The 72089-nt window shown below is 43.3% G+C and overlaps 2 protein-coding genes across 2 annotated transcripts; both read left to right on the top strand.

The window, feature by feature from the left end:
* Nucleotides 1–14118: 14118 nt before the first annotated feature.
* LOC146640598 (uncharacterized) lies at nt 14119–63437 on the top strand. Its single transcript, XM_085400058.1, has 12 exons — nt 14119–14649; nt 16972–17212; nt 17288–17851; nt 20484–20679; nt 25157–25310; nt 27007–27159; nt 34989–35057; nt 35663–35715; nt 37314–37412; nt 38109–38181; nt 51182–52450; nt 61456–63437. The coding sequence occupies exons 1-12, from the start codon at nt 14119–14121 to the stop codon at nt 62146–62148; spliced, it is 4095 nt and encodes a 1364-aa protein (XP_085256184.1). The 3' UTR covers nt 62149–63437.
* Nucleotides 52460–55464, top strand: LOC146640599 (uncharacterized). Its single transcript, XM_085400059.1, has 2 exons — nt 52460–53658; nt 53689–55464. Exons 1-2 carry the CDS (start codon nt 53218–53220, stop codon nt 55462–55464), a joined length of 2217 nt encoding a protein of 738 aa, XP_085256185.1. The 5' UTR covers nt 52460–53217.
* Nucleotides 63438–72089: the final 8652 nt, after the last annotated feature.

Below are 72089 nucleotides of genomic sequence, written 5' to 3'. Positions count from 1 at the left end.
ATAAGCCACAGGCCTGTGTGCACAGCAATGAGGAAATATAATGCAGTAAGTGAAACATGGATGTGTGGAACAGATTATCCCAAAGGTTGATTCTGTTCATCTGGACGTTCTCAGTGAAACATTTGGTCTCTCGGTCAGGTGACTCCTTTAGTCTCAGCTGACTGCAGGTTTCCAAACCTTTGTCACTGGATCACTCACTTCATCTCCAACGTGTCCCTGACACAGACAGCTGGAGCCGTTACAGCAAAATCATTGATCATCGTTTTTAGAACATTAGCTGGTGTTGGTGGGCAGGCTAGCAGTGCTAATTGTTAGCACTAGTTCTGCTGCTCTCCCTTTGTCTCTGTTATTGTTGGTCTTTAGTGAACAATAGAAAGTGTCTTCATGAGACTGTTGCCTAATGTTCAAATGTAGATAACACCACCTGCACCAACCTGTTACACAGCACAACCCTCTGGTGTAGCTTTGGCTGGAGCACATATTGGCAGCTCCAGTGACATCACCACTCCATGGTGACATCATCTCTACAGACTGTGGCTGTTACATATCCTCACCTGGTAATAATAAGACTGTCCTCAGCTGCACACAGCTCCAAGATGAACAAACTGAAGTAAATACAAATTAGAGTTATGATAGATTGAAATCTTGTAATCAGAGCTAATTCTTAGTGAAACTCTCACAACATCATATCATGATCCTGGGTTAGTGTCTCGGTCTCAGATCACAACATCAGCACAGGCTTGGCTTGGGTGAGGTATTGAGTGGTTCTTGTCCATGACAGCTGCAGGTACAGTGCCATCAGCCATGCTGCACCACATGTCTGCCCAGGAACATTAGTGTGGCTGAGTCTCATGTAAACATTGTGCTAAAGTGGTGGGAAAGTGGCTGCAAGCTGGCTGCACTGTGTCCAATACTCTCAGTATGATATCCACAAACCTCTGAGTGTCACAGAGTGGGCCTGTGCTCAGCTCACTGTGCCCCATTCAATTCTACTTGCATAGTTTTACAAGTAAAATTAAAAGTTGCTCAATGATAAGTTATTGTAGTAACAACTAAGTCCATGGTTATTATTTGTTAATAGTAGCTTAAAGCTTCTGCACCAATCATGGAGCACCAGGTTTAGAGCATGTGGATCTACAAAAGTAAGTCCCAGTAAGATGGGCTGAGCCTTACATACTAGAAGAAACATGTCATTCCCAGCAGATGAAGCGCCCTTTAAAGCAGGATCTCACTTTAAACCTAAAGAACTTGCTATGAGCATGCAGTGCATTCATGGTTATTATTCATACGATTGTGGGGAGCTAATAAAGTGCAACTATCACATTACATTTTATTATTAAATTGTTGTTAACAATCCCTTCACTTCTGCTTATCTAATTCATGGTTGCAGGATGGCTGACAGCTTCCATTAGGCAGGAGGTAATGTCCATTCTGGCCACAGTGCAACCCACAATGTGTAACTGACACTATTATATTGCATTATGTTATCTTTTTAATAAATGATGACAGTCAGCTGAATTTGCTGCCCCCTTGGTGGAGGACATCAGGATCAGCAGCTGCTGCTCCATCACAAACACCACAGAAGAAGAACAACACTGGATCAGATTATCTGGACGTGTTTGACAGGGACAGTGTTCATGTTCATGGACATCAGGACAAAAACAGACGATGGAAACCTGCCAGATTTGAGCTAAACTGCTCCTTTCCATGTGTAGTCCCTGGGAGGTCACATGACCAACAAAGACACACAAGCTGTGTCCCAAAACGTCGGCTGCATCCTCCGGAGGCCGCATTTGAAGGCCGATGACGTCACAGCCAGGCGACGAAGGCTGTCCCGATTCCTCGAGTCCTTCAAATGCGTCCTTCATTCCCCCGAGTTTGAAGGATGGGTCGGGTGTGTCCTTCGTGGCCCACCATATCCCAGAATTCATAGCGCGGCCCAGCCAAATTTCAGCTGCCAACAATGGCGGCCGCTACTAAGTTTTAAAATTTAACGAGGGAGTACTACTTACTTACAATGAATTCCTTACACTATATAATTTTCCCGTCAGTGTTGGGGAATTCTCAATGGTGCTTGGTGCCATACCCTCAGGGACTTTAATGTTATATAAAAACACTGACAGCTCAATATCTGCCTCAGTCACTCTCCCTGATCCAGCTGAGTCAGCAGTGGGAAAAATCTGCTTTTCACAGGAACTTGGTAACAGCAATAAGAGAATACGTAGTTTATTCTAAGAAGATATCATGTCTCTCCCATATATAGAATATTCAATTCAATTCAATTCAATTCAATCTTTATTGGCAGACTACATGTCCATAAAAACAAGACAAGAAACACACACACACACACACACACACACAACACAAGGTATACCATTAAATATATATATATATGTATATAAATAAGTATATAAAGCATTTGTAAAAATATAAAACCATAATATACATAAAACACAATTACTTAAAATAAATCAATAAATACACAAACACTTTAACCAGTGCTTTCTGAGACTGGATGAGTAACGGGAACCACTCACTGTCGGATCTGTAAGTGCTAAAATTATACTGTTACTCGAACCATCCAGTCGTTCTCTAAAGTTGAACATTAACTTTCTTAAAAGTGCTTTAAAAGTCCAGACACCCACAGCTACAAACATCTGGCTGGCACTACCACTTCTAGGTATCCTGCAAAGGATTCTCATCGCATCATTATATGCAACATGCAGCTTCTGCATGCTACATTGTTTGTAGGATGACCACAAGGGGGCAGTATATAGCGGTGTGCAATACGCTTTAAACAAAGCCACTTTAACTGGAAGTGAACAAAAGCTGAATTTGCGTGCAATAGTATTTGCCTGCACATAGAGCTTACATCTGTGTCTGTATATGTCATCATCATCATTCATTTGCTCAGTAATAAAGTGACCGAGGTATTTCACCTTTTTATGAACTTCAAGAGTTTTTTGTGCCAGTTTAAACAAAGGGAAATTTAGCTGTTTATCCTGCTTGGTTCTACATATCAAAACAGCACTTTTAGCAGCATTGTACTCAATGTCATATTGCACACCATATTCAGTACAGACATTAAGAAGATCCTGTAACCCAGCACTGCTTGGACTAAAAACAACCAGGTCATCTGCATACATAAGATGATTTATCAGTGCTTCACCTAATATACACCCAGTGTTACAGGCTCTCAGCTGTATGGACAGATCATCAACATATAAATTAAATAAAATTGGAGACAAAATCCCACCCTGTCTGACACCATTGCTGACACCAAAGGGGGCAGAAATACTGCTTCCCCATTTAACCTGCATGTTCTGATGAGCGTACCAGTAAGAGAGATTCCTCACCATGTATTGAGGAACTCAGCGTCTCTTCAATTTATCAAAGTTTTCTGTGGTTCACTCGATCAAAAGCCTTAGAGGCATCAATGAAACACATGAGGACAGATGAATTTTTAGCCCTGTACAAACTGACTATTTCCTTGAGTGCATATATGCACATGTCAGTGCCGTGCTTTGGTTTGAAGCCAAACTGATTATCCAGAGAAGAGATGAACACACTAACTCTATCAAACAAGATTCTTTCTAACACCTTAGATAAAATACTGGCTAGTGCAATTGGCCTGTAATTATCCAAGCAGCTCACTTTTGCAGCTTTGTCTTTCATAACTGGTACCAGTAAAATACACAGCATTGAGTCTGGTAATATGCCATGAATCATAAACCCAGTAAAACAGAGCGCTAAAAGAGGAGCTAGCCTTAAACTAGCATGTTTTAAATGTTCTGCAGTGATGTGATCCAAACCAGAGGATTTATTATCAGACAACCTATGAATGGCTTCATATACTTCACGTGTCCTTACACTTATTGTGTCATTACTCATGTCAAGATTGTCCTCATATGGATCACTTTTTATACAGTTAAACAACGCACTGTAATGCTGTCTCCATGACGCTGCAATGCTATCTGCCCCAGAAACACCTTCAACAGTTGATGGTAGAGATGGTTTACAGTTATTAAGAGCTTTCACCTCTTTCCAAAAATCTGCCGTATTATTACACAGCATTTTCCAAAGAATCTGCTCTCAGCATTTGCTCATTTTTAGTTATAAAGCGAACAGCGTACTTATATCTGGCATTCGCACATTTTTTCTGTTCAAATTCTGGGCCTTGTTTAGGTCTTCCAGCCATGACCCAACATTTATAAGCTATGCGAGCTTCATCATGGTACATGGATACATGTTCTTTCCAGCCAGGTCTGATGTTAGGTTTCTTATGCTTATATTGTTTATCAAGCAGTGTACCACTTTCATGCAGAGCAGTCACTATATCATCATACATGGAGCAGAGTAAATGTTTATGCACAGCATTCTTACAGTTGACATCCTTGCACAAAATAGCTTCTTTGGGCAAAGAAATGTTGTTCAGATGTATATCGGTGTTACTATGATAAGCTAAGAAATCATCTTCACTACAAGCTGACCAGTCTAATTTTACACTGGTAGCAATATTGTTTCCAGTTGTTGCTGGCATTTGTTCCACATTCACAGTAAAACCAAAAGGTATATGATCTGACACAGTTACCTCATACCTAATAGTCATGTTTGCTAAAGCTGCATGTCCATCAGCTGTACAGATACAGTGGTCCAGCCATGATGTACTATGCCAGGCTTCACTTATGTATGTATAGCTATCTGCAGGCAGTAACACTTTGGTAGACAGGATAAGATTATTAACTTGACAGAAGTGAGTTAAGTGGTCAGCAAACTGAGAACTGCTGTCTGTGAGATCAGCATTAAAATCACCCAAAACATATATGCTGTAAGTATCGTTGTCTTGAATAAATGCATTAATAAAAGCCAGCCTACTGAGGTATTCTTGCTCATTTTGACAAGATTCATAGGGAGTATAAATATTAAGAATGATAAAACTACTATTGTTCTGTGTATATTGTATACCAATACACCAGTCTACATCCAGTCTAATGGGCTTTATCACAGGGTCTATTTTTTTGTCCCAAAGCACAGCAACCCCTCCAGGTATTCTGCCTCTGACTATAGCTGTGCTGAGATCAGTTGTTGATTCCCCCACTCCCAAAAAACTTGCATTTATACAGTTAAGTTTTCCCAGGTCCTGTTTGGACAACCATGTCTCCTGCAAGCATAAAATGTCACATTCTGCAAGCAGACTGTCCACAACAATCCGTCGAGCTTTGTCCCCTGCACTCTGTCCCAAACGTAGACCACGACAGTTGTAAGATAATATCCTAATAGACATCTTCATGTTGATACGTTGGTACGAGCACGAAGAGCCATCAACATTTAGCAAATTGAATCATCTTTGTTTAGATGCAAGAAGAATCATATAGAAATGAAAAAGTAGAAATAGAAATCCAGAGCAAAGATATCCTCTAATTCAGCGTAGCACATGTGCAGCTGCTGCGATTCACGTAAGCATTCGGCTCGTCGCTGTTGCAGATTTTTCTCTCGCTGTTCTGGCTCACAGCGCTGCAAACACAAAAATAAATATCCCCAAAGGTGTGAAAGGGAGCTAATTAGTAAGAGTATTGTTACTCTCCGCAGGAGTAGTCCAGCAGTAGAAATCAGTCCAATAACAAGGTGTGTAACATCTAGCAGGGTGACAGAAAAACCCAGGGTAACTTCTAAGGACCTCAACGTCTCTCTCACATTGTGTTTTTTAAACATGCTTCCATTTGTCACTTCAGTCTTTACTCTGAAATACAGGAAGAGAAATCATGGCTGAAACAATTTCTCATGAAACCAGGGGTGTGGTCCAACAGTCAGTTTGGTGAGGAAGGTTCCTAACTGAGAGAAGTGACCCAGAAGTATCTGTGTAGCAGCCACAATGAATCCAGATCATGAGCTTTATTAACTGATCAAAGTCTCTTCTTTCATCTTCTGTATCATTCAGTTTGCATTGGTAATGCCCATTATTGTAATGCTTTTTTAAGACCAGCAAAACTTTATTTCACTTTGGGTTAGCTGGGATAAGTGATGGATGGAGGGAATTTTACTTCAGCCACAGAAATCCTAAACAGGAAGGAGGAGCAGAGTTACAGTGGATCACTATCCAGCAGGGAAACAAGGTTTATTTCAATTTCTTGGCCATGAGTGAGATTTACTGAGTGGGCAAATTAGGGAGACGACACCATCAGATCCCGAGCCCTCCATGTGTTAATCAAGAGACGGCTGCTGTGCTACATCCATAAATAATGAATAAATTAGGAGCTAAAGCTGAAAGGACAGTTTATTTGTACCATCTTCACGTGAACACATTCAAGAACATCACAGATGAAGAAACATTAAAAACTTCCACACTACATAAAGCAAGAAAAATAGTTTTTCTTTCAGGTGGTTTCAGAAAAACAGAAACATCAAACATCTCCAAGACTCTCTTTGAAAGAACTAAAAACCTTTGTTCTCATGGTCCAATCATGAGTGAACTCCCCGATGAAGCCTTGTGTGCTAAAACATGTCAGAGTTTTAAAGGTTAAACATGAGTTTCCAAAACGTTTTGCTGGAGAACAATGAACTATTTGACTGAGTTTCAATCATTTACAGACGAGCAAAACCAGGACAGAGAAAAAAGGACAAAACTGACTCAGTAAAACACAGAAAAGAAGATCCCATGTAGATCTGTATTATGTAGAAGTTCAGCCCAGCAACCAGTTCAGTTCAACACAAGTTTAAATGATTCTATCTGAACTCTGTGGAGCCTGATCTCAAGCTTTTTGAGTCTGACACAGAAACCAGAGGATCTTTCTGTGTCTTCAGATTCACTGTGATCCAGTGATGGGAGTGATTTCAGCCCTGAGTGATCGCGCTGATGTTTGCACAGAGCAGACAATGAGGTGAATGTTTGGGCACATTGGTAACAGTGAAACAGTTTATTAGTAACGTGGGATCGTTTGTGTGCAGAGTATGAACTGAGATTCCTGAAGCTCTTGTCACACTGGTCACAGCTGTAGTTTCCTTCCATGTGTGCACGTTCATGCCTGTTACGACTACCTGACCGTGAGAAGCTTCTCTCACAGTGTCTGCACTTGTGTGGTTTCTCTCCTGTGTGGACTCGTTTGTGTGATTTAAGCTGACCTTCAGTGGTGAAGAATGACCCACACTGATCACAGAGGTGCTTTTTAACCCCACTGTGAATCAGTTCATGTCGTTTTAACTCACTTGGTGTGGTGAAGCTTCTCCCACATTCTTTGCAGTATTTCAGTTTGTCTCCAGTGTGTCTACGTTGATGTGTTTTAAGGGCAGCTTGCCGACTGAAAGTTTTTCCACAGAGGTCACAATGAAAGTCTTTCCCACCACCACAGTGATGACAGGGTTGAGAACTGGATCCATCTGTGTCGCTCTGCTTCTAAACAAAGACACAAAGACAGTGTAAGTCAGTCCTTCAACATTTGTATCCTGAACGTCGCCTGAAATAAAGAGCATCTCTGCAGACGTCCAACTACATTTGACTGTTTCAGTTAACACACTCAGTTTACTGGGCTGCAATAACTACAATACTACCACCATAATACTACAGTAATACTAAAATCATAACTGAAAGGAAAATCTGAATAATCACTCAGAGCTGCTTTTCCATGCAGTAGAATTGCTAACATGCTAACACAGTTTAATGAGCAGAGTTGTTCCAAACAGTCAGGCTAAAATGACAAGATAACAATATAAATACATACCTCACAGTAGCTGCACTTGTAGAGTCTCTTTCTGGTGTGGATCTGTTGGTGTCGTCTCAGGTCATGTGGAGATTTAAAAGTCTTCTCACACAGGTCACATTGATAAGGTCTCTCCTCAGTGTGGGTAAACATGTGTCGTTGTAAGTCTGTGTGAGTTATAAACTCTTTGCCACACTGTTCACAGCAGTACACATCATGTCTGGTGTGAATGCGTAGGTGTGTATTTCGGTTCCCTCTCCGGCTGAAAGTTTTTCCACAGATGTCACAGCTGTATGCCTTAATTCCAGAGTGGGTAACTAGATGCCTCTGTAAGCTGCTACTTTGAGTAAAAGCTCTGCCACACTGATCACAGCTGTACGCTTTAACTCGACTGTGGATGAGTTGGTGTGTTTTTAGGGAACCCTTCAAAGAAAAAGACTTTCCACACAAGTCACAGCTGACTGGTCTCTCTCCAGTGTGGATGACCTGATGCTGTTTTAGTGAAGCCTTCAGAGTAAACTCCATCCCACACTCGTCACAGCTGTATGGCTTAATTCCAGAGTGGGTAACTAGATGCCTCTGTAAGTGGCTACTGTGAGTAAAAGCTCTGCCACACTGATCACAGCTGTACGCTTTAACTCCACTGTGGATGAGTTGGTGTTGTTTTAGGGAACCCTTCCAGGAAAAACACTTTCCACACAAGTCACAGCTGAACGGTCTCTCTCCAGTGTGGATGACCTGATGCTGTTTTAGTGAAGTCTTCCCAGTAAAACCCTTCCCACACTCGTCACAGGTGTGTTTTTTCTCTCCCTTTCTTCTGTGAGGTTTGTCGGCCTCCTGAGAGCGCTGACTTCTGGCTCCATGTTGGTCCTGCAGTGACAGAGATACAAACAGAGGCAGTGAGTGAAATGCAGTCGTGGAACAAACTCAACCTTCAAACTCCATTAACACTAGTTTTAAACCTGAAGGTGGAGCGTGGCACCAAACACCTTAAAGGTCTCTTATCCCCACCTGCTGGTAGTTCTAACACATTACATCCAACCTGCTGTTAAAGATAATTCATGACTGTTCAAACACTAAAATCATGCACACACACACACACACACACACACACACACACACACACACACACACACACACACACACACACACACACACACACACACACATTATTTTATAAATTAGATTATTTTGTTGTTTCCTATTACATATTTCTATAATTTGTGTAGATTTATACAGAATTATTCAGTGATAATAAATCCTATGTTTGTTTATTCTAAAGGAACCCCGTTAGCTTCCACAACAGATGTTGCTCGTCTTCCGTCAAATACTCACATAAAATATTACACAATAAAGTGGATTCAAGATATCCACATAATTTCACTCTTACATCCACAGTGAGGTTTCACAATTGTTCAAATATAAGCAATCAATAATAATAATAATATCAATAACATTGAGGCACATTACACAAATTTCAAAAACAAATCATGTCTTACAATATTTACAACAACTAAAAGCTCTGTAAATCGGCTTTTAAGTGTTCATTGAAGTTTTGAATAATTCTCTAATTTTTTAAGGCAACTTATTCCACTTAAAAGTTGCTCTAAATGTAACAGTTTTACAAAACGTTACTTTTAACTCGAGCATTTACTAAATTGCAGCTTGTTGAAAACTGTGTAATATGATGATGTATTTCATCTGGATACTGCAGCTGAGCAGAATAAATGTGGTGTGTTTAACAGAATTGCTTTCTTTAGAACTACAAGTAAGCCATAGAATATTTTAGCCTGTACAGGAAGCCAAGAAAGGTTATTATGCATTTGATCAATATTAGTATAGTATGAACATCTTCACACTAATCTGGACGCCTTATTCTGGACTAACTGAAGTCTGTTAAGATCTGTCTTATTAGCTGCTGACCAAATGATTGAACAATACTCCAGATGAGACATTACTAGTGCATTAATGACATCTTTCATAATGAAGAAGTGATACACAAAGAGCATTTCATAGCCATAGCTATGCCTTGTCGGCAGAGTTATGTGACATTAGTGAAGTTTGTACTTTCAGCGTTAACTTGGTTTTAAAGCCTTTAAAATATACGCCGTTCAATAGTCGACCTTAATCTGACAGAGAATGTGATGATTTTGTGGATAATTAAAGTCAGTCATATATCCACAAACACAACAAGCTGAAAGTCAGTGATGCTGCTCGGTTTGCAGTCCTGAACATCACGGCACAAGCAGGATTCACTGCACTGTTAATGTTAGCTGTGTTATATTGCTGCCTCTGTTCGGTGGTGTCGAGCCAAACGCACTTTAACGTGTGTTTGAACGAGCTGACGGTTCACTCGTTAAGCTGAAAGAAAGATGCTTTAATCACAGCAGTCACACATGTGTCCACTGCACCATCTGGAACTCTTCTTGTTTACACTCGTAATAACACAAACACTAAATCCTGCTTCTCTGCTGCTGTTGTGTAGCAGTGTGTACACCTGAGACTGTCACCTGTCTGTCTGTCCTGCACTCTCTCTCTGTTTCTTTCTCTCTGATTGTGGAATAAAAGTATGAACATGTGTTTATAAGTTACACTTGTGTTTGAATCCTGCAGCTTATCACACATTTGATTTCCATGTGTGACGACTGCAAGTGTCCAGAGTGAGGACAGACTGAGGGACCCACTGCTGCACATCATCTGTGAGGCTTTGAAGCCCTGATGATCCACCAGGACAAACTCAGCAGTGTGTGAGGAAGAGGAGGAGGAAGAGCCAGCAGCAGCTGACAGATGGAGAGAATAGACAGACTGTTCCCTGTTTGTGAAGGACGGCTAGGAAAGTTTAACATAACTGTCTGTGCTGAATCAGTCTTATTAGGTAATGTTCAAATAATGTGATCATCCCAGTGTTTTCAGTGTGGGAGAAAGTACTCAGGGCCTTCAAGTTACACACTATGAAAGGCAGCAACAAGTTTAATGTTCAGAAACCTAAAGTCTGTATCAGCAGCAGGATGGAGCTAAAAATAAATGTTGGTTTCAGTTCTATGAAGCTTTGAGTGTTTTGGATCAGTAGCTGCTGTGTTTGTTGCATCATATTGCTGTAACTGTTTATATGCTTTATATATTCTGAGCTAAGTTGATCTATAGGGTTACATCATATTCTATAAGGATGTTATGTGTTTGTAGACTTTCTGCCCAGTTTGACCCATTTAGCAGAAGTCAGCCTGTTTAAGGCTCTGATATCTATTCTGTGTGACTTAAAGCAGTTATGACATGGTCTGATTTTCTCACCCAATAAAGGAATATTTCATATATCAGTCGACTCTTCATTCTATCAGACACAGTTATCACAGCTCCTACATTTGCTTTTACACATGTATGTAAGCATTGAGCCAAATGTAATAATGCCAACATACTGAAGGAACAATATTTGTCTCTTATATATGATACATCTGTATACACACTGTCACAGATACTTGTCTGTGAGTGAAGTGATTAATATAATAACTATAATATTGGCCATATTATATTTACATTACCACAGTGAGATGACTTTAGTCTCATGAACAACATCAGCTAATTGTTATTTACAGCTAATCTTAAACGACTGTTCAGCACAGAAATGAAGCCCAACAATCATGTTTCACAGTCCTGTGGTCTCAGCCTCAGATACTCATCAAATCACACAGAGCTCATGTAGAAACAAATGAACTAAATATGTTTCCTTCATTTCTGTCAAACAAAGCTGTATGAAACGTTTCCAGCTGTTAGTATCATGGTTGCTAGGCAACCTGGGCAGCGCGACGGAGGCTAGACGTCCCATTTCACGAGCCTACGAGCCTCGCACTTCGGCCTTAGCGGTCTTTGAGTACGCGGCCCTTGAGGACTTTAAAGCTGCAGAACCTGAATCGGGATACAGCCATGATGATCTCCAGCCTCGTGCTCGCCAACATTCTCACCTGAGTTAAGAAGACGATCACTGAAATGGTCTCAGCAGGTCCTTTGATGACAGCAATGAAATGCAGTGGTAAGGCTTTTTGGGGATTAAGTTCGTTTTCATGGCAAAGAAGGACGATGCAGTTCATCTGATCACTCCTCATAACATTCTGGAGTGCAGGCAAAATGCTATTATAAAAACTTAAGCAGCAACTTCTCCAGGTTCCAATATTTATGCAATTCTCAAACCTTTTGGCCACGACTGTATAACCTCTTCTGAAGTTTAGTGGATATTATACATGGTTATGCTCAGGATGTGTCGGCCAGTTTCCACTGGAAACGCCTTTTGGTTAAACTGTCAGCGAGGAATTTGCATTTGCACTGTTACATTTTTATATAACTTTAATGCACATAAACAACAGCTGCTTGTTTCAGTGAAAATACATTGATGGGTTTTTAATAAAGTTGTGCAGCTGTAAAGTATTTTGTCTGGTGTCAATTCTATCGTCAGCTACATCGTTATGGCAAATGTTCAAATGTATATGGTGATAAATATCTTTGGTCATATGGTCCTGCTCTGTCTGTCACCTTCTGTGTTGAGCTCATTGTTTCCTCTGTAGTGGCTGAGCTGAGTCCAAGTAGCTGAAAATGTTCCTCTGCTGCTCCGTCAGACTCTCCTCCTCCTGCTGATCAGCTGGGACACAAAACAGATCTTTGTTAGGCTCCACACTGCACTGAAGAGTCAAAGTGTCTCATATGTTCATCTGACAAGTAAAAGAACACATTTTTGTTTCCCGAGGTGGGCAACTTGTTGGAAACAAACACAAAAGGTTTGAGCACTGATACCTGCCATTGCTGGCATTGAAAGATGCAACGCCAGCAATGTGGATTGTCAAGACTCAAACCAATCATCAAGCAAAGACAACAGGGATCATTTGTTTCTGTTTATTTAGCATTCACAGCATTTGTAGTTGCCTTCTGTGCAGGGGAAGTCCACGCACACTGTGTGGTACGGCCATCCGCAGAAGGTGCATTCAACCTCTGTAAGAGAAACGAGATTGTCTGAGACTGAAATGATATTAACTAAAGAAGTGGTGATTTGTAAAACTTCAAGTGTATGATAAGGTGAAAACAAATACACAACTGCATGTCATGTAGTTGAAGGTTTTTTTTCTTTTGGAAGACCGGAAAACACTGAAAGTTACAAATTAGTCCTTTATTTATCCAGGTAAAAAAAAATCTCATTGAGATTAAAAATCTAATTTCCAAGAGAGACCTGGCGTCATGGCAACACAAGTCACATACCACACAGGTATATAACATTTAAAACAAACACAATATCCCAACATGTGTAACAAATGTATTGTGCTTGAAACAAATTCAGAATAGGTGATAAAGCAGCTGCACATGTGTGTCACGAGTAAATCTGGCTGTATAACAAACAGAAACAAGTGATCCTGCTGTCTTTGCTCAATGGTTGGTTTGAGTCTTGACAATCCACATTGCTGCCATCTTTCAATATGTTTGAATGCACCAGTGTAAGTGCAGCCACTCAGACTCAATGTGTTCATAGAAACAGGTGCAGATGTGTCACGAGTTCATCCAGCAGTAGCTATGGCACTTGGCCACAGGGGGCAGCAGTGGACTGACCTGCATTCGAGACTGCTCCAGCTGCTCTGTGACAGTCAGTAGATCTGCTACAAATTGCAGATGTTACATCCCCCAGGAGGATGTCTCTTCTCCCTATTAACCCTTTGTTTTGTCCAGGCTCCACCTCCTCTGTCCTGATTGGATGTTGCGCAGAGTCTGGCTGATTGGTAATCAGCAGAGCACTATTTAAGGCCTGTGGAGCTGTGCTTCTGGGCCCTCTGGCCATTTTGGTTGCCATACTTGTGCAGGCTTGCATGCCTTTGTATTTTGTGTGAGCATTATTGTTTCATATTCAGACTGCTTGTAGGGGAGAGCTGCCTTTTGTTTTGACACCCTGTTTTCTCCTGTTTATGTGTTGTTAGGTAGGTTATGGTTATAGGTTGTATATTTTGTTTCTTTGGAGTTAGGTAAGTTTCTTTTATTTCTACGTCAGGGATGTTTTGTTTGTTATGTTGGCCTTGGCTCTCCCTGACGTTACACCTCGGTCTGAACCCACGTACCATCACCAGTATTAAATAAACCTTTTAAAATTACCATCTTGGCTCCTCCTTCTCTATCCACATTTATGTTCGTCCCTTCAACCCCCTAGACTAGCCAGGGGACGTAACATAAATTGGCGGCTCGTCCGGGATAAAAGTCCTGGTTAATCCATTTGTGGATGGTGAAGGTTTGGAGTTGTTTGTTTCTGCTGGTGTATTTGGCAGAGGTAGTTAGTATGGCAACTGGTGTTTTCGCTTTGAGTGAATTTTTGAGTAATCCTTCTTGGGAGGAGCTAAATGCGTGTAGAAAACGTGATTTGTTTGCTATAGCAGCACACTTTGAGTTAAATGTATCAAGGCAAATGGTGAAAGAGGACTTGAAAACTGCTGTTTCAAACAAACTTGTGGAAGAAGGCCTGCTTCCTGTTTCTAAATCACCTCGTTTGCCAGTTCCTCTTGACAGGACCCCTAATGAAGGAGTGAAGCCTGCTGTGTTAAAGGACGAAGGGCAAAACCCTGCTGCTGTGGAGCAACAAACGGTGGAAAATTTAAGCACTAATGGCTCACCTTCTTTTGCTACTCCATCTTCTCCTCGTTCAAGACAAGAAGTATTACTCAAGGTACGTTTGGCTAAATTACAATTTGAGGCTCAGGATAAAGCCCAAGCTTGTCAGGCAGAGTTGGAACTTCGCAGGTTGGAGTTGGAAGCAGAGACAGAAAAGGTGTTAAAGCTGAAAAGGTTGGAGCTGGAGTTGCAGATTGAAAGGGAGGTCAGACTGCGTCAGTTGGAGTTACAGGCACAGACTTCAAGAAGTACTACTACTCAACCTAGTTCTGCAAATTCATCTGTTGATGAAACAACCTCCTCCCCTGTAAACCCAGGTGGTTTCAATGTGAGTAAAAACATTGTGTTGGTACCTCCATTTCGTGAATCAGAAGTTGATACATATTTCAATGTGTTTGAACGTGTTGCTGCCTCATTGCACTGGCCGAGAGAAGTTTGGCCATTGCTTCTTCAGTGCAAATTGGTAGGCAAAGCACAAGAAGTCTGTTCTGCTTTGTCTTTGGAAGAAAGTTTGAAATATGATGTAGTGAAGTCTGCTATCCTTGCTGCTTATGAACTTGTTCCCGAAGCGTATAGGCAACGCTTTCGCAATCACAAAAGAACAGCAAATCAGACTTTTGTAGAGTTTGCTCGTGAAAAAGCTACTCTTTTTGATAGATGGATAACAGCAAGTAAAGTTCCTGACTACAACTCCTTACGTGAACTGATACTGCTGGAAGAGTTCAAAAATGGCCTGCCAGAACGCATTGTCGTACACCTTAATGAACAGAAGGTTTCCACTTTGAAAGAAGCAGCTGTGATAGCTGATGAATTTGTGCTGACTCATAAAACTGTTTTTGTGCAGAAACGTGAAGTTACCACCAGAGAACCTCCCCCACGAAAGGATCCTTCAAGCCCACGACAGACTTTTGCTCCAAGGACTGAAAGGGAATGTTTCTATTGTCATAAACTTGGTCATGTTGTTGTTGAATGTCCCGCTTTGAAGCGCAAGAACCAGTCACCAAAAGGAGTAGGCTTAATTAAAACCATCCGTGCTGAGAGAAGGGACCAAAGTGAAGGAGTTGATCCCTGCTTCAAACCCTTCCTCTTAGATGGCACTGTGTCATTGACTGGGAAGCCTGAGGATGAAAAACCCATTCGAATACTCCGAGATACGGGAGGGTCAAGATCTGTGATTTTATCTGATGTATTACCCCTGAGTGACCATTCCTCTTGTCATGGTAGTATTCTGATTCAAGGAGTTGAAATGGGCTATGTCGAAGCTCCTTTGCATTATGTACACATCAAGTCAAAGTTGGTTAATGGCATCTTCTCTGTGGCAGTACGCCCCTCACTTCCCATAAAAGGGGTGCAGTTCATTTTGGGAAATGATATTGCTGGTGGAAAAGTGCAACCTGTTCCCGAAGTAACAAATGATCCAGAATCAAACTTGAAGAGCAACGACCTAGCAACATGTTTCCCATCTGTTTTTCCTGCTTGTGTTCTCACCAGGGCTCAAGCAAGACGTAAAGCTGCAGAAATTGTTTTGTCAGACTCTTCGTTGGCTCAGGCTCTGGCTACAGATGATTTGCAAACCCCGATTGATCTTAAAAGTGGTTCAAAGGATACTACTGAGAAGTGGAAAGATCTACATCTCCCACAGTTAGACTTGCCGGTCACACGTGAAAGCCTTGTTGCTGCTCAGAAGTCTGATCCCTCATTGACTAAATGCTTTACTTCTCTTTCTGAAACAGGAAATAAAAAGGCTTCTTATTTCTTGGAAGATGGGGTCTTGATGCGCAAGTGGACTGCCCACCCAAGTCTAACAGCGGACGTAGAGGAAAGCTGTTCTGATGACTGTGACTGGAGCACTACTTATCAGATTGTTGTGCCTCTTGAGTATCGTCACTACGTAGTCTCCCTTGCACATGAGCACCCTCTGTCTGGTCATTTGGGAGTTACAAAAACGTACAACAAGATACTCAACCATTTCTTTTCGCCAGGATTGAAGGCTGATATAGTTGAGTTTTGCCGCACTTGTAAAACATGTCAGATTGCAGGAAAGCCAAACCAGACAGTTCCTATAGCTCCTCTTCATCCTATACCAGTACTTGGTGAACCTTTTGAACGTGTCATTGTGGACTGTGTTGGTCCATTGCCCAAGACAAAGAATGGTAATCAGTTTTTACTGACTGCAATGTGTACTTCGACTCGTTTTCCAGAAGCTGTCCCACTCAGAAGAATAACTGCACCTTTGGTGATTAAAGTTTTAACAAAGTTCTTCACTACTTTTGGTTTACCGAAAGTAGTCCAGACAGACCAAGGAACTAACTTTCTGTCTAAACTTTTCAAGCAGGTCATGCAGACTCTGGGGATTAAGCATGTTGTGTCAAGTGCATACCATCCTGAGTCTCAAGGAGCATTGGAGCGCTGGCATCAGACACTCAAGGCAACATTGCAGAAATACTGCTTGGATACTGCAAAAGAGTGGGATGAGGGAGTACCTCTGATGGTGTTTGCCATGCGCGAAGCTAAGCAAGAGTCCCTTGGGTTTAGCCCAAATGAACTAGTGTTTGGTCATTCTGTCCGGGGACCTTTGAAGTTGTTGAAAGAACAGTTCTTGTCAACAGACCATGTTGTGAAAACTAATGTTCTGGATTATGTTTCACAGTTCAGAGAGCGCCTCCATAAGGCCAGGTTGGCAGCTGCAGAAGCCCTCTCCTCTGCTCAGGGGAAGATGAAGAGTTGGTATGATAAGAAAGCCGTTCCTCGATCTTTCAATCCAGGTGACAAGGTTTTGGTTCTTCTACCAACTGCTAGCTCTGCATTGTCTGCCCGCTTCTGTGGACCATACCAGGTGGATAAGAAAGTAAATGACACGGACTATGTGATTAAAACCCCAGACAGGAAGCGTAAAACACGCTTGTGCCATCTCAATATGCTCAAATCTTTTCATTCTAGAGCTGACTCTCTCTGTGGTCCTGCAGATAAGTCTGTGGCATCTCCGTCCGAGCCAATCTCATCTCCAGAAACTCTCGCGTTGAACTCTTCCTCAGGATTGAGGTCAAGTTTAGATGAAGACGGGCTCAAACTTTGTGATGCCAGCTGCCAGAATGCCAGAATGCTTAATTCTGAGGTACTGTCCCAGTTGTCTATATATCTGTCTCACTTGACCCGTGAGCAACAGTTGGACATTGAAAGGCTCGTCACCATTCATCTAACACTCTTTGGGGACATGCCTTCCTGTACTACTGTAATAGAGCACGACATTGATGTTGGGAATGCCGTGCCTATTAAGCAGCATGCTTACCGTGTGAATATGGCAAAAAGGGAAATGATGAACACAGAAGTAGACTACCTTCTGAAGCATGGATTGGCCATCCCAAGCTATAGTCCATGGAGTTCTCCGTGCCTGGTTACGCCAAAATCAGATGGAACACCTCGCTTTTGCACAGATTTCCGCAAGGTAAATGCAGTAACCGTACCTGATTCCTTCCCACTGCCCCGTGTTGAGGACTGTATTGACAGCGTCGGATCTGCTGCTTATGTGAGTAAGCTTGACCTTCTTAAAGGTTATTGGCAAGTACCTCTGACAGAAAGAGCATCAGAAATCTCAGCTTTCGTAACACCTGATCACTTTTTACAATATACAGTTATGGCATTTGGAATGAGAAATGCTCCTGCTACCTTTCAGAGGTTAATGTCAACTGTATTATCTGGTGTGGCGAATTGTAATGTTTATCTTGATGATGTGGTCATCTATTCTTCCAACTGGTCAGAGCATGTCGACACTTTAACTACTGTGTTCAAGCGTTTAGCTGATGCTTCCTTGACCCTCAACTTGGCTAAATGCGAGTTTGGTAAGGCTACAGTGACCTACCTTGGAAAGGAAGTTGGACAGGGCAAGGTTCGCCCTATCAGTGCAAAGGTTAATGCCATCCTCAACTGTCCTGTGCCAACAACACGCCGTGAGCTGCGCAGATTTCTGGGGATGGTTGGTTACTACAGGTGTTTCTGTTAGAGATGGACCGATCCGATATTACGTATCGGTATCGGTCCGATACTGACCTAAATTACTGGATCGGATATCGGAGAAAAATAAAAAATGTAATCCGATCCATTAAATATCAGGAAAGCACCTCACAAAACTTGCTACACGCCGTAACTCACCTCAGAAAGTTAGCACGTCGAGCAGTATGCATCACGTGATAGAGCGGCTGTGGCATGCGGGACATGTCGGTGGTCTGGATAGCATTTGGAGCTTCGCTAGCAACCCGGCATTTCATCTCCGACAAAGTTATCCCTGAGAGAAGTAAAGCAAGTGTGTAAGTCCATCTCTGAATGTTTGTAAAGCATTCCTGCGTTAAGCTTAACGAGCGACTGCCTCTCGCTCTCCGGCTGCTACTTAAATCGTGAAACTGATCAGCTGATCGGCTTTTCTGTCGCGAGTCCGTCTCTCTTGTTTGTTTTTGGCCCACTTTGCACCAGAAAGAGGAAACCAGCGGCTGAACAACAGCAGCACGTTTAAGCTTGATAAGCTGTTGTTAGAATTTATTTAATATTACTTTCTACACCAGGATCTTTTTCTACGTAGCTGACGCTGGTAACTGTGCAGGGGCGGATCTAGCAAAGTTTAGCCAGGGGGGCCGATAGGGCATTAACTGGGAAAAGGGGGCACAAAGACATACTTTTCTTTCTTATTCTCATTTAAAATGTCGAGCTTTTAATAAATAATTATCTGACACCCAAAGTTTTAATTTGATGTAAAATGAATAGAAGTCAATTACTGTATATAGTAACTATTAAGTCTAATATATATATACCCTAGTAAGTGTTAAAGACTAGTAGTTAAACATGTGCCATTTTATGACCAGTAGTCAATGTAGTAAATTAGCTTAACAGCTGCAGGCCATATATTATCCTTTAGTTCTAATGGTGTGCTATGTATGTAGTTTAGTCTCTATTATACTCTTGAATAAAAGAAACATAATCATTTGTAGTTCATTAGACAAAGTGTGCATTACTCTGTATCCTTGATCAGCTGTGAATGTCTGACACTGTTTTCTTGAGAATGTTTTATTGCTGAATCATGTGAAGAAGGCCATAAGAGGGAGACTAGGTGTCTGGGCAGAAGAGATAAAACCACATTCTTTACCCCCTTCCAATTTCACACAGAAAGACAGGGAGGCAAGGTCAGGAGCCAGGCTCACTAAGAATTAGAAAAACATGTGAAGATGCAGCTTTTATGACAGAGAGGGGGGCTGGGATTAGCTATAAAAGTCTGTGAAAGTTGCCACCATTTTGAGACATGCTGTCGAACCTCTGCAGGCATCTCTCCCGTCCGGACGTTGTAATGCTCTTATTGTGAATTGTATCGAAATAAATGATTGTTGATTGAGCATATATACACCGAGTATTGTCCTTCCTTCAGCCCAAAGATTCAAAGAATTGGGAAAATTCAACATAAGCTATAGTACTTTTTACTTTGGGAAGGTACCATCTGTGCAGTCTGCAATTTTGTTGAAGAAAGATGTTGAATCTATTTAATATTTCTTGAAAAATAATTGATTTCTGTGCATTTTTTTTTTCACACTGCATCAAATTAAGGTTGATTACGTCGATTAAGCATCATGAGGTGGAGCGTGAGGGGTGGTTCCCTATTTTTTATTTATTTATTTTTGTTGTTGCTGGGAGTTGGAACCCTATTAGTTAGGTTGCTTAATATTTACGCTAAGTACTCTTTAAAATACCAGAATAGGGAGGATGGTGTAGGTTTAAGTTTATTAGATTGATCAGTATTGCTGAACTATGAAATATTTTTTTTGTATACAGGTATAACAGAATAGCTTTAGTGTAGTTGTTGTTTTAAACTTGAGTATGAACTTGCAGACTTGCAAAATGCAGCAAGATATTTTAAAAAACAGTTTTGTTGATTAAAAAACACTATATCGGATTCATATCGGTATCGGCAGATATCCAAATTTATGATATCGGTATCGGTATCGGACATAAAAAAGTGGTATCATGCCATCTCTAGTTTCTGTAGGAATTTTTCTGAAGTTGTAACACCACTGACAAACCTGTGCAGCCCGAAGGTACCATTCATTTGGAGTCCTGAGTGTCAACATGCTTTTGAATGTGCAAAAGGTCTTCTGTCGAGTTCACCTGTTCTTGTCACTCCAGACTTTTCTAAACCTTTCAAGCTTGAAGTGGATGCCAGTGGGGTGGGGGCTGGAGCTGTTCTTCTTCAGGATGATGGACAAGGAGTGAGTCATCCTGTCTGCTTCTTTGGCAAGAAGTTCGATACTCATCAAAGGCGGTACTCGACAATTGAAAAGGAGACTCTGGCCATGCTTCTGGCTCTTCAGCATTTTGACGTGTATGTGGGATCTACTTCCCAACCTGTAGAGGTCTTCACTGATCACAATCCTCTCGTGTTCTTAGCAAATAAACCTGTGATGTGAGAATGTAATCAAACTGTTGATCAGAGGCAAAGTAATTTAAAGTTTATGATGCTATCGTCTAATGTTAGCTGACATGATGTTAGCTTGTAAACTTATCTTGTTGTCTGGGTCTCATGTCTGATCTGATGATAATAACTGTGACAACACAGAGATTAAATAAAGGACGTTGGTGGGACTTCTTATGTTAGAACTACAACTTCAGTTAAGGAGTGAGACGTAAGGTGACAAGGAGAATGAAGAGAATGAGAAAGAAGTAACTGGGAAGAGAAAATGAAAACAAAAATTTGAAATGATCAAATTTGTGTTAACAGATGATGGTGATTTTAAAAATTCAAGTAATTTAAAGGTTTTATCCTATTTGTTGTTGTTTTTTTCATATTCTTCTATTTGCAAGAGGTTATTAATAAAACAGGTTCTCTTTCTGGTTTCTCTTTTTGGACGCACTCTCTACAGCTTATCACATCCAAAATGGCGGATGTCAAGTACAAAACCTCGACAGAAACAATCAGCAAGAATTTTAGCATCAGTCCAAAATAAAACTGTCCAACTACAGAGTTTTAAAATCCAACTAAACTATGAACAGAGATCTTTTACAAATAGGCTATTGATGAGATGACAGTGGTAACAAAAACGTACACATCCGCGCACACAGACAAAATGGCGGGAGAGCGTTTAACGGTCGGCCTCATGAGTCCGTTACCGTGAACTATGGAGCGGCAGATTTGTGCTGGAACTGAGCTGCACACAGCTGATGTTAGCCAGGAAACATTACACACTGCTAACGTTACCTTCACACGGAGCTCCACACGGAGACGATCAGCGTCAGGCACAAACACCAAGTTCAGAAAAGAGGAACTTTGAGCAGGAAGGAAAGAGTCAGAGCGGCGTTTGAGGACACGTTTACAACCACGAACATCAGAATCTGTCTGTGCTGCATTCAAGTGCAAGTTGGAAACTCACTAATCTCTGTCATGTTGTCCAAAGATGATTTATTTCTGCTGGTTTTCCTGTTTGAAACACAAACATGTGTCAGCACTTTGTTGTTCTTCACCCTGCAGCATTTGAATATTTCAGGAGTAAACTGATCATAAATTCATGAAGTCATGAATGAAAGTGCAGACTGAGAGTGGATCACATGATGTTTGAGGTGTGTCATGTGACATGTTCAGTATTGTCACACATGTCTAGATTGTCCCTGATATCATAACTGCTCAAACACTGATGATTATATTTGAAGAATTATTCCTGATGGCAGCAAAGTTTGAATGGAGCTCTCTGTCTGTGCTGATTTGTCGCCCTCTGGAGGTCAAAGCACAAACTGCATGATGTCACTGTAACCACCACGGTGACAGGAAGTGTTTTTAAATGATGAAATATGTCAGTGATGCTGATAGTGTGTTCATCACAGACGTTCAGGCTTCGTGTTGACATGAATCAAAGTTAATGTCATTATGGACCAAGGACAGTACTCTGGGTCTCCTGCAGAACAACTCGAGCTGTGATACCTGAATGAAGAGCCTCTGCTGCTTTAAAGAAGGAGGCTCGAGGCAGAGGTGAGGTGCAGACCAACCAGCTTTTATTCAGCAACTTTAACAGAAGGATCAGAAAAATAAAACTATACAGCACAGTGATGCTGACTGAAGCCACAGCATTAAACTAAACAAGCATCTGATCATCTTTAACAACATCTAATAAATAATGACAACTATTTACTCCTGTATTTCCTACAATAAAGCCTGTTCAGATATTTGTTGCTGATGGAAATGTAAAAGGCTCCCAGGAACCAAAGGACAAAAACAGAGGCAACAGTCACAGCTGCAAAGGATCCCCTAACACATAAACTGGTTCGAAGATATTTTCTAGCTCTGCAGAGGAGCTTGATTGCACGGACAGTAAAAAGTGGATTCAATAACAGCAGCGAGCGCTGAGTGATATAACGGTGCTGTGAGCAGCAGTGCAAAGGCTCACACAGAGACAGCAGCTACACTGTGTGTGGATGTGATCCACAGTCACAGCTGTGGGTTTCAGTCAGTGTGTCTCTAACTTCATGGTCACATTTCAAAGCTTATTGGAGCCAGAAGATGTTCAAGTAAAAGATTTATTGCTGTACTCGTCTACCAGGATAACAGGAGGTTCATAAAGCTGTGTAATACTTCAGCTTTCCATCATGGAGTAGTAGTTGTGTCCCTTTGTGTTTATTAGTGTGTTCACACGTCTACTTTAACTTCACTCTGTAATGAAAGGATTCAAATCACTGATAAATACATACATGCTGACTCTGAGTCTCAGTGAAGGAGGAAAGGATGGATGAAGGCAGCCTAGTGTGGGTCATGTGTGTCCAGCAGTCATCCAGGGCCTGGATCCATCTGTAACAGGAAGACAAAGTCCAGCCTGTAATCATCCTATCAGGCACAGCGTTTCCATCCAGCATCCTGACTACGCTAACAACCCGTCAAACGTCTCCTCTGGTCCACAGAAGTCACACTTCCTGTGTCGTGTTTACCTTTTTAAGTGTGCTATTCAAGCCTGTGTGACCAACTCTGACTCTCCAGATTCCATCCTGGTCTCTGCTGCAGCTTCTTCTACACGACTGTTTTCTGTATAATAATATCTGCCTTTCCCGTCTCTGTCCCAGTGTGCCTGCCACTCGTCCTTCATCTTTACCTTCATTATACTCTTCACCTCACTTTTACTGTATTTTATAGTCAAACCTGCACGACTTCTTCTTGCTGCACCTTTTTAAACTTATCGTCCTGTTCATTGCATCAACACCGATATTCACAGGGAGCCATAAGAAATCCACTTCTATCCCTCTGTGTTTGATTCTATACAGTAAATGAAGTATATCAAAAACAATATGTTGCCTAGAGTCTGAAGACATATCACCTGTGCTCACTAGCACGCTGCTAGAGTCCCAGCAAACCACATACCTCCATATTAGTGCGTCCTCCACCCAGTTCAAGCCAGTAACATCACTACCAGCTCCCAGTATAAACTGCCACATCATCTGTAATTCTTTTACTCATCACCAAACTTATTTGTGGGAGAAGAAATGCAGCAGCCGTTCTTTTATCTGACAGTGTTGACGCATCAGTAAATATCCTCACATGACCTGAGGACTTTCCCACTATATGAACCTGCTTTTAGTCGCCCCTCCTCCCTCGCCACAAGCTTCCTTTACAACATAACTTATAAAAAACAACTTTATTGACAATCAGCAATAACAATTACAGACAGTCTAGAAGAAGAATCACATGATCAAGGAGCAGAAGTTTATGGTTTTAATAGCTTTTACATTTTGGGAAAGTTTTAAAAACATTGTTTGGTTTTCTTTCTAAAGCGTTGAAAGGACAGCTTTGCATCAGAACAGTAAGATCAGCAAATGAATCCATTAAAGTTCTTTTGCCTTGTTTGCAAAAGAAGCCAAACAACATTTGTGTTACAAAGAGAGACTTCAGAACAGATCAAAGATCACAAACATCAGGCACTGATGGAAACAGCCAAACACAGAAACAGAGGCACCAGCAGGTGAAGGAGGCCTGTTGTAGAAATGACTCTGAGTGCTCAGGTAGAAACGCATGAAGAACCAGTGCGTCTAATATTTGGAAACCAGTCTGTGTTTGAGCGTCCTGGATGAAACACAGATCATGTTGCAGAGCGAGGACGTCGTCTTTCCTCCCGAGTGTGTAACTACAGGACGTGTGCAGCAGGTTTAATCGTCCTCCTGACAGTTACTGATGAACGAGTCCTTCAGGGAGGCTCCAGGATCACTGTGGCTTTTACCAGCTGCTGCTAAACTGAGAGGTGTTGCTGCTTCATGTGTGAAGATGTTTGCATGGCTTTAACAGTGCAGACGTTCCTCATGTGCACCCATTTCATATGTTTTATTGTGATGTTTAGTAACATCTGCTTCCCTCCTTCAGGCAGACGATAAAGTGAGCTCAGCCTTAAACATGTGGAGAGAACGTTTGACCGACAGTCCTGGGACGACTGCAGAACAATGGTTTGTTTTTAATGATAAAGTTTCATAATGGAAATAAATGCTGAGCCTGTTTCATGATGTTGGCCCTGCAGCATCAGGCAGGATTAATACTGTAACAAACGTGTGTCACAGTTATAATGACTTTAAATGAAGACTTGGGTTGGATGGAGATGTCAGCTGGATTTGTGCTGACTGTCACTTTAAATGTTTTCAGTTCTGTTCAGCTTCTAAATCTACTTTTGTATAATGTTTGCTGAGTTTTGCACTTCATGACGCTTTTAAGAAGAGCCAATAAATCCTGACTTTACACAAAAATAAAGGTTTGATGTGTTTAGTGTGACAGTGGAGGAGAGCGCACATAATAAGAGTCATTAACAGAATGGTGACAATTATAATCTGTCTCATTTTAGGAGCAGCTCACAGGCACAACAGACTACAGAGCAATCAAAGCACCAGTTAAACGTCCATGTGACCGGCTTACAGCCAATGAACAATCAGTCCCCACTGTCCCCACCAACATCACTGTACTGGAAAGACTGTGCTGCCATGGTCAGAGATGAACTGGTACTAAAATGTAAGGCAGCTGATGTGTGTGGCCTTAGCAGCACAAATGCATCACGGCTGCAACGCTGCAGTGTGTTTAAACATTTGAACATTTCTGTGGCTTCAAACCAGCAGCTGCTCTGTACTCAGTCGTGTTTGTGTGTCTGTCAAAGTGATTGTTGTCTTTAAAAAGCCTTTTGTGTTTGAGTTTTGTGAGCAGTGCCGAGCTTCTCTGTAGTCTAAGCTGAGTCGATATATTTGATTCCATGTTTGGTGTGATTTTCAAAGTCAGCAGCAGCAAACGCTGAACAAGCAAAGTTTGGGCCCATCAGAGACAGCAGTGGACCTGCTGACCTGTAGGTGTTGGAGGTGTTTGTGTGCAGCTGTGGGTCAGTCAGCTTTATTTCACTTATCCATGACAGAGCGCTGTTAGCTGTGAGTTAGCATCCACTGAGCTGTTTCATCTACTCTGTCACTGCCAGCAAGCAGAGCCCAGGGTTGGCTTCATAAGCTGGACGTGGCCTTGCTCAAGGGCACTTTAGCAGCACGTTCCCAGCAGTAACAGAGGGATTCAAACTGGTGACCCTGGAGTAGGAATCACCCAGAAAAGTCACCTTATGCCAGAAGTTTTAGTGAGACGGGAACAACATTACAGCTCTGATGTCATTGACCTGTGCAGTGAGGACATATTGAACTGTGAGGACACAGCTTATAGGTTCAACACTGACCCTGGGTCAGCATGTGCAGGTGACATGGTGTTGGTGTCACCACTACAGACAGCTCAGGTTCAACTGGTTCTTCTTTGATTTGCTTCTATAGCACCAAGGTTGACACCAGTCTGGTCCAGTTAGCATCTGAAGCCATAAACGTGTGAGCTCGTCCCACCAGAGGACGTCAGCATCATGGGGATAATGTCTACAGCAGGAAAACACAGGGACAGTTGGGTTTGCTGCACATCTGGAACACACAGTTAGCTCAGATATGTTCATGTTGCTAACACCAATACAGTAACTGAGTGCTCTATAGCAGCTAATGCTAACAACTGTAACACTGCTGTTTGTCATGGTTTTCAGACCAAATGATAACAAACGTTGGGAAAAGTGAAATATTGGAACATGAAATCATAAATTATTACATTTAAACAACAATAATACAGCTAAATTTCCCCTGTTGGCTCATAAGCTGCTCACCTGGATGCTACATCAGTGCAGTCCTCTCTGAACATTAGATAATCAACACACACACACTTATTGTTGAGAGGCTGACTTCACTAAACTCACAGAAACTCTTAAGAAGCTCCTCAAATGATGACTTTGGAGTTTTGTGTTACTGTCAGTGTATAAAAGCTAGAAAAGGAAGAAAAGCAGGAGAAATGATCAAAGTGCTGCTGTGTGCAGGAAGAACTACAACATGTTAGTGAGAAACACAAACAGGGTGTGAAACACACTCCAGAGGAAACGCTGTGTGCAGGCTGTCTGTGACTTCCTGTATCTCTGCCACAGACTGGGACAGACACCAGTGAAACCAGTCACTGTGGTCATGTGCTTGTAGCCAGCAGCCTGTGATGTGAGGCTGCTTGAGTCAGTCGTCTGCTTCCACCATGTAAACCTTGGTGTCTCCTACATGCACAGATGTTTCCTGCAGACTGTGCTGCTCCAGCTGTCACACAGATGTTGAATCAGCAACATCTGCTGTCACGTCCTCCCTGGTCCCACAGATAACAGGCTGCATACAAGAGGCTCACCTCTGCTACCTGCTGCTCCACTCCCCATCGCTGTTTTGGTCAGCAGGTAAAGGTGAAGCCTGGGACATGGAAGCCTTTACAGCAGAGCTTCATGGGCCTGTCCAGCAGCAGGCTGAGGAGAGAAAGGTGACAGAGTTCGCTGTTACAAACAGTTTCTCAGCTTTGATCTAAAAGAGCTTCTTTCCTGTTAAAGCAGCTGAGAGTGAGCACATGTTCTCCCCCTGAGGTTCTCATGACAGAGGAAGAACTCACAGCTGAGGAGGACCAGGATCTCCATCCACTCACAGTCCCTGCAAACAAAACCACCATTTGAACTTTAACATTTGTTGTCAGTTCTTGTGTCACTCAGCACATCTCAGCTGTTCCTCTGAGTTTCTTCTGAAAGTCTTCCTGTGATTGGCTGTTCACAGACACATGACTACATGAATCAGCTCCACATGTTCTCAGCAGCAACATCTGGGCAGCTGTGACAGGTTAAAGACAACATGTTTCTAAGTGCAATTAGAAGAAGAAGCCAGTAAAGACGCGTCTGTGATGCAAAGCAACAGAAGAGCAACGTGAGCCACAGTAAGTGATGGAGGATGAACTGGTCCTGTCTCTGTTGGTGGGCTCGTATACTGGCAGGAAGGAAGCTTCTCTGGGATTTCTCCCTCAGCACCAGTGAAGCCTCTGTTTCTGTCACTATTGTCTCTTTGAACTGTGATTATTTTGTGCTTTCACAGCATTTTCCTGTTTCATGGTGTTTTAGAAGCAGCAGTGTGTGTGAGCTCTCAGGGCCACCGTCCATCCTGTGTACTTGTTGTTTGTAGTGTCACCAGTGCAGTGATGACCACAGGGTGGCGCTGTGCTGCATCACAGGCAGCCTGAGCTGGGCCTGTTCCATATAACGTATATATCAGATGATGATATGAAACATCGTTTGTTTCATGGTGTAAAATATGTTACATGGTTGTGATGCTCACTGTAGTGTCTGTATTAAAGTTCTCTCTTTCTCTTATATTTAATATAACCACACTACGGACGCTCGTTAGCAACAACGCCGGTAAAACCATCGCGTGGCTCCGCCGTCCGCTTCTTTATTTTCCACATAAACCTTTCACAATAAAGCTCAAGATCCTATTGAGACTTTTCAAAATAAAAGGAATCACATGAAAGAGCATGCAGAGAGTTTAGGGATGAAAAGCCAAAAAGAGCCGTCAGGGGCTAAAACATGAATGTTACAACAGGCTTTTCCCTGCAGCACGCCGTGTGATAAATACTCACAAAGACTCACAAACGTGTCGTTTCATGCGTCGGTCAAACACTCGACGCCCAGCTGGAAACACTTCAGGGAAGTTCATCTGCCCGAGATTCAGAAAATCGCCATAAACGCTCCATATTCACCTTTACATGGAATATAAAGGGAAAAGAAGAAACACAGTGCTGTGTCAGCGTTAGACATATAGATATATCCTTGCTTTTAATACATTTGAAGGTGGGTGGGAGAGGTGCTTCTCCGCGTAGTCTACGGTCTCTTTGGGATCGCTAAAGCTTTTCCTCACATCACCATGGGTCACTAACAGCTTTGCAGGGTATAGCAGTCTGTACCTGACGCCGGTCATCCCACGTAGTCTTCCTCTCATATTTGCAAATGCGGCTCTGCGTTTCCAACAGAGGGAGGGAAATCTGGGAGGATGTTTATTTTAAAAACCCTTATACATCAGGTTCTTGTTCTCTGCAGCTTTCAGCAGAATTTCCTCACCAATGTGGTAGTAGTGCAATCTCAAGATGATGGGCCGAGGAAGATGACTTTGTTTGGGACGCTGGCGATTCACTCTATGTGCTCGATCGATGAGTGGCTTCTCCTCGAGAGATAGCGCCTCCGCCAACAGGTGTGAACCAACTCAGTCATCTTGGGTCCCTCTGTGCCTTCTGGTATTCCTGCAGTTCTTAAATTATTCCTCCTGGAGTGCCTCAAGAGCTCCACATCTCTCATCTAACTTCTTTACCTCCGCAGACAAACGCTCCACAGTGGCCTGGAGAGTGGCGATGGTGTCAGAGTGGTTCGAGGCACAGTCCTGCAGTTCAGTCAAAGTGTTATCATGCCTGGCCACGTCGCTTTTTATGTCCGAAATTGAGGGCTGGATGCTCTGGTTCAAGGATGATATCTCGCCTCCTATGGTGGTAGAAATCTCTAATATGCAAGTGTCCAGTGCTAGTTAGTTAGTTCTAGTGGTTAGTGGGGCTTTATTTGATGATTCTAGTGTGTGTTACATTGTTGTCATATTGTTGAGTCGCAGAGCTGCACAGTGTTACAGTTTCTGTAGAGTCTGGTATAAGGAACTCAGATCCCTCTGTGAATAATGTTCACTGAAACTGATCTGTAGTTAATGAACTAGTCAGGATTTACACTAGAGAATGTTTCTGCCATTACATGGCCTGTATTTGTAGAGCGCTTTACTCGTCCCTGAGGACCCCAAAGTGCTTTACACATCCAGTCATCCACCCATTCACACACTGGTGATGGCAAGCTTGTAGCCACAGCCACCCTGGGGCGCATCGACAGAGGCGAGGCTGCCGGACACTGGTGCCACCGGGCCCTCTAACCACCACCAGGCCCGAAAAACAGGTGGGGGTCCTCCGCCACCACCACTCACAGAGGCTGAGCAGTTGGCTTCCACATTTGTGATAATGTTGGCAGCATCACATATGATCTTCACAGTGCAGAGAACACAAATTAGCATCCATTACTATAATGAAATAATTTGTTAGTTTGAAATGCTACAGGGAACTATGTACCTGTACATTAATGCTGTGGAAAGACTTCCTGTTCACATAGTCTCCTTCATTTACTGAAGGAGCAATGATTGGAATGTGAGTGCCATCTGTACAGCCAATCACGCCTGGGAACCCTGAAAATAAATGTAAAATTTAAGTAGTAGTCCAAGTATCACCACATCATGAATTAAGTTTTGGTCATCCTGATACCTGCAATTTTGTGGCATCCCTCTTTGATGAATCTTGTGGGTCTGTGACCGGGGAACACCACAGACGAGTGCAGGAGACGTTTCAGTGCAACTGTAACATTCCTGACTGCCCGACAGACGGTAGCCTTGGAAACGTGCTCAGCATCACCAATATTATACAGAAAGCTCCCGTTTGCAAAAAACCGAAGTGCAATACAAATAATATGTACAGAACTGAGAGAATGTCCACGATGTGTCACATGAGCAATATTAGGCCTGAGGATGTTATTCAAATAAATTATAGATTGTGCTGAAAAACGGTAACGTTCACACAGAAAATCATCAGGAAATGATAAAATGTCCAAACGCGCTCTAATCACTCTCTCCCGGCGGAGAGCTCTGCGGAGAATTTGGGCTTAAACATCTACTGGCTCTTCAAGGAAGGGGCACGCCATGTCTGACACTTCCTACAGTCAGGTTTCTGACAAAGAGGCGGAGACAGTCAGGGTTAGTTGAAGTAAACCTGCTAGGGGGCAGGTTAGCTTCACGGCGTGTGTCGTCATAGTAACTCACTCAGGATTAATCTAAATTCGCTTTGTGAAACTGAAAACCCAGAGTTTTCGTTAACTCAGGGTATACTTACTCAAAGTTTGCACTAAACCCTAACCCCTTCCTGAAACAGGGCCCAGGAGAGCAGCAGAACTAGTGCTAACAATTAGCACTGCTAGCCTGCCCACCAACACCAGCTAATGTTCTAAAAACGATGATCAATGATTTTGCTGTAACGGCTCCAGCTGTCTGTGTCAGGGACACGTTGGAGATGAAGTGAGTGATCCAGTGACAAAGGTTTGGAAACCTGCAGTCAGCTGAGACTAAAGGAGTCACCTGACCGAGAGACCAAATGTTTCACTGAGAACGTCCAGATGAACAGAATCAACCTTTGGGATAATCTGTTCCACACATCCATGTTTCACTTACTGCATTATATTTCCTCATTGCTGTGCACACAGGCCTGTGGCTTATAACCAACTCCAAGTTCAGACTCAGAGGCTGCTGAAGCTGTTTTCTGGAACAGAGACGTGTTGGATATAAAAGCAACTCTTCTTTATGTGTCAGCACTGAGGAAAGGAGCAGCTTCGTTTCTAAGTGTATGAAGGACTGTAGCAGTGTGTGTGTGAGCTTTATTTCACAGACAGAACCATGTCAAAAACACAACTTCAGGTAAAAACAATACAAAATCAAAGAGTCTGATCAGAAGGATTAAACAGAGGAGTGTGGGACTGTTTTTAACAGACAGCAGGTTAAGCCAGGCTGGAGGAGTAAACTGAGCCTCGGTGTGAGCAGCAGTGTGTTTGACAGGAAGCTGAGATAAACAGTCTGGAGCCCATTTAGTGCTTCATATGAAAGTGTGAGGATTTGAAAGCAAATCTAAAATCAAGCAGGAGTCAGTGTGAGAATGATTTGTGCTTTTCCTCAGTCAGATGCTGGGAGTTTCAGTTCATCCATGTTCAGCGTGCTGTGCTTTGTGTAACAGGAGAATATGACAGTATAAATCAAGTCTTCATGTCACTGAAAGCCTCCACAGTCTGCTATGGAGGTGCATCAGTTTGGATTTACAAGAAGAACATTTCTTAAACCTGCCACAAGATGGCGCTCCAACAGAAGGGATGTCCACAGTGTAACACAGACACACACATACTGTGTGAATGTGTGAGTGAATGGGCTTTCAACACAAGGCTTCTGCTGCTACCTTTAATGACATAATTAGCTAACAAGAACAAACTGTTAATTACCACCAAAGAACGGCTCCAGATTTTAGCTGCTGACCATTTTGTGAAACGTTGATTACATCAGCTTATTGTTGATTTTTCAACCTTAATATCAGCTGCTTTAAAGGAGCCTCGTTCTCTGGCAGTAACACTTTTCTTCACTAGATGCAGTGCAGGCACAGTCTGTGTTTCTAAACTACACACTAATGTTCATTGTTGTGCAGCTAAATCCTCCCTCTGGATGGGAAGAATCCCTGTCAGGCTTCAAACACCTGGCTTGGTGTTCTGGAGCTAATGTGTCACCTGTGAGGACTCTGAGATGAACACACAGCAGACACTTCAGTTCTCCGTCTGTGTGTCCTCAGTTTCCCAGCATGCCTTGGCTGTGGTGGTGGAGGTGAATGAGGGGGAACATGCTGCTCTGTCAGCACTCAGGTTTCATACCTGGTGATCTCAGAGGACAAAGCGGCGTTACAGCAGCGCACGTTGATGAGACCTGATGCTCTGAACAGTTCAGACTTCAGCCTCACTCTGAGAAAACAAACGACTGACTGTCAGCAGCAACTACACCTGCTCCATCAGTGACGGAGAGAAGAACTGAGACTGAGAGACATACAGCTGCAGGTCAAAGGTCAGAAACGCCCGCTCTTTGTACGGGTCAGGAGTTAGTACTGCAGAGGTCAGAGGTCAGCTTGCTGACAAACCATTTGAAACAGTTTGGAGCTAAAAGCACAACAGCAGAGGAAAGAAGAGACACTGCAGAGATGATGCAAAATATTGTGTTTTGTTCTCAGCTGTCAAAAAGTGTAACACACGTGTTCCAGCACAGCCTTTGTGTACTTTCACTTCTCCATACTGTCCATTGGAAATCCTGTTTGTTACTTTTTGATTTCAGTCCATGTGTCCAAAGCAAACTTCTGTCCCACACTTTCTCTGCTGACTCTTCACCGATGCTCAGATGATCTCAGATGATTTCACCAGAACTCATCAAAATTCGGGCTCCACAGAAACCCAGACGTCACTAAACAAGCGTAACAAGCAAAGTGAAAACTGGTCGTTCAGCTTTATTGACCAAAGATAAGCTCACATGTCACCTCATGACACAGACACTTATTTCCACAGCATGCACGAGGACTGACAATAAGTGTCTATAAAGCCACTTCTATCTGCCACACCTGTGCTTCTGTCATGGTTGCTCTCCTCTCACTCTGTCATTTATCCACAGTCTGCCTCCCTCTGCTCCGTCAGCTGACGTCCTCTCTACACCACCTGCTGTGTTTTATCCTGCAAAAACACATTTAAGAAGCGTTGCACCGAGTAACGGGAGGAACTGCTATAAAATCCATTTAAAGGAGGTGGTGCTGAGTGCTGTGACTGGGGTCCCACCACTGACATCACGGGTGGAGGACATGTTGGAAAACTGCTACAAAGTGCTGTGCAGCCAGCAGAGCTTACAGTCTGTCCTGTGTGTCATACAGGCTCTCACACTTAGTGTTTCTGTGACACATTGAAGAGAAGTTTGTGTTGTTCACAGTTGTGCTTGTACTGAGTGACAGCTGACATGACCTAACAGGAATAATGTGTCTGTGCTGAATGAGAAGTAACACACAATGAAGTCTTGATGCATCTCAATCATCCAGGAAAGTGAGTCTGTTGCTTCTGTTCATCTGGACGCAGCGTTTTGTGGGAGAAACGTGTCGTCATCATCAGGTGACGTCTTCAGTCTCAGCTGCAGGTTTCAGTCTTACAAACAGGACATTTGCATAAAGACTGAAAGCAGCTGCAGGAACGATGGGCTGGGAGCTCCGTTCCTTCATCTTAATTATGCAGATTCTCAGGACCATTGATCAACAACCACTGATCCATGTCCATGAGTCCCATTCACAGAGATGTGGGAATGGCTGCAGTCACAGCATGTAAGATGGAAATAAATGAGAAGTATTTAGCTGAAGTGGATTTGATTTATGTTACTTCTTTTTTAACTTGTAGTTCTACATTGGAAGATTATTGTGATATTGGAATATAAAAATACATTTATATTCTATTATTTTCTCAAAATAAGCGTCACACTCGTGGAAGCCGGTGTAGCCGCCGAAACGCCTGCATTTATGGAGACTTTCAGCCCCAGGTAGGCCAGTTATGGATCTTGGATCCACATTATGTCAGCATAAAATACATACTTAGGCAGAATTTTGCAAATATCTATTTTTCATTTTGTAGCAGCATAGAGCTTTTTTCCAATTATTTTTTAAAAGTCAGGTCAAGGCTCCAAAAGCCCAAAGGCGATATAACAGTTTGTGTTTGCTACATGGATCATTGTAGTTCAGCTTTCCTTTGTTATATTTCTTTAAGAGCTCAAAATGTGTTCATTACATAAATCAAATGTAATTTTCTCTGTAGCACTTCATGGATTTCATAAGCAACACACTGTAGTTGTTCACACAAAGCATAAAGGTAAAAACAATATACACAGTGTTATCTTCATTTTAGATGTCACAAAGTATTTGCGGCTCCCAGTGTTTTCCCGAACCCTGACCCTTTGCGTGGAAACCGGGTCCAAAAGGCTCTTTGGGTGTTAAAGGTTGCTGACCCCTGCACTAGGCCCAACTGACACATATATTTGATTCCAAATACAAAAAATAATGTGTAACCTGCTGGAAGAATGTAGGAGGTTGAGACAGGATCTCAACACTTGGTGTCTGCAACAAAAGACAACAATATGTGGGGCGATCGTGGCTCAAGAGTTGGCAGCTCGTCTTGTAATCGGAAGGTTGCCGGTTCGAGCCCCGGCTTGGACAGTCTCGGTCGTTGTGTCCTTGGGCAAAAAAGCACTTTGGGGTCCTTAGGGACGAGTAAAGCGCTCTACAAATACAGGCCATGTAATGGCAGAAACATTCTCTAGTGTAAATCCTGACTAGTTCATTAACTACAGATCAGTTTCAGTGAACATTATTCACAGAGGGATCTGAGTTCCTTATACCAGACTCTACAGAAACTGTAACACTGTACAGCTCTGCGACTCAACAATATGACAACAATGTAACACACACTAGAATCATCAAATAAAGCCCCACTAACCACTAGAACTAGAACTAACTAACTAGCACTGGACACTTGCATATTAGAGATTTCTACCACCATAGGAGGCGAGATATCATCCTTGAACCAGAGCATCCAGCCCTCAATTTCGGACATAAAAAGCGACGTGGCCAGGCATGATAACACTTTGACTGAACTGCAGGACTGTGCCTCGAACCACTCTGACACCATCGCCACTCTCCAGGCCACTGTGGAGCGTTTGTCTGCGGAGGTAAAGAAGTTAGATGAGAGATGTGGAGCTCTTGAGGCACTCCAGGAGGAATAATTTAAGAACTGCAGGAATACCAGAAGGCACAGAGGGACCCAAGATGACTGAGTTGGTTCACACCTGTTGGCGGAGGCGCTATCTCTCGAGGAGAAGCCACTCATCGATCGAGCACATAGAGCGAATCGCCAACGTCCCAAACAAAGTCATCTTCCTCGGCCCATCATCTTGAGATTGCACTACTACCACATTGGTGAGGAAATTCTGCTGAAAGCTGCAGAGAACAAGAACCTGATGTATAAGGGTTTTTAAAATAAACATCCTCCCAGATTTCCCTCCCTCTGTTGGAAACGCAGAGCCGCATTTGCAAATATGAGAGGAAGACTACGTGGGATGACCGGCGTCAGGTACAGACTGCTATACCCTGCAAAGCTGTTAGTGACCCATGGTGATGTGAGGAAAAGCTTTAGCGATCCCAAAGAGACCGTAGACTACGCGGAGAAGCACCTCTCCCACCCACCTTCAAATGTATTAAAAGCAAGGATATATCTATATGTCTAACGCTGACACAGCACTGTGTTTCTTCTTTTCCCTTTATATTCCATGTAAAGGTGAATATGGAGCGTTTATGGAGCTCGTTTATTGACCAGCTGTCAGTTAGAAGGTAAGAGTTACTAGGTTAACAGAGGTTAGCAGTAACAGTACGGGGAAGTATATTGTGTTGTTCTTTTGTTGTTTTTTATTTTATCCTACTTTACTTTGTTATTTTGATTTTACGTAATTCTCCTTTTTCTTGCGCCGCTGCGGCCAGAGTTCACAACATTACATATTTTTGTATCTATAAACAGGAAGCTGACACTCTCCAGACTTTATCAAAGGTGTGAGCGTCACAGCAGAGGCCTTTGTGTCAACGTAGCTGAAGACAAAACACAGAAACACATGAAGGAGATTTTCCTGGCCTGGATTTTATACAAATATTCTGCAGTACATCAAAAATGAAAGAAAACCATTAGTCAACATATGAACATCACCTCTGAAGTTACAGAGCTTTGATTGGAGACACAGCTGAGCGTTTTGCATTTTGCATAATTAATTACATAATTAATTATGTAACCATAATTAAATGGTTACATCATCTTTAAAGTCCCCAGAGATCAGGAAAAGGGCCTGAGGGTGCTGTGTTTGGAGTCTGCTGGTTACAGTGTGCAGGACCTCACAGGCTGCTGCAGCGTTAGCAGAGGGCGGGACATACACAGCTATCATAATCACGTGTGTAAACTCTCGTGGTAGATAGTACGGTCTCATGCTAACCGCTAGCAGCTCAATGTCCTTACAGCATAGCGTCTCTTTGATAGAGAAATGCCCAGAGTTACACCATCTATCGTTCACAAACACAGCCAGACCCCCTCCTCCCTTCTTACCACTCTCCGCTGTTCTGTCATAAGAGGCTCAGCAGCTAAAGCAGCACACCTGGGTCTCCCAGCCTATTAAAAGCAGCCCTTTGCTTCACCTGCTTCACTAAACATTATTATTTTAAGCAGAGTGGTGTGATTCATGTAGGCATTGCTGTGTGACAGGATGACTTTTCTTGCACACCCACCAAATGAGGGCGCACATGCTTCCACGCCCACTGGTGACTGCACACATCCTTTCAAGGAAGCATTTCATTCATCCCTAACAAATGGAACAAAACACTGTGCAGCGTGTTCAGGTTTGAACGTGGCCCTGGCCTCTCTCTGCATCCACCTGGCACATGCAACACACATCCACTCCCTGCTGAGCTGCTTGTATTTGATGTGTTGAAGTTTTGGTAAAGTTTGAATAAATTCCACTTTATTTATAGGAACATTTCATCTGTGGACTCCTGCTTCCCCTCTCCTTGAGCCAGTTTGTGACGGGAACATGACATAAGAAAAGTAATTTATCCCTTTTTGATTCTGTGTATCTGGCGCTCATCCAGTGAGTTCACACTTGGCAGAAACAGACTGAATTTGTCTGGAGAACTTTGGCTTCAGCCAAGTTAGATAAACACACTGTGTCTCTGTCAAAACAGCAGTGTAGTTGTGGCACCCCTGTGAGGGAATGACCACATTAATATTATTTTGTGTAAAACACTCATGTAACGGGACATTTTTCATTGCTATATGTATTTATTTTCAGTTTCTTTAAGAGGATAGAAAATCCATGTAACAGGGATTCATTTTATGTTAGAAAGCAGTGAGGGCGGAACTTTGGTGCTTGCTCCGGGGTTTCGGGGTGCAGTAAGTGGAGCCCACCTTCCGCTGCTTCCTCAGACACGTTCTGGAGGAAAGCAGAGACGCATCGTGTCTTCCTTACTCTGCTCTTCACCTGCTTTTACAGGTCGGTACACGGTGCTCGCACCGAAAATGTTGTTTATTGTCACCATGGTTACCCACGTTAATGTGAATGGGAGAGTTAAGGCGGTCCGCCAAAGTTATTTATATGTAAACACGGGAGAAAACCAGAGGAGTGTCCCGCGCGACCGCACCGCGAGCCCGCTCGTTAGGTGGAGCGCTCGTGAAGCAGAGTCAGTGCGCTCCTATGCTCTGTGCAAACGTGTTGTAATGCTCCAATCAAATCAGTTCTGTGAGATGTGAATGTTAATAGTTCTGTTAAAGTGACTGAGTAGATTAGCTAGTGTAACACAAGCACTCTGAGCAACTCTGTGTAGCTAACAGAGGCATTCATGGGTTGATTAAACAAGCTGTGTTTCATGATGCACTAAATAGTGATTTTGCCAGTAAATTACTGGAGGGAACAAATGTAATGTATTTACCAATGCTGTTATTGAATAGAACTGTTTAGCCAGTAAGACACTGCAGAAGACAATGTGATGTGTTTATTGATATGATAAAAGGATGTAGCTGTTATGGAAAGAAGTGTGAACTTGAGAAACTGAACCAGTTAAAAAGAGTATATTTCACTGATGTTGTGAAATAAGTAAATGTAATTGATGTGAATGAGGAACCAGCTGAACAGTATATTGAAAGCTCATGTTTAGTGTTTTATAGCATTTATTTGTGTGAAATAAATCAGACTCAGACACGTTCTGGAGGAAAGCAGAGACGCATCGTGTCTTCCTTACTCTGCTCTTCACCTGCTTTTACAGGTAACATATTTGTCATCGAGGTCTTCATCCTTGGGACCCGTAACATAGTAACTTCTTCATTGTTATACTTCTATAGTTTTCCCATTTTGTGAGCTGTGGATGTGGAAAGTGTCTCAGTGACACATCCACATGAAAACGGCGTTACCTTCGTTCATTTGCACGTCAAATGAACGAGCTGTTTGGACTTTAACGTCACAGCTGATGCTTCGATACTCGAACTCAAGAGTTCAGCTTCCACTCAGAGGTACAAGTACACACAGCAAAGATAAACGTGTACACAAGGTGGAACCCACAAGTGCACAGCTCCAACCAGAGATGGGCAGTAATCCGATTACTTTTTCCAAGAAACGAGTAAAGTGAGGGATTACTATTGCAAAAAAGGTAATTAGATTACTGTTACTTTCCCGTAAGCATGCTGCGTTACTGCGTTACTAAAACCGCAGCTGTGTGCAGATGAACAATGGATAATCTATCGAGTGTGGAGAGAGTGTGAGCGTGCAGCGTTTAAAGCGTGGAAGCACTGACCTTACTTTGAGTTTGACTCTGTAAAAAGTGACAAAAACATTAGCATCCGCTGTTCACTGCGTGGGAAGACAACATGCTCACTCACTATGTGTTAATGGGCATGCTTATTTATAACTTTGATAAAATGTCATAAAAATAATTCCATGCCAGCTCACCATTGGTGATCAGGTAGTTTCTGTTCCAGTTCCAGTCCCATAAATCATGAAGCTTGCTGCCAGAAAAGCTTCAAATCTCCTTTGAAAGCTGTTTGTGGTCTTGATTGTGGGAGCTTCAGTTGTCTGACTCCAGCTGCCACACAGTGCTCACTGATATCATTTGCAAAAACCCCAGTGTGACAATATTTATCAGTGAAGCAGAAATCAGGAAGTGACGACTTTTCTTTGAACATTTGCTAAGGCTAAGCTGTGCTTTCTACCACAGTTGGGAATTTCCTGGTTTACAACAAATTATTGTGTCAACACCGCATAAGATTTCAAACTACAGGAAAATCACTGGAGTTATAAGAGGCAGACAACGACACACACACCACATGCATGCTGTTGCTATTTATTGTGGATTAACCTGTCAAGGGCAAGAACAAAATAATTCTGCCTCAAATACAGGAAATCATAGCTTTCCTGTATTTCCTCCATTGTTGGCATGCTGGTTAGTGCTGTTGCTCCACAGTAAGAAGGTCCTGGGCTAAATTATCCATGAATGTAAACGGCTGTGTGTTTCTATCTGATAGACTGGTGAGCTGTCCAGGGTGTACCCTGCCTGGTAACCTATCACTTCAGGGTTATTTCCCAGCCCTGCTGCAACCAGGATAGAGATAGGAGGATGGTAGTTGTTGTAGACCCATTCAATTTCAATTGAAGGATTAAAATGTTCCAGGAGCTCAACTTACTCCATCTGAACATGTTTCAATCGTGTTTTATGAACACAACATGCAGCTTTACTGAATATGAAAAGGTTGTGTTGATTTAACTCAGTTGTTTAAGTTTCTGCCAAAGCAAAACCTTTGTGTGCAACCAGTGTCCACTATTGAATCAAGTAAATCCAACATGTTTTTGTCAGTGCAAAAGGAGTTACGGTGCCTGTATTCCTGCACAATATTGTCCCGGGAGGGAGGAAAACTTTCTGGTGAAGTTTTGGTTGATTTTTGGGTTTTGCTTGACACTAGGTTGATTTTATCAGTGAGGTTTGGATTGTTTTCTTTCTCTAAGAGAGAGAAAGATGGTTTTATGCTTGGACATGTTTGCAATGGGCCCCAGTATTTGTTACTTTATTAGTATTTTATTGGTTGCGTTTGTTTGTGCTTTTGTTACAGTGCACTGAGATAAGAACATCTGAGAGGTGTGATCCACCGCTGGTGATATTTTGGTATTTTGTGAGTTCCCGATTTAACAAATCAGCTCTTTAATCCAGACCTGAGAGATTGAACTTTAAAGCGCTATAAAATATTCTTACTGGAAACAGTGGCAAAGTGTTTTTCTCCATGATTATAATGGGCTTGGGAGAAATTCACTTATATGTGACATTGATCACATGAGAAGTCCTGAGCCTAAAAGGATTGCAGCGAGTCAATCCAGTCCAAAAACAAGGAGCTGTTTTCCTTTAAAATGATGACGTCATCTTGCTGGTGATGGAGGCTCGAATAGGTTGCGTGTCAGACTCCATTATCAGCAATATCTGGTATGAATGTGTGTGGATGTATGCATGTGACTGGACTGTGATGGACTGACGACTAAAAGTTTAACTGACTTGATACTGAGACAAAAACGGTGCCGACTTTAGGATTAGTGAATGTCCACAACAATTCACCCAGCCTGTAGAAGAAGGGTGGAGGTTTTGTCTTGCTTTGTTTGTGCAGGAGCAGAAGGATGACAGAGACTAAAGGGGGAGGCTGTAGCTTCACATGAGTGTGAGCTGCAGACTGAACCCTTTGGTTGCTAATGTTGAGTCACTGATGTTTGCATTAAGAAAATTGTGTTTTATTAGCTGTGTTTTAATTAAGGTATCACATTATATTGTTGGGAATGTTAAATGCTAAAGTGAAGAAAAGCTTTGATTTCACTCATGACTGAACATGTTATTATTAACCATAGCAGGCCACTGTAAAGAGTCAATTAACTGTTATAGAGGAAAAAAGGCCAAAAACTCTGTGAATACCTATGAATAACAGGCAATGATAGACTTGTCACATTCAAAATAGAGATATGTAATAACAAACACGGGTCCGTGTCATTTAGGTTCTCCATTGAAATAGTCAATCATTTAGAAAAGTAGAATATATATATATATATATATGTCTCAACGCTGTTTCTCAATAATATTAAAAACCTAAAAACTATTGTTGTGGAAGATAGAAGTCACTGTGACAGCCCTCTGACTGTGGAGGACGTTTGTAATCCTATTTCTGCACTTAAGGCCAACAAATCTCCCGGCACAGATGGTTTAACTGCAGAGTTTTATGAATCATTTTCTAATCTCCTGGCTCCGTTCTTACTGCAGCTTTTCATAGGAAGTGTAGAGAATAACATCCTCCCTCCTACTCTTACTCAGGGTCTCATAACACTTATTCCAAAGCCAAACAAAGACTTACTTCTTATTGATAATTGGAGACCCATCTGTCTGCTCAATGATGACTATGAGATTATGGCTTTAGTACTTGCTAACAGAATGAAAGAGTTCTTGGACACAATTATGGATGAGACACAATCAGGCTTTATGAGAAACAGACACCTTTCTAAGAACATGAGACTGGTTTTAGATCTACTTGATTACTCTGATTTGGTATCTGACTATAGCTTCATTCTCTTCCTGGATTTTTAAAAGGCTTTTGATACAATTGAACATCAATTTATTTTCCACTCTTTGGAAAAATTTGGCATTTTTCTGTACAGCTATCAAAACCTTGTACACGAATGGCAATAGCTCAATTAAAACGATTAAGACTCCACCCCGAGATTTGACCTGTTATACAAGGAATCAGCACAGCTGATAAGGAGCTCATCATCAGCCAGCTAGCTGATGACACCACACTCTTCTTGAAGAATGCAAATCAAATCCGTCCAGCCCTTAGTGTTATTAGTGATTTCTCTGAGGCATCTGCTTTATGTCGAAATCTAAAAAAATGTGAATTACTAGCAATTAAAGGCTGCACTGCAAATGCTCTCTGTAACATTTCTGTTAAACAAGAAGTCACATACCCAGGACTGTTAATATCCAAAGACCAAAAGTCAAGATGCTCGTCAAACTTGTCAAACAGTGTTGGGGAATTCTCAATGGTGCTTGGTGCCATACCCTCAGGGACTTTAATGTTATATAAAAACACTGACAGCTCAATATCTGCCTCAGTCACTCTCCCTGATCCAGCTGAGTCAGCAGTGGGAAAAATCTGCTTTTCACAGGAACTTGGTAACAGCAATAAGAGAATACGTAGTTTATTCCAAGAAGATATCATGTCTCTCCCATATATAGAATATCTTACTGGAACCGACATGTTCCAGATATCACCTGGAAGACAGTCTGGATGATCCCATAAATATCTAATTGTGAACAAGGTGAAGGAAATCTCATATAAAATTCTTCATAAATGTGACCCAGCCAGTCACTATATGGTAACATTTAAAAGAGACATAAATACTAATTGAACTTTCTGTGGGGATCATCCAGAAACTGTGGCACATCTCTTTTGGTTCCTCTACACAGAGATTCTGGAAGAATTTAGCTGTTTTGTTATTGTCCATATTTTAAGGGAGTTTTCTTTACGATGGGAAAATGTTTTATTCTGTTTCTTTAAGTTCCCCAGGAAGAATGATAAATGTTTTTTTTATTAAAAATTTGTTAATACTTTTAGCTATTTTATATCCATAAATGTAAGTTTATTAATAAAACACCATATTTCTGCCTTTTTATAAGGATATGAATTGTACATACAATCAATTTCAGACTCAACCAACAAAAAGCCTCTCAGAACAATATTTATATTGTAACAGTTGCTATTGTAATGCAGTGTATCACCACATGGCGGCGCCTCCTGTCTCACGACTGGTGTCACCCCCTTTTTGTTCTTCTTCGCACTCCTCCTGTAATGGATGCTCCCGTGTGTACGCGGACTAGTGTGCTCTTTAGTAATGTGTGGTAGAGGTAGCACTTTTATTTTTGATATTGTAAATAAATGAGTACTTTTTGGAAAGTCAGAAGCTGTTGCTCATTTGCTATCCACCTGCACACCTCCGCGGCTGGCTTCATCTCCACTGCACGTTACAATATGTTGATTTTTTTCGCCTACTCATATCATCATTTTTTTACTCCTGGTTCTGTATGTTCATGTTCTGTTCTTTTGTAAACTTCATCTGTTTGTATGTTGTATACTCATTGTGTTTCAATAAAGTTCGATTTAAAAAAAGGTACGTTCTAAACGAAGCTTCAGACGTCACTGATCACGTGACTCTGGCCAAACGAATCAAGCCTCGACACGGTGCTTCTGAAGCAGCGCGTTGATCTTTCTGACACACGCACCGGAGCGTCAGCTTCAAGCGGACCATCACTACGTCTCACATCTAAAGGTGTCAAGGTAACTTTGAACTGAGTTCAGTCAATCTGGAGTTTTTCCAAGTTTTCTGTTGCTCTCTGTGAGAGAAGAGCGTTAAAGGCGGGGCTCTCCAGAGTCCAGCAAAACAGGAAACCACAGCTGGGTGTGTGTAAGTGTGCAAACCAATAGAATGCATCGTGGTGGGGGGGGCATCACGGGCAAGAAAAAAATAAAATAATCGGTCGTACCCATGCTTCCCCGATGTCATGCCAGCGCATATTGGGAAATTCGTAGGCACCGATCGGTTTTCTATCAGCCATTTGCTGGGAGTAAGGGCGCCCTCCGTTTGCGAGGTGCGCCTGCTGCTGGCGGCACAGGGAGGAGAGGGCGGGGCAGCGGGGAGTCTCTGGCTGGCTGGAGCGGCATCTAATAACCAACTCGCAAAACAAAATAAAAACAACAAACAGATATTATGATACAGACTTATAATCTGCACCGATGTTTTTTCTAAATTCTATAAAGTGAGCGCGAGAGCCCTCGGTGCGCCTGCGCGCTGCTGAAGTCAAAGTAAACTTTATTGTCATCTCCGCTACAGACAGTCCAGCATATAGAGAGACGAGACGACGAGGCTTCAGTTACAGCGGTGCAAGTAAACAAACAACAAATATAAGAAGAGTAAGAAAATAAATCTACACTTTAGGACTCGGGGTAAAGGATCAATAACAATTTAAATTATAATTTACAGTTTGATGATTTAAAGTCTCACACAACCCGTCAAAAGGGGCGGGGCCGGCTGCTTCCAAGTAGAGCACATTTCATTTATAATGATGTAAATCCAAGCCCATCATGGATTCATGATCTGAATCCTGGGTTGTGTGAAATCCCAGAAATCAACCTTAGACAAAGTGAATCTGTGAACTAAGGTGTAGGTCTGTTAGGTTAATTGTGCTGATCCTCGGGTTGGGGGATTTGTGTTTGTACTGGAGCGCAAAATTCAAACCAATGGAAGATGGACAACAAAAGTTCAAAGCCATCAGGTGCTCAGGTTAGAAAAAAGAGAAAAGATGCAGGTAAGCAGACGTGTGATTGGATAATGGCAGCTCATCCTGAACCAATCAGACTAAACTCCAAACAATACATTATGTTACAGATTTTAATATTAATTAGTCATTGTTACTTGTTGATTTGTCCTTTTCTCATTGTGTGACGAATTATGACGACTGTTTGGTAGCTGTTATTGTCTCTCTCTCTCTCTTCATGTGTGTTTCTCTGGTGAAACAATAGTTTTGTGTTAATGTTAGGGCTGCACGATTTTGCATAAAATGAGAATCACGATTTTTTGGCTTAGAATTGAGATCATGATTCTGTCATAACAATAAATAAACCTAAAACAACAAATGTCTCACGTTATGTTGTTGCAGCAAAATGTTGTCCTGCTTGAAATTCCGTCTCCACCGTTGCTCGACGCTGCATGTACAGAGCAGGTAGTGCAACAATAGAAAAATAGTTGCGGGACGGCACTGTGTAGCGTTTGTCTAGGGTGTTGATCGTTTTCCTAAATCCCTCGTTTTGCACAGTGTTGATGGAGCCATATCTTTGGTCAGGTGATAAGTGATAGCCTCCGTGATGTCTTTGTGCCTGCGGGAGTTCGACGTGTATAGGGAAGCGCTGTATAAGGTTCCCGTTATTGATGTTTGGGTGGTTGACCGGGACGGATTTTCTCCTGTCACTTTCTCGTCATCCCTGACGTGCTCTCCGTTGTTTTTTCCCTGCCAATTTTAGCATCACACGGCACAGCTTCTGTATCACGTGGTATAAGGCTCCGCCCTTGTCATTTGTTGAGCAGGAAGAGTGAGCGCTTGTTTTCATGCAGAGTACGTCCCGGATCAAAATGCGGTACATTTGATCCCTGTTGTCTTTGCTTGATGATTGGTTTGAGTCTTGACAATCCACATTGCTGGCGTTGCATCTTTCAATGGCAGCAATGGCAGGTATCAGTGCTCAAACCTTTTGTGTTTGTTTCCAACAAGTTGCCCACCTCGGGAAACAAAAATGTGTTCTTTTACTTGTCAGATGAACATATGAGACACATTGACTCTTCAGTGCAGTGTGGAGCCTAACAAAGATCTGTTTTGTGTCCCAGCTGATCAGCAGGAGGAGGAGAGTCTGACGGAGCAGCAGAGGAACATTTTCAGCTACTTGGACTCAGCTCAGCCACTACAGAGGAAACAATGAGCTCAACACAGAAGGTGACAGACAGAGCAGGACCATATGACCAAAGATATTTATCACCATATACATTTGAACATTTGCCATAACGATGTAGCTGACGATAGAATTGACAGCAGACAAAATACTTTACAGCTGCACAACTTTATTAAAAACCCATCAATGTATTTTCACTGAAACAAGCAGCTGTTGTTTATGTGCATTAAAGTTATATAAAAATGTAACAGTGCCAATGCAAATTCCTCGCTGACAGTTTAACCAAAAGGCGTTTCCAGTGGAAACTGGCCGACACATCCTGAGCATAACCATGTATAATATCCACTAAACTTCAGAAGAGGTTATACAGTCGTGGCCAAAAGGTTTGAGAATTGCATAAATATTGGAACCTGGAGAAGTTGCTGCTTAAGTTTTTATAATAGCATTTTGCCTGCACTCCAGAATGTTATGAGGAGTGATCAGATGAACTGCATCGTCCTTCTTTGCCATGAAAACGAACTTAATCCCCAAAAAGCCTTACCACTGCATTTCATTGCTGTCATCAAAGGACCTGCTGAGACCATTTCAGTGATCGTCTTCTTAACTCAGGTGAGAATGTTGGCGAGCACGAGGCTGGAGATCATCATGGCTGTATCCCGATTCAGGTTCTGCAGCTTTAAAGTCCTCAAGGGCCGCGTACTCAAAGACCGCTAAGGCCGAAGTGCGAGGCTCGTAGGCTCGTGAAATGGGACGTCTAGCCTCCGTCGCGCTGCCCAGGTTGCCTAGCAACCATGATACTAACAGCTGGAAACGTTTCATACAGCTTTGTTTGACAGAAATGAAGGAGAACATATTTAGTTCATTTGTTTCTACATGAGCTCTGTGTGATTTGATGAGTATCTGAGGCTGAGACCACAGGACTGTGAAACATGATTGTTGGGCTTCATTTCTGTGCTGAACAGTCGTTTAAGATTAGCTGTAAATAACAATTAGCTGATGTTGTTCATGAGACTAAAGTCATCTCACTGTGGTAATGTAAATATGATATGGCCAATATTATAGTTATTATATTAATCACTTCACTCACAGACAAGTATCTGTGACAGTGTGTATATAGATGTATCATATATAAGGGACAAATATTGTTCATTTAATATGTTGGTACTAAATGTGGCTCAATGCTTACATATATGTGTAAAAAGCAAATGTAGGAGCTGTGATAACTGTGTCTGATAGAATGAAGAGTAGACTGATATATGAAATATTCCTTTATTGGGTGAGAAAATCAGACCATGTCATAACTGCTGTAAGTCACACAGAATAGATATCAGAGCCTTAAACAGGCTGACTTCTGCTAAATGGGTCAAACTGGGCAGAAAGTCTACAAACACATAACATCCTTATAGAATATGATGTAACACTATAGATCAACTTAGCTCAGAATATATAAAGCATATAAACAGTTACAGCAATATGATGCAACAAACACAGCAGCTACTGATCCAAAATACTCAAAGCTTCATAGAACTGAAACCAACATTTATTTTTAGCTCCATCCTGCTGCTGATACAGACTTTAGGTTTCTGAACATTAAACTTGTTGCTGCCTTTCATAGTGTGTAACTTGAAGGCCCTGAGTACTTTCTCCCACACTGGAAACACTGGGAGGATCACATTATTTGAACATTACCTAATAAGACTGATTCAGGACCAGAGATGGGCAGTAACGCGTTACTTGTAACCCAAGTAAGGGATTACTATTGCAAAAACGGTAATTAGATTACCGTTACTTTCCCGTAGGAACGCTGCGTTACTAAAACCGTGATTTCTTTGCGAGAATGTCTCACGACAGTGACGTAAGCGAGTGCGCCGTTAGTGACAACAGCTGTGTGGAGATCAACATTGGATCATATATCGATTGTGGGAGAGAGTATGAGCGTGCAGCGTTTAAAGCGTGGAAGTACTGACCTTACTTTGAGTTTGATTCCATAAGAAGTGACAAAAACATTAGCGTCCATCGTGCGTGGGAAGAAAACTTCTTTTTACAGCGGAAAAGAAACCCTAAACTTCCAAGCAAGCACCAAGTGCGCAACGACGTAATGGGAAACTCACAGAGAAACTTGCGGATTCTTCCACTGACCGCGGCACACCTGCACCAGGGTAAACCTCCGCCTACCCAACTCCTGCTTTACAGGTGAAAATAGAGCAACAGGACCGCCGAGTCTTTGACTTTATTTATGTTCTGCTGTGTTTTACTTGCATCTATTTGAAAGACTGAGTGTAAACACAACAAATATTTTATTTTATGTGCTGGAATGTGCAGAAAATAGGTTTAAATGTTAAACTAATTTATTCAAGTCAGAGAATGTTGCATATAATTAAATTTTTGCTTGATGCATAAAGTTAAAAGATTAAAACTAATAAAACAAGTTTAAAAAAAGAGACTTTTCCATTTGATTACATTTTATATGATGGATTATGTAGAATCTGTTTTTAAAAAGTAACTAAGTAACTAAGTAATTAATTACTTTTGAAAATAAGTAATCAGTAAAGTAACGGGATTACTTTTTTGGGAAGTAATCAGTAATTAGTTACTGATTACTTTTTTCAAGTAACTTGACCAACACTGATTCAGGACAGACAGTTATGTTAAACTTTCCTAGCAGTCCTTCACAAACAGGGAACAGTCTGTCTATTCTCTCCATCTGTCAGCTGCTGCTGGCTCTTCCTCCTCCTCTTCCTCACACACTGCTGAGTTTGTCCTGGTGGATCATCAGGGCTGCAAAGCCTCACAGATGATGTGCAGCAGTGGCTCCCTCAGTCTGTCCTCACTCTGGACACTTGCAGTCGTCACACATGGAAATCAAATGTGTGATAAGCTGCAGGATTCAAACACAAGTGTAACTTATAAACACATGTTCATACTTTTATTCCACAATCAGAGAGAAAGAAACAGAGAGAGAGTGCAGGACAGACAGACAGGTGACAGTCTCAGGTGTACACACTGCTACACAACAGCAGCAGAGAAGCAGGATTTAGTGTTTGTGTTATTACGAGTGTAAACAAGAAGAGTTCCAGATGGTGCAGTGGACACATGTGTGACTGCTGTGATTAAAGCATCTTTCTTTCAGCTTAACGAGTGAACCGTCAGCTCGTTCAAACACACGTTAAAGTGCGTTTGGCTCGACACCACCGAACAGAGGCAGCAATATAACACAGCTAACATTAACATTAACAGTGCAGTGAATCCTGCTTGTGCCGTGATGTTCAGGACTGCAAACCGAGCAGCATCACTGACTTTCAGCTTGTTGTGTTTGTGGATATATGACTGACTTTAATTATCCACAAAATCATCACATTCTCTGTCAGATGAAGGTCGACTATTGAACGGCGTATATTTTAAAGGCTTTAAAACCAAGTTAACGCTGAAAGTACAAACATCACTAATGTCACATAACTCTGCCGACAAGGCATAGCTATGGCTATGAAATGCTCTTTGTGTATCACTTCTTCATTATGAAAGATGTCATTAATGCACTAGTAATGTCTCATCTGGAGTATTGTTCAATCATTTGGTCAGCAGCTAATAAGACAGATCTTAACAGACTTCAGTTAGTCCAGAATAAGGCGTCCAGATTAGTGTGAAGATGTTCATACTATACTAATATTGATAAAATGCATAATAACCTTTCTTGGCTTCCTGTACAGGCTAAAATATTCTATGGCTTACTTGTAGTTCTAAAGAAAGCAATTCTGTTAAACACACCACATTTATTCTGCTCAGCTGCAGTATCCAGATGAAATACATCATCATATTACACAGTTTTCAACAAGCTGCAATTTAGTAAATGCTCGAGTTAAAAGTAACGTTTTGTAAAACTGTTACATTTAGAGCAACTTTTAAGTGGAATAACTTGCCTTAAAAAATTAGAGAATTATTCAAAACTTCAATGAACACTTAAAAGCTGATTTACAGAGCTTTTAGTTGTTGTAAATATTGTAAGACATGATTTGTTTTTGAAATTTGTGTAATGTGCCTCAATGTTATTGATATTCATCATCAACATCATCAACTTTATTTATAAAGCACTTTAAAACAACCACAGCTGACACAAAGTGCTGTACATTGGAACTGTAAAATAAAATTACATGAGCTATAAATAAAACACAAATAAAAGAAGAGTGAAATCATTAATTAAATAACTACTTCAATTAAAAGAGAAACTAAGTCTCACTGAGGTTAAAAGCCAAGGAATAAAAGTGGGTTTTAAGACGTGATTTAAAAGTGGACAGTGAAGGGGCCTCTCTAACGTGCATGGGCAAATCATTCCATAACTTTGGAGCCACAATAGAGAAGGCCCCGCCCCCTCTGAGCTTCCTCCTGGATCTCGGTACCTCCAGGAGCAGCTGGTCAGCTGACCTGAGAGACCGACAGGGTGTGTGGAGATGAAGAAGCTCAGAGAGGTAAGGCGGGGCAAGACTGTGAAGGCATTTAAAAACAAACATAAGAATTTTAAAATGAACTCTAAAAGACACAGGCAGCCAGTGCAGAGAGGCCAGCACGGGGGTTATATGCTCTCTTTTTTGAGTTCCTGTTAGGAGTCGTGCAGCCGCATTTTGAACCAGCTGCAGACGTGAGAGCAACGACTGACTGACCCCCACATAAAGTGAGTTACAGTCGTCCAGGCGGGAAGAAATAAAAGCATGGATCACTGTTTCAAGGTGCTGCCTCGAAAGAAAAGATTTTACTCTTGCCAGTTGCCTTAAATGATAAAAACCGGACTTCACCACTGCTCTGATTTGGTTGTCCAATTTAAAATCACTGTCCAACTTAAAGGTCAGTAACAACAGATTTAAAATAGACTTCCAGGGATCCTAAAACAACAGGGGAGGACTCACAGGGACCACTGGGTCAAAACACCAACAGCTCTGTTTTCTTTTCATTAAAATTTAAAAAGTTTAGAGCCAACCAAGCTTTAATGTCATCTAGACATGTCAAGAGAGGTTTTATGGAGATGCCATCCTTGTGTTTTAGTGGCAAATAAATTTGGCAGTCATCGGCATAACAATGAAATGAGATCTCATGCCTTCTAAGGATAGAACCCAGAGGCAATAGATACAGTGAAAAGAGCAGTGGCCCTAAAATTGAGCCCTGTGGGACGCCGCATGACAGAGGAGCAGAAGACGATTCGTAACCGAGAAGGCTGACAGAGAAATATTATTATTATTATTGATTGCTTATATTTGAACAATTGTGAAACCTCACTGTGGATGTAAGAGTGAAATTATGTGGATATCTTGAATCCACTTTATTGTGTAATATTTTATGTGAGTATTTGACGGAAGACGAGCAACATCTGTTGTGGAAGCTAACGGGGTTCCTTTTGAATAAACAAACATAGGATTTATTATCACTGAATAATTCTGTATAAATCTATAGAAATTATAGAAATATGTAATAGGAAACAACAAAATAATCTAAATTATAAAATTGTGTGTGTGTGTGTGTGTGTGTGTACAATCAGGAGGGATGGGCATGATTTTAGTGTTTGAACAGTCATGAATTATCTTTAACAGCAGGTTGGATGTAATGTGTTAGAACTACCAGCAGGTGGGGATAAGAGACCTTTAAGGTGTTTGGTGCCACGCTCCACCTTCAGGTTTAAAACTAGTGTTAATGGAGTTTGAAGGTTGAGTTTGTTCCACGACTGCATTTCACTCACTGCCTCTGTTTGTATCTCTGTCACTGCAGGACCAACATGGAGCCAGAAGTCAGCGCTCTCAGGAGGCCGACAAACCTCACAGAAGAAAGGGAGAGAAAAAACACAACTGTGACGAGTGTGGGAAGGGTTTTACTGAGAAGGCTAAACTAAAACGGCATCAGGTCATCCACACTGGAGAGAGACCGTTCAGCTGTGACTTGTGTGGAAAGTCTTTTTCCTTCAAGGATGCTCTAAAAAGACACCAACTCATCCACAGTGGAGTTAAAGCGTACAGCTGTGATCAGTGTGGCAGAGCTTTTACTCGTAGTAGCCACTTACAGAGTCATCTAGTTACCCACTCTGGAATTAAGCCATACAGCTGTGACGAGTGTGGGATGGGTTTTACTGTGAGGGCTTCACTAAAACAGCATCAGGTCATCCACAGTGGAGTTAAAGCGTACAGCTGTGATCAGTGTGGCAGAGCTTTTACTCACAGTAGCAACTTACAGAAGCATCTAGTTACCCACTCTGGAATTAAGCCATACAGCTGTGACGAGTGTGGGATGGAGTTTACTCTGAAAGCTTCACTAAAACGGCATCAGGTCATCCACACTGGAGAGAGACCGTTTAGCTGTGACTTGTGTGGAAAGTCTTTTTCCTTGAAGGGTTCCCTAAAACAACACCAACTCGTCCACAGTGGAGTTAAAGCGTACAGCTGTGATCAGTGTGGCAGAGCTTTTACTCACAGTAGCAACTTACAGAAGCATCTAGTTACCCACTCTGGAATTAAGGCATACAGCTGTGATCAGTGTGGCAGAGCTTTTACTCACAGTAGCCACTTACAGAGTCATCTAGTTACCCACTCTGGAATTAAGGCATACAGCTGTGATCAGTGTGGCAGAGCTTTTACTCACAGTAGCAACTTACAGAAGCATCTAGTTACCCACTCTGGAATTAAGGCATACAGCTGTGATCAGTGTGGCAGAGCTTTTACTCACAGTAGCCACTTACAGAGGCATCTAGTTACCCACTCTGGAATTAAGCCATACAGCTGTGACATTTGTGGAAAAACTTTCAGCCAGAGAGAGAGCCGAAATACACACCTACGCATTCACACCAGACATGATGTGTACTGCTGTGAACAGTGTGGCAAAGAGTTTACAACAGACGCACACTTACAACGACACATGTTTACCCACACTGAGGAGAGACCTTATCAATGTGACCTGTGTGAGAAGACTTTTAAATCTCCACATGACCTGAGACGACACCAACAGATCCACACCAGAAAGAGACTCTACAAGTGCAGCTACTGTGAGGTATGTTGTTATGACCCAGTGATGTGTTTGTTGGTGTTGTGCCTCCCACCGGAGGATGGTGGCGGTATTTTCCCTTTTTTCTCTCCTAGGAGGTGGACACCTGGGCGTGGCTGCTAGGTATCTGGGTGGAGTCTCTACACACCTTCCGACTGGATAATTGATGGACCACCTCCAGTACTTAACGTCCGGATGACAGTCACCTGGGAGTGCTGTTTGGAACCCCGTTGACTCGGTCACAGAGTTGTGGGTTGTGTCATTGTAGTGCAGGCTGGAGTATTCACGTGTACCTCTAGCCTTGCCATGTAAATAATTGTAAATAAGTTAACCAGTGGCGGTCACTTTTTTGTTCCTTTGCTGTATAACTTTCACTGTCGCAGCCTAGTAGGCGTGAGAAGCCGTTTTCTTTTGTTGAACAAGTTTTCTCCTGTTTTTCGTTAGATAGTTAGGTAAGTGACTTGTCTTTTGTTTGGGCTTCTTTTTATTTTGGTGTAGGGAAGACTAGGGATTGTTTTATAGGGAGTTTTGTTTATTGTTTTGGCATTGCTCACTGCTGATGAAAATAAATGGCTGCTTAAATACTTAAAAAAGGTGTCGTTGTTGGGGTTTGTGTGTGGGTGGGAAGTGAGTGGGGCAAACTGTTTGTTACGTTTATTTACTTGCCGGGACCAGAACGTAACATATTGGGGGCTCGTCTCTTTTGTGTTCTTTTTGTGGCTTGTTTTCTTGGTTGGCGGTTTTTTCTTGTGTGGGGGGGTGTGTGTGTTAGGATGGAGTTTAAGTTGGAGGACTTCACTCTGAGCCCGTCTGCGGAGAAGTTGGACAGGTGTAAAAAGGCTGACCTCTTGCTTGTTGCTGAATTCTTTGATGTGACTGTGCCGTTGACTGCGAAGAAGAAAGAGCTTAGGGAGCTCCTGTGTGTCCAGTTGACGGACAGGGGGTTGTTTGGTGAGCCGGGTCCTGCAGGGGGGGTTGAGCTGGGGGCTGTTGCTGGTGTTTCTGCCCCACTGAAAAATCTCCCTTTTCCGCCTAGCCCTTCTGTGGAGGAGCTGCAGTTAACGCTGCGCATTAAGGAGGTGGAGCTAAAGAAACAGCAGTTGGAGGTGGACGCTATGCACTTGAGGATCAGGGCTCTGGAGGTAGAGAGGGGAGCCTCTGTGTCTGCCAGCCCTCCTGTACCTCGGTTAGCCCCGCAGTCACCATCCCCGCAGGTACCCTCTCCGGAGTCATCATCCCCGCAGGTACCCTCCCCGGAGTCATCATCCCCGCAGTCGCCATCTCCGCAGCCACCGGCCCCGATGCCAGGTGGTGGCTTTGATGTGAGTAAACACATCAAAATGGTGCCGGCGTTTCGGGAAACTGAGGTGGATTCGTATTTCACAGTGTTTGAACGTATCGCAGGTGCGCTGCACTGGCCAAAGGATGTGTGGTCTCTTTTACTCCAATGTAGATTGGTGGGGAAAGCTCAAGAGGTATGCACCGCTCTTTCTCTGGAGGACAGTTTTGACTATGATATGGTGAAGGCTGCTGTCCTACGCGCTTACGAGCTTGTGCCAGAGGCTTATAGGCAGAGATTTAGGGATGGGAAAAAATCCGCCAACCAGACCTATGTGGAGTTTGCCAGAGAAAAGAAAACTCTGTTTGATAAGTGGTGTCATGCTACAGAAGTAAAAACCTTGGAAGACCTGCGTGAGTTGGTGACGTTAGAAGAGTTTAAAAATCAACTACCAGACACTGTGGTAACCTACTTAAACGAACAGAAGGTTACGACTCTCGCCGCTGCTGCTATACGGGCTGATGAGTTTGTGTTGACACACAAAGTGGTGTTTTCGGTTCCTGCTCACAGTTTTCCGTCTTCCAGTAGCCCGCCCAGATGGTCTCCAAGGGGCACCCGCCGTGCCATCCCCTCATCCATTGAGAACCGCGTGTGTTTTTTTTGCCATGAGCAGGGACACCTTATTGCGGTTTGCCCTGCTCTGAAGAGAAAAGAAATGACCAGGCAGGGTACATCTCCTTCCCCAATAAACCTTCTACAGACAAACTCTCCTACTTGGGGGGAGGTGATGGCCCCCGAAAATGATAAAGTAGATAAGGAGTTTAAGCCGTTTGTGTCAAACGGCTTTGTTTCCTTGATAGGAGAAGATCGGCGGACTCCTGTCAGTATTTTGCGAGACACTGGTGCGAAACAGTCGCTCATTCGTGAGGGGGTCTTACCGTTTTCAGCTCAATCCTGTTGTGGGGCGGATGTGTTAGCCTGGGGAGTTAGGATGTGTGTAATACGGGTTCCTTTACACTTGGTGCAGCTTTCGTCTCAGTTTTTGTCTGGTGAGGTTAAGCTTGGGGTGCGGCCCCAGTTACCGGTTGCAGGTATTGACATCATCTTGGGAAACGATCTAGCTGGCGGCACAGTTTTTCCGTCGCCAGAAGTAGTCGATATACCACTTACAGATAACAGTGGTTTCGATCGTGCCACATCAAAGGCTGTTCAAACCGTCAGTGTAAAGACATTTAGGCAGAGGAGAGGTGCGAGTGGATCCCAGCAACAGCAGCAGCAAAATGCTGAAACCAGGCCACCTGCTAGAAAAAGACAAGGACCTCGGCGGCATAGGGACCGCAGAAGAGGCCAGCTGATGGTGGCTAATGCTCCATCTCCCACCCTTAAATTTGACACAGACTTTGATTTTGATTCCTCCAACGCGCAATTCATTAAGGAGGCGCTTGAGAAGAAGTTACAGGAGGGGCTGAATCTAAAGGATGGGAATTCTGAGGGAAGGGAAAAGGAGGGGTTGCAGCTGAGTTCAGGGGAGGATCATTTTGGTCCAAAGTGCTACTATGACAAAGCAAAGTTTTTCTTTGACAACATCTCATCTGATAATGGGCTCAGACTGACGTGGGCAGAGGAGCGAAAGCGCAATCTGGAGACTTTTGGTGTCCCTGGGCGGTTCCTGAGGGGCCAAGGATTCAGAGGTGGACGCCAGTGTTTTGGGGGCGGGTGCAGTGCTCGTGCAGGAGGATGAAAATGGCATTGACCACCCAGTCTGTTTCTTTTCTAGAACATTTCTAAAACAGCAACCAGCGCCTCATGCGTTGGTCCTTACTCCTACAGGATTTCAACATTGAGATCCAATATATAAGAGCTTAGAGAATGTTATGGCTGATGCCCTCTCTAGGTCGTAAATCAAACATCTTTGTGTGGGGTTGGATGTTTGATTTTTTTTGGGTGGGGGAAACTGTTATGACCCAGTGATGTGTTTGTTGGTGTTGTGCCTCCCACCGGAGGATGGTGGCGGTATTTTCCCTTTTTTCTCTCCTAGGAGGTGGACACCTGGGCGTGGCTGCTAGGTATCTGGGTGGAGTCTCTACACACCTTCCGACTGGATAATTGATGGACCACCTCCAGTACTTAACGTCCGGATGACAGTCACCTGGGAGTGCTGTTTGGAACCCCGTTGACTCGGTCACAGAGTTGTGGGTTGTGTCATTGTAGTGCAGGCTGGAGTATTCACGTGTACCTCTAGCCTTGCCATGTAAATAATTGTAAATAAGTTAACCAGTGGCGGTCACTTTTTTGTTCCTTTGCTGTATAACTTTCACTGTCGCAGCCTAGTAGGCGTGAGAAGCCGTTTTCTTTTGTTGAACAAGTTTTCTCCTGTTTTTCGTTAGATAGTTAGGTAAGTGACTTGTCTTTTGTTTGGGCTTCTTTTTATTTTGGTGTAGGGAAGACTAGGGATTGTTTTATAGGGAGTTTTGTTTATTGTTTTGGCATTGCTCACTGCTGATGAAAATAAATGGCTGCTTAAATACTTAAAAAAGGTGTCGTTGTTGGGGTTTGTGTGTGGGTGGGAAGTGAGTGGGGCAAACTGTTTGTTACGTTTATTTACTTGCCGGGACCAGAACGTAACATATGTATTTATATTGTTATCTTGTCATTTTAGCCTGACTGTTTGGAACAACTCCTCCTTGAATCACTACCTTATCGTGGTGGAGGGGTTTGTGTGTCCCAGGGATCCCAGGGGCTATGTTGTCTGGGGGCTTTTGCCCCCTGGTAGGGTCTCCCATGGCAAATTGGCCCTGGGTGAGGGACCAGACAAAGAGCGATTCAAAAGACCCTTATGAAAAGGACACCGAGGGAACAGTTTACCCTGCCCGGGATAGGGTTACCGGGGCCCCGCCCTGGAGCCAGGCCCGGGGAGGGTGCCCGAGGGCGAGCGTCTGGTGGCCGGGCCTTAGTCCATGGGGCCCGGCCGGGCACAGCCCGAAGAGGAGACATGGGCCCATCCTCCCGCAGGCCCACCACCCGCAGGAGGTGCCATAGGGGTCGGGTGCATTGTGTGCCGGGTGGCGGCCAGGAGCGGAGGCCCTGGCGGACTGACCCCCGGCTGCCAAGACTGGCAATAGGGACATGGAATGTCACCTCTCTGGTGGGGAAGGAGCCTGAGTTAGTGCGTGAGGTTGAGAGGTACCGGCTAGATATAGTCGGGCTCACCTCTACACATGGCTTGGGCTCTGGAACCAGTCTCCTGGAGAGGGGCTGGACTCTGTCTCAGTCTGGAGTTGCCCCTGGTGAGAGGCGGCGGGCTGGGGTGGGTATTCTAATATCCCCTCGGCTTGCTGCCGGTACGTTGGGGATTTTCCCGGTGGACGAGAGGGTTTGTTCCCTGCGCCTTAGGGTCGGGGAACGGGTCCTGACTGTCATCTGCGCTTATGCGCCGAGTGGCAGTTCAGAGTACCCAGCCTTCTTAGAGTCCCTGGGGGGGTGCTGGAGGGTGCTCAACCTGGAGACTCTGTTGTCCTGCTGGGAGACTTCAATGCTCACGTGGGTAACGACAGCGAGACCTGGAGGGGCGTGATTGGGAGGAACGGCCTCCCTGATCTGAACCCGAGCGGTGCTTTGTTATTGGACTTCTGTGCTAATCACAGTTTGGCCATAACGAACACCCTGTTCGAACATAAGAGTGTCCATAAGTGCACGTGGCACCAGGACGCTCTAGGCCGTAGGTCGATGATCGATTTTGTAATCGTATCAGCAGACCTGTGACCATATGTTCTGGACACTCGGGTAAAGAGAGGGGCTGAGCTGTCAACTGATCACCACCTGGTGGTGAGTTGGATCAGGTGGCGGGGGAGGACGCTGGACAGACCTGGTGCACCTAAACGCGTAGTGAGGGTGTGCTGGGAATGTCTAGCAGAGGCCCCAGTCCGCGAGATCTTCAACGCACACCTCCGGCAGAGCTTCAACAGCATTCCGAGGGAGACTGGGGACATTGAGTCCGAATGGACCATGTTCAGCGTCTCCATTGCCGAAGCTGTTGCATTGAGCTGCGGCCGCAAGGTGGTTGGTGCCTGCCGCGGTGGTAATCCCCGAACCAAATGGTGGACACCAGAGGTCAAGGGAGCCACCAGGCTGAAGAAGGAGTCCTATCGGGCTTGGTTGGCCTGTGGGACTCCGGAGGCAGCCGACAGGTATCGACAGGCCAAGCGGAATGCGGCTCGGGCAGTGGCTGAAGCAAAAACTCGGGTGTGGGAGGAGTTCGGAGAGGCCATGGAAAAAGACTTTCGGACTGCCTCGAAGAGATTCTGGCAAACCGTCAGGCGTCTCAGGAGGGGAAAGCGGTGCTCTACCTGCACTGTGTATAGTGCTGGCGGAGCGCTGCTGACGTCGACTGAGAAAATTGTCGGGCGGTGGAAGGAATACTTCGAGGACCTCCTTAATCCTACTGACACGTCTTCCGAGGAGGAAGCAGAGTCTGGGGATGAGGGGAATGACCCACCAATTTCCGGGGGCGAGGTCACTGAGGCAGTTAAACAACTCCTTGGTGGCAGAGCCCCTGGTGTTGATGAGGTCCGCCCCGAGTTCCTGAAGGCTCTGGACGTTGTAGGGCTGTCCTGGTTGACACGCCTCTGCAATGTTGCGTGGAGATCAGGGGCAGTACCTGTGGACTGGCAGACCGGGGTGGTGGTCCCCATCTTTAAGAAGGGGGACCGGAGGGTGTGTTCCAACTACAGGGGGATCACACTCCTCAGCCTCTCTGGGAAAGTCTATGCCAGGGTGCTGGAAAGGAGAGTTCGTCCGCTAGTCGAACCTCGGATACAGGAGGAACAACGCGGTTTTCGTCCTGGTCGCGGAACACTGGACCAGCTCTTTATCCTCTCCAGGATACTTGAGGGTGCATGGGAGTTTGCCCAACCAGTCTACATGTGTTTTGTGGACTTGGAGAAGGCATTCGACCGTGTCCCTCGGGGTGTCCTGTGGGAGGTGTTGCGGGAGTATGGGGTGTCTGGCCCATTGCTACGGGCCATTCGATCCCTATACGACCGTTGCAAGAGCTTGGTTCGCATTGCCGGCAATAAGTCGGACTCGTTCCCGGTGGGTGATGGGCTCCGCCAGGGCTGCCCTTTGTCTCCGGTTCTGTTCATAATTTTTATGGACAGGATTTCTAGGCACAGCCAAGTGGCGGAGGGCTTTCGCTTTGGTGGCCTCAGAATCTCATCTCTGATTTTTGCAGATGATGTGGTTCTGTTGGCTCCATCGGGTGAGGGCCTCCAGCTCGCACTGGAACGGTTCGCAGCCGAGTGTGAAGCAGCGGGAATGAGGATCAGCACCTCCAAATCTGAGGCCATGGTTCTCAGCCGGAAAAGGGTGGAGTGCCCACTCCGGGTCGGGGATGAGTTCCTGCCCCAAGTGGAGGAGTTCAAGTATCTCGGGGTCTTGTTCGCGAGTGATGGGAGAAGGGAGCCGGAGATCGACAGACGGATTGGGGCTGCGGCTGCAGTAATGCGGATGCTGCACCGGTCCATCGTGGTGAAGAGGGAGCTGAGTGTAAAAGCGAAGCTCTCAATTTACTGGTCGATCTATGTCCCTACCCTCACCTATGGCCACGAGCTGTGGGTAGTGACCGAAAGAACGAGATCGCGGATACAAGCGGCAGAAATGAGCTTCCTCCGAAGGGTGGCTGGCCTCTTCCTTAGAGATAGGGTGAGGGCTAGTAGGAGGAGTTGGCCGTCCGACTGCGGTCTGGGGTGTGGGGCCTCCCTGCTGCTGCGGAGTCGGGGTGGTCTGCCTCTCCCCACCGCAGGGAAAAGGGTAACACCACCTGGGTCTGGGTGCAATTCCCCCCTCCAGGGGCAAGGGTACCTAGACCCGGTTTGTAGAGTACGCTTGGGGAGTGTGATTGTGTGTACAGCGTCTCTTTATGTCTGTCTCCACGTTGGTTGAGTGTGGAGTGAGTGCATATGAGAGCATGAGGGTGGGAATGGATGTTTGTGTCTGTGTGTGCCTGTATGTCTGTGTCTATATGTCAGGTTGGGTATCAGACGCCACCTCTCTGGGGACACCTCAGGCCCTCCAAGGTTTGGAGGCCTATCTCCACCCACCACCACTTCCCCTGCCGGTGGCGGACTCCCTCAGGTGTCGGTGTGTTGGTGGTTCTTTGTGTCTGGGGGTGGGCGTCCGGGTACACACCGGCTCACTCCTTGGCGGCCGCTTGTCGGGGCCTGGGGCCTGGGGCTCGCTCGGGCCCCTTTGGAGGTGGGGTGCCCCCGGCCTCTCGGCCTAGGGCTCGGTCACTCAGGCGCAGCTGGGGGCCGGCGGAGCTCACGGGCGCGTCACTGCAACTCCCCCTGACTTCTGCTCCGCGGCTGCTGGGCGAGCCCTCATCTGGGACTCTCCTCAGCTCTTACTGGGACAGTGGCGCGGCTGCCCCTCTGTTGGTCTTCCATGGTCTCTTGTGTTCTGGGGGCCTCTGGATGTCTGGAGTTTTGATCTCCTCCATACCCGCTTCACACCCTGGAGGACGGGGCTGTGGCCCCCCCACACTCCCTAGCAGATCATTACATGGAGAAACCTTTGGAATGCAAGCATGCTGATCCACACAGGTATGCACACATGGGTATTCACAGACGCGGACTAAAGCTTTCTTGGCTGCTGCCTCAAAGCACACTGTGCGCTGTCTATCTTGCGTGCTGCACAATATCGTTTATTACTTAGTAAATACTGATATCTATGACTAGCTAGTTTATTGTGATGGTGCTTTGTTTTCTCTATTATTATGTTGCTCTTTGTTGTTTGCTGTCTCCTCTGTTTGTTTTTGTTTGTTTGTTTGTTTGTTTTTTTTCTCCATACAGGTGACCCAGGAGTTTTTTTTTTTTTTTTTTTTGTCTCTCTTCCCCCCCCTTCTCACCGTCTCTTCTCCCCTTTGGTTTTCTTTCTTTCTCTCCCCCTCTCTCTCTCATTCATTCCCCCTGTCCTATTTATTAAAAAAAAAAAAAAAATGACAAAGGATGAACTGAAGCTCTGCCATCACGTAATGTCGCATACTGCTGTTTCTGATGTCATTTAGAAAAAAGAAAAAAAAAAAAAAAAAAAAAAAAAAAGAGATAGGGTGAGAAGTTCGGCCATCCGGGAGGGGCTCAGAGTAGAGCAGCTGCTCCACATTGAAAGGAGCCAGCTGAGGTGGTTCGGGCATCTGACAAGGATGCCCCCTGGGCGCCTCCTGGGTCAGGTGTTCCAGGCATGTCCCACCGGGAGGAGGCCCCGGGGCAGACCCAGGACACGCTGGAGAGATTATATCTCTCGGCTGGCCTGGGAACGCCTTGGTGTTCCCCCGGATAAGCTGGAGGAGGTGGCTGGGGAGAGGGAGGTCTGGGCCTCTTTGCTTAGGCTGCTGCCCCCGCGACCCGGCCTCGGATAAAGCGGATGAAGATGGATGGATGGATGGATGGATGTTTGGAACAACTCTGCTCATTAAACTGTGTTAGCATGTTAGCAATTCTACTGCATGGAAAAGCAGCTCTGAGTGATTATTCAGATTTTCCTTTCAGTTATGATTTTAGTATTACTGTAGTATTATGGTGGTAGTATTGTAGTTATTGCAGCCCAGTAAACTGAGTGTGTTAACTGAAACAGTCAAATGTAGTTGGACGTCTGCAGAGATGCTCTTTATTTCAGGCGACGTTCAGGATACAAATGTTGAAGGACTGACTTACACTGTCTTTGTGTCTTTGTTTAGAAGCAGAGCGACACAGATGGATCCAGTTCTCAACCCTGTCATCACTGTGGTGGTGGGAAAGACTTTCATTGTGACCTCTGTGGAAAAACTTTCAGTCGGCAAAAGACCCTAAAAGTACATCAACGTAGACACACTAGAGACAAACTGAAATACTGCAAAGAATGTGGGAGAAGCTTCACCACAACACATCACTTAAAACAACATGAACTGATTCACAGTGGGGTTAAAAAGCACTTCTGTGATCAGTGTGGGTCATCCTTCACCACTGCAGGTGAGCTTAAAACACACAAACGAGTCCACACAGGAGAGAAACCACACAAGTGCAGACACTGTGAGAGAAGCTTCTCACATTCAAGTACTCGTAACAGGCATGAACGTGCACACATGGAAGGAAACTACAGCTGTGACCAGTGTGACAAGAGCTTCAGGAATCTCAGTTCATACTCTGAACACAAACGATCCCACGTTACTAATAAACTGTTTCACTGTTACCAATGTGCCCAAACATTCACCTCATTGTCTGCTCTGTGCAAACATCAGCGCGATCACTCAGGGCTGAAATCACTCCCATCACTGGATCACAGTGAATCTGAAGACACAGAAAGATCCTCTGGTTTCTGTGTCAGACTCAAAAAGCTTGAGATCAGGCTCCACAGAGTTCAGATAGAATCATTTAAACTTGTGTTGAACTGAACTGGTTGCTGGGCTGAACTTCTACATAATACAGATCTACATGGGATCTTCTTTTCTGTTGTTTTACTGAGTCAGTTTTGTCCTTTTTTCTCTGTCCTGGTTTTGCTCGTCTGTAAATGATTGAAACTCAGTCAAATAGTTCATTGTTCTCCAGCAAAACGTTTTGGAAACTCATGTTTAACCTTTAAAACTCTGACATGTTTTAGCACACAAGGCTTCATCGGGGAGTTCACTCATGATTGGACCATGAGAACAAAGGTTTTTAGTTCTTTCAAAGAGAGTCTTGGAGATGTTTGATGTTTCTGTTTTTCTGAAACCACCTGAAAGAAAAACTATTTTTCTTGCTTTATGTAGTGTGGAAGTTTTTAATGTTTCTTCATCTGTGATGTTCTTGAATGTGTTCACGTGAAGATGGTACAAATAAACTGTCCTTTCAGCTTTAGCTCCTAATTTATTCATTATTTATGGATGTAGCACAGCAGCCGTCTCTTGATTAACACATGGAGGGCTCGGGATCTGATGGTGTCGTCTCCCTAATTTGCCCACTCAGTAAATCTCACTCATGGCCAAGAAATTGAAATAAACCTTGTTTCCCTGCTGGATAGTGATCCACTGTAACTCTGCTCCTCCTTCCTGTTTAGGATTTCTGTGGCTGAAGTAAAATTCCCTCCATCCATCACTTATCCCAGCTAACCCAAAGTGAAATAAAGTTTTGCTCGTCTTAAAAAAGCATTACAATAATGGGCATTACCAATGCAAACTGAATGATACAGAAGATGAAAGAAGAGACTTTGATCAGTTAATAAAGCTCATGATCTGGATTCATTGTGGCTGCTACACAGATACTTCTGGGTCACTTCTCTCAGTTAGGAACCTTCCTCACCAAACTGACTGTTGGACCACACCCCTGGTTTCATGAGAAATTGTTTCAGCCATGATTTCTCTTCCTGTATTTCAGAGTAAAGACTGAAGTGACAAATGGAAGCATGTTTAAAAAACACAATGTGAGAGAGACGTTGAGGTCCTTAGAAGTTACCCTGGGTTTTTCTGTCACCCTGCTAGATGTTACACACCTTGTTATTGGACTGATTTCTACTGCTGGACGACTCCTGCGGAGAGTAACAATACTCTTACTAATTAGCTCCCTTTCACACCTTTGGGGATATTTATTTTTGTGTTTGCAGCGCTGTGAGCCAGAACAGCGAGAGAAAAATCTGCAACAGCGACGAGCCGAATGCTTACGTGAATCGCAGCAGCTGCACATGTGCTACGCTGAATTAGAGGATATCTTTGCTCTGGATTTCTATTTCTACTCTTTCATTTCTATACGATTCTTCTTGCATCTAAACAAAGATGATTCAATTTGCTAAATGTTGATGGCTCTTCGTGCTCAGGTGTAAATGAGACGTAATATTTGCTCTTGGTTTGGTTCTCCTGTACAGAACCTTGCAGTACAACAGAAACCTAAAAACATTATTTGTAGTTGTTATTCTTAGTTGTTCTGCTGCCTAAATACCACAGGGTCTGATTATGAAGTTATTGAGCTGCACATACTTTACGACCTGCTTAAGTTCGAGGTCACAGCGTCTGTAGAGCAGCTGGAACATAATGAAGTCTACAAGGTTAAAGTTTTCTGTGGGGTCTGTGTTTCCACAAACCCCGCTAATTCTAGAGACTTATTCATCAATGAAGAAAACAAGACAGTCGATCGATCGATTACTTGCGCAAGGGAGGCCTCTCATCTGTGTCCACCACGAAAATGACCTCCTCTCGCTGCCTTTTATTGACAAACATCAAACAATAGTTTACAAAACACCTCCCCTTGCAACCCCCTTTGGTTACAAAGACAAGGCACTGTATGTAAATGTATACACTGTGTGTGTGTGTGTGTGTGTGTGTGTGTGTGTGTGTGTGTGTGTGTGTGTGTGTGTGTGTGTGTGTGTGTGTCAGACCTCCTGCTGACCAAAGGGTCGTAAACCCAGGAAGCTTACATCAATAGAAACAGATCTTTCAGATAGGATGTATCTACAATAAAACCTCCCCCAGCACAGAGTGGTTGGAGAGGTGGTCAGGATCAAAGGGATGGCTTTGATCCTACTGCTTGAACTAAGACTGTACAAATTTAAGAAACACAATGGCAACATTCAACAATTAGACTTAACAAGACTTTTTCAAAAATCTCAGTTTTCAGTGAAAACGCCGTTTACGTGTGGATGAAAGGCGCAAACGCTCAGAAAAATCTACGTTTTCAAAAATCCCGGTGTACGTGTGGGCGTGGCCTTACTCAGCTTTGATGCTGCCAACGTGGTCACTGGATAAAATGAAGTAACCGGTCAAGGCAGCAGTGGCAGAGCAACCCTTATATTCGGTTTCTCATGTTTAAAAAATACTCAGTTACAGCGCACGTTTAAACAGATGATCTTTGTAGGTGGGATAAACCTGCTCTCAGCAAGAAGGTCCTGGGTTTGAATCCATGTCTGATTCTCCCCTGGTACCCTGACATCCTCCCACAGTTTAACTGCTTCTTGCCTAATAACAGCTGGGATAGGGTTACACACACACAGTCCTGTTTTCATATCTCCGTGGGGACATTGATGTAATGCTTTACCTAACACCTAACCCTAACCCTAAAAACTGAATGCCTAACCCTAACCTTCAGCCCTAAACCTAACCACAACCTAATCGTACCCCTGACACTAAAACACCATGTTTAGTCTCAAAAACGCCTTCAAACTCTTGGCGACGCTCATTTTGTCCACAAGTGGAGTCACGTTCCAGTTTCTGTAAACATGGTGCAAACACACACAACCCTGAGCTGAAAAGATGGATGGATGTGTAAAATCCATATTGCTGCTGTTCACAGCAGGACTTTGTTTAGCTTCTGTTCCAGTATTCCTGAACTGGCTTCTTCAAACCGGCAGCCTGCTGTTACGATCAGCTGTGGGAAATCTACAAACTCATTACAAAATATCAGAACTAAGACTTTTATTTTGACGGGTGGCGTCTCAGCTTCAGCGTGTTGATGGGCACAGCCATGGTTACCACAGCTGGAGTTGGTGTACGGCGAGCTGTTAGAGGACAGAGATGGAGAACGCACATTTAACTCTTTAACAGGAGATACGTTACGACTAACAGACGACTGCTGTCTACATGATGTCTTTGCAGCCCTTATGCTACATGTTACACAACTTTTCTTCATGCCAACAAGACTGAGGTGCCACATAGTCGACACATACAGCTGATTATGATGCATGTTTTACTATTGCTATGTTCACATCATCTGCTTGGCTTTATTACTGAAAGCCTGGAGATCCTCTGACGTGTGCATGGCTGATGTGAAGTATGATTAGTCCTACATGACATCAACAACAGAGGCAATGAAAGCTTTGTTGTTAACAGGTTGTAGGTAAAGTCAAATGTCTACTTCTACACTTGTGTTGGGTAAAGTTCTTCTCACTGCAGCAGATTTATATCTGTGCTTTCACAGGGCGTGATGTGGAGCTCAGCGCTGAGGTGCAGGTCTCCTTGGAGACGGCATCCTGGCTGAAATATTATCATGCTTCCAAAACATCTCAGCTTTTATTTTGAAAGAAACAAGACTTGAAAACGAATCCCCTTCTTCCTCTTTGTCTTTGTTCTTCAGAGGAGTGTCACCTGGACAAACTCAGGGCTGTTCTAGAGCCTTTGTTATTATTTGACTCCATAGAAATAAAACTGAATCGAATCAAACAAAAACTCCCAAACAGCTAAAACACTTTGCTTTATTCTCTTTTTTAACAAATACGTTGAAGTCCATCCATAACAACACAGCTGAGATCTCCTTTGTAATCAAGTGTTTACATCCTTTGTACAGATCTGCATACAAAACAATCATTTACGTCCCACAGAAGTCTAGTTACACGTAACTATACAAGAACTGGTGAATGACAGAAACATGAGACACATGATCACAGGTGATAACAAAAAGAGAAAGAATTCATGTGTTAGTGATGTTTTTCAGCCCTGATGGCTCATGTTGGAGAAACAAGCTGAGGTACGTGGAAAGTTCACACACACAAGTGGGCGTGAGCGCACACACAGAGAGAAACACAACTGAAGCATCTGTTTGCTGTTTCTGCTTTCATCATCTCTACTGCTGTGTCAGGCTGGGGTCTCTCAGTGACGTGGTTGAGGTGAAGTATGACGAGTATCCCTGATTCAGTCCATCGAGACAAAGGGCAAAGAAAGCTGTTGTTAACAAACTCTATGGTGATGTGGCATTTAGCTCTGACTCTACGCTCTGCTGAATCCTTTGAACCTGCTGATCAGTAAAGCTCTACGTGCTGCAGCAGATTGACCTCATCTGTGTTCACAGGTGTGGACCTCAGCGCTGAGGTGCAGGAGACTTTCATTCAGTTCTCCCTGCAAACAGCATCCAGCCTGGAAATACTGTCATCTTTCCCACAAATGGTGCTCTTATCTCAGAGAAGAAGTCTGATGTAAATAACTGCAATCAACAGTGATGTTCTGCACAGATCACTTTTCCATTTTGCTCTTGTTACGCCCCAGTCTAGGGGTACAGGAACGCAACACGAGTTTGGAAGGATTGCCCCGCCCTGGTCCCCAAAACCATACACAAAGGGAAACCAATTTCTTAGTGAATCGTGATTTATTTTTCTGCACTGCAAAAATGAAGCTCCGGGGTGAACAAAGGCCAAAATAACAAACAAAACAAGCTAAGTCAGGAGAAGGTGTTATCTAACCCTATGTGAAATCAAACAAAAGACAAGCGCTACACCTAACTCCCTAACTGAAATAAACAGGAGAAAACAGTGCAAGGAAAAACAATAAGGCAGCTCACCCCTTCTGTTGCAGTGCTATTTACAATGTGCTATTTACAATGAAAACTAATGTACACACTATATACAAAACTCCGAAAAGTCGCACAAAGTCACAGGCACAAAAGTCTCGGGTTTTGGAGGCCAGGGTCAGGTCTGCTGCTGCTGTCAGTGGCTGCCCCAGGACAACTGCTGGTGAGGGATTTGAAGAGGATCACATGGCCAAGGGGCCAATCAGCAGCCGTCAGCTCATCCACTCCGGGACCTGCAAAGACTTAAAGGCACAGACAACAACAGCCACCAAAACAGATTATGGACAGGGCCATAACACCCTCCTTCCCAAGACCAAACATCTCCCCTAAAGATGTTTGGCGCTTAGGGGTTCCGAAAACCACGTGACAGCGTATCTGCCAGTACATTCTCTGTCCCTTTCTTGTGATGGATCTCCAGATTGAAATCCTGTACTAAGAGGGACCATCTCATGAGCCTTTGGTTAGAATTTTGCATTCGGGCCAAAAACACGAGGGGGTTGTGGTCTGTTGTGGAGCAGGGAAATTATTTTACTGCTATTGTTAAATAATTACCATTGCATAAATAATAATATAATCTGCAGCATGGATATTGCATTCAGAGGTTTAAACAGTGTGTGTCTTTCAGAAAGACTAAGTTGCAGGCTGAGAGGAAGTTGCAGAGAGTTTGCAGAAGTAAAAGCAGAAAGTTATTTTGAGCAGCAGGCTAAGACGAGGCTATCTGAAGTACTAGGTTATTCAAATTGATCATTGCTTTAACAATGTAACAGATAGCTTTAAGAAGGCCTTAAGATGTTAACTTTGTATTTTTTATACACAATGCATATCTGTGCTTATTTGAGTTGATGTTCAGTTCTTTAAGGGTTTTAAGCTTCACTAGTGAGAGTGTCTAGAATGATCCATGCTGAGGGAAAACTAGAACATAGAAGGAATTGCAATACATGCTTACAAAACACTTATATAAGGTCATTTTATATTAAGGTTTCATTAGAGGTTTTTGATTAGAACATTTAGTTAGTAGATGACATATACATAGTCTCAGTTAGGTTGTAACACATAAGGATGAGCCTCTGTTCTGGTGAAAGGTCAGAAGTGCAACAGGTGAATTGAGAAAGAGCATTTAAGGACAAGACACAGACAGAAGTGCGAGAGGTGACATAGAGGCTGAGTGAGGTCAACACATACACACACACATTAGTTAAATTTATTTATAGGAAAGAGGTTAGTCATGTCTGGGTGTTACTGCGAAAGTGTCTCTATAAAAAGAGGAACCATCCCTTGTTGTCTCTGAAAATAAGGAACGAGGTCTTGCACGATGGGTGGCTGAACGGGAAGTCAAAAGGTTGACCGGAGGAATCGGCCATGAAAATAGAAGAAGATGTTCTTTTAAACTGTGTTAAAAGTCATTGTGGTTTTGATATTGACGTATGTATATATCCTGTCTGTGACGCATGAAGGGGCGTCATTAAATCAAACCCTGATGCTATAAAAATCTGTGTATGCTTTGATTAAGTTGAAGATCACTTGCTGTCTGCGTACAGAGTGTCTTCCCACACGTGTGTATTCATTAAAATCATTGTTTGACCAAGAGCTTCTGGACCATGGGTGTTTGTACTCTCCTTCCTCAATATTTGAACCTTAACATTTTGGGGGCTTCGTCCGGTGGTTGAGTGAGGGAGAGAATTGGAGGTGTAGATGGAGAAATTCGGTGGTCTGACGGGCAGACATGAATTCCAGTGGTCGAAGTGAGTGGGCATAAGCCGGCTTATCCAAAAGGTAAGGCACTACCTGTTGAATTATTTCCAAAGTGTGCCAAATTGGACATGATAAAATTTAAGTCTACTCACTGAAATTACTGGTGGATGTCTGTTTTGATTTTGATGAAAAATCTCATGAGTTAAAGCAGTTAGAGTCTGCTAAGAAGAAATGAAAGCAGTTAGAGTCTGCTAAGAAATACTGGGTTGAAGTCCCAAAGAAATTGAGTTAGAGTCTCAAGTAGTTTGGTAGGGAATTTGGTCATTTTGTGGGTTAAAGTCCCGGTTGGTCATTAGGTCAGACCTTTGTTGGTCATTTTGTGGGTTAGAGTCCCCATTGTCCATCAGGGTCGATCTGCCTCAGTCATACACTTGTTTTGGGTGTTGATTGTTGTTTCAAAGTATTATAAATTATTCTAGAACGGCAGTTAGAGTCTGCTAGGAAGCGCAGTGCTCAGAGGTAACGCTTGCCAATGCCAAGGACGCTTAGGCATTGTCCTCGAAGAGGGATAGTCAGTTGGTCATTGTGGAGCTTGGGGCACTCCAGAATAACTAGGAGTTAGAGTCTCCTTACCGTTTGGAACGGTAGTCTGCGCTTTTTTGGCCAGCAGAAGTTGGACTTCGGGCGTGTAACTTTAACTTAAAACTTCGGGGTAAGCCGTGGCTGTGAAACGCCAAAAATAGAGCTTCAGGTAAAGTTTGGGTTGGTTGACGCTTTTAAATTTTGTTAGGGATTTTACAGATGAGGCCAGAAACTGTTGGACAGATACTGGTTAATTGATTACAAAAAAGTTGGACTTTTGTCGGTTGGACCGTTAACTTAAATTTGTCAAAATTGGTTAGGCGCTAAAGCTGACAGATCTGACAGTGGTTGTAAATATAAGACGTCTTTGTAATATAAAAGAGATCTCTGTGTGAAAGGAGTCTGAGGCAATGCTGCTGCTATTTTTAGACGGAGTGTGTGTGAGTGTGAAAATGCAAATGAGTAAGCAGTGAACTGTTTAAACCATAGCTGGTTTTGAAAAAAAATACTGCTGCAAACATTGTTGAATGTGTGTTAAGATGCCATTTATGTTCATTAGAGGGTTATAAATAAAGTATTGAGTTGCCGTAGTGGATGTATAGTAATTGACTGAAGTTGGATGTAGATATATAAATGTATTGAGTGCACTGTATATACTTAAGACTAACATATTATTTCTCTCCAGCAGTAGTTGCTGGTGTGGTTTATTTTTTCAATTTCTTGTGTGTGCGGTGAGAATTAATAGAGGTTTCAATCGTTTTTTTCTTTGTTTTTGTTTACTTGCTCTTTATGAAAGGCATGTCTAAAATACTCGTAGGAAAGCGTGTTTTGAGTTTTATTCCTCAACTCTGGTCACAGTTTAAGTGTTTGAATGCGGTGACTAGAAGGTTTTGAATGATGAATAAAGGTGTGAGAGGTATTTCTTTGGTGATGTAAAGTAGGATGTTTTAAAGTTTGAAAGTGTTTTTAATTTAAGAGATGCATGAGTGATGTTATAAGAGTTTGAGTTTCCTTTTCTTTCAGTTTAAAAACACATAAGTACATACACTTGGTACACCCGTTTACTCTTTGACTTTATTAAAACAGACGGTGTATTTGAGTTTGAATTTCAGTAATTGTATGTTGATATGGTAATTTAGTTTTATGTTAGGTGAAGGAGATGTCCATCTCTGCGTCTTGCAGGATTGAAAGTGAGCACGTTGAAGGTTGTGATGTGAATGCTGACAAATACAAAGAGTTTAGTTTATTTAAAAGGCAGTGTGTGTGAGAGGATTATGAAATCATTGTGTGAATGATGCTACATTTTAGATCAAAAGTTAGTAGAATTACAGAGGGTCTGTAGATTGTAAAATAAGTTTGATTAGCCTGAAAAGAAACAGCAAAGCAGCTTGAGCTGCTCTGAGCAGCTGCGTGCTGTGTGTGTGTAACAGGAAATGGTGTGGGTGACAGGAAGTTTTTTCATGCCCATATAAGGTGACAAGTGAGCACCCAGGGAGAGAGAGAGAAGTTAGACACTAGCCAAATGAAGCGAAGGGAGGTTTTAAGAAAATAAATGAAAAAGATATTAATCGTATGCTTTAGTGTGTCAATACAGGTTACAGAAAAATAAAGGGGGACTTCTCTCAACCTGGAATTTTGAGTACGGCGCCAAAACCACTAGAGTAGCATAATTGGGAGAAAACAGGCCGGATTTTGGCATAAAATCTTACAGCTTGACCTCACACTTGTCCCCATCCTGAGAAGAAGCTCAAAGGACAGTTAATCTCCTGATGAAGACCAACAGAACATCGTGGATTTGAGAAGAATTAATAGCAGGCAAAAGTCAGTGCTACTGAACCTTTGACACTGTCGACTGGTGACATCAGCAGCAGCATGTAAGGAACCACGAGGTGGAAACATGTACTGTAAATTACAGGCTGGGCAGTTGAACAGTGGGATAATGAACGGTGGTAAAGCACTGGACACTGATTGTCAGATTTGCCATGCTTGGAGTAATCTTGAAAGAGACGACTGAAAGGATCAACAGAGAAGAAGAAACCACGTGATGAAACATGCACGGTGGATTACAGGCTGGTAAGAACAGTGTGACGTGACTGTTTAAAGGCACTGAATGGGATATTTTGCCAGGCTGGGACTTAATCCAAAAGGAAAATACTGAAGAGAAACAGAGAAGAAACAGACTGTGTTTGCTGGAGAAGTCAAGACAACAAAAGGACACTGAGAAAAGGGACCAGGGACCAGTGAGAGGTAAAGCCGGACGAGTTCGACTGCGAGAATACAGGGTGTAATTGGACTGAAAGTGAAGCCTGAACTCATGATGGTTTAGAGATGTCCACCGTCACAAACAAAGAGGTAAACAAGAATAGAAAACACATAGACAAAGTGTTACATGTGAAATTATTTCTGGAAAGAATAAGTGAGATAGTTTTGAATTAAGAAATCAGTGAAAAGATGCATGAATTAAACCTGATTATAACATACAGAGGCAATGAAGAAAGCAGCTTACACTCACTGAACATTAACATACATAGGAAAAGCAATGAAGACCTGCTTACACGTATATACATAACATAAGTTGGTATTTCTGACCAGAGAGAGGGAAACGGGTAGTTTAAGTACTTATGATAATAATGAAAATGTCTCAGTTGTGTTTCTTTAGGGGCGAAACAGACCTGGATCAATTCTCCACATGCAGCGATCGGAAGAAACCTGTAGGTTAACTTGACTGGACATCCCAAGGCAAGTTTCTGGTTGAATTGTTCACAGCGCCATGTCTCCATAAACCTGACAAGTGGGCCCTAACTTCTGGCTGAGGACA

This window comes from Rhamphochromis longiceps, unplaced genomic scaffold (assembly GCF_057381845.1).
Source record: "Rhamphochromis longiceps isolate RC_006_pf unplaced genomic scaffold, R_longiceps_female_GT1.1 unmapped_scaffold_4, whole genome shotgun sequence".
In the NCBI taxonomy this organism is placed as follows: Eukaryota; Metazoa; Chordata; class Actinopteri; order Cichliformes; family Cichlidae; genus Rhamphochromis; species Rhamphochromis longiceps.
This window is presented reverse-complemented; position numbering and strand designations above follow the sequence as displayed.

Coding starts and splice junctions, on each gene's coding strand:
- LOC146640598 (XM_085400058.1), top strand. CDS start 14,119: ATGGTGAAAGAGGACTTGAAAACTGCTGTTTCAAACAAACTTGTGGAA. Junction 20,680..25,156: donor GCTCTTCAGCATTTTGACGT/GTATGTGGGATC, acceptor GTCTCATTTTAG/GAGCAGCTCACAGGCACAAC. Junction 35,716..37,313: donor GACCAGCTGTCAGTTAGAAG/GTAAGAGTTACT, acceptor TTCGGGGTGCAG/TAAGTGGAGCCCACCTTCCG.
- LOC146640599 (XM_085400059.1), top strand. CDS start 53,218: ATGGAGTTTAAGTTGGAGGACTTCACTCTGAGCCCGTCTGCGGAGAAG. Junction 53,659..53,688: donor CGCAGTCACCATCCCCGCAG/GTACCCTCTCCG, acceptor TCATCCCCGCAG/GTACCCTCCCCGGAGTCATC.